Below are 72,089 nucleotides of genomic sequence, written 5' to 3' on the forward strand. Positions count from 1 at the left end.
GCTGTTCAGCCATTCCTCAATTGATCAGCATCTATTGTGTTCCCAGTTCTTTGCCACAATAAAAAATGCTGCTACATATATATTCTTTTTTAAAAAATGTAAATAGTATTTTATTTTTTCCAATTACATGTCAAGATAGTTTTCAACATTCATTTGCATACATATTCTTGTACATAGAGATCCTTTCCCTTCTACCTTTACCTCCTTGAGAATATGCCTAATGGAAGTATGGCAGCAACAAAAAATATGCACAGTTTAGTAACATTTTGGAGGATAGTTCCAAATTCTTTTTCAGAATAGTTGAGCCAATTCGCAGCACCACAAACAACAGCTTGTGTCTGTTTACCCACAGCCTCTCAACCATTGACCACTGCCATCATTTGCTATCTTCCTGGGAAACTCTTGAAGACTATAGATTACAGACAAATTGTTAATCTACATTGTAAGTCTGCAAGATTATAGATTTAAAACTGGACGGGATTTTAGAGGATATCTAGTTCATCTTCCTTCTCTCCTCCCCCCATTTTACTGATAAGGAAACTAAGGTATAGAGAAGTAAAATGATTCGCTCTCAGGGTCACATAGTGATAAGACCTAGGATATGAGCTCTGGTTCTGAAACTCCTTTGTCTCCAAAACCAGGGCATTTCTACTGTGCCTTTTTGCTACCCCTGATGAAATCACAGACCTCCTACTTCTCCCTCCCCAAATACTCATGAGAACAAGGGGCACAAGAAGTATTAAGGCAAGATTGCTACTCAAAAATAATAAGCATGTACATACACATGGTGTCACGAGATGCTGTTTGCAGCACCAATTAAGTCTAAGAAGCAGTCCCTTCTCTAGTTGCTTATGATCTAAAATATTGGGGATCTCACCATATTAAAAGTGTATATGCATGAACAGGAAAGGGAGAAAAAACTAGCTTAGACTTAAGGTCCCTTTGTCCCAGTCCTTTAATTAGGCCTATGTGAAATTATTACATTTGCAGAGCATGTGCATTTCTAGATTAATAAAGGAAACTATAGTATTGTCCTTCCTTTTTTGTAAACTGCTGATAGGGTTGTTTCATGGATGGGCAAATGAGGCTGCATGAAAATGCTGCCTGACAGCAATTTCTGTTCCATAGAGAGCCTACAGACTGTTCAAGATGAACCTGCCAATGTCTACAGATAAAGTAAACAGCTGAAGATGTTTTCTGCTGGGCTTCTTATTCTTATTATTGGTGTTCCCACTGTAGTCAAATGACAGTGTCTTGCTAGGAAAATAAAAAATAAAAAAATACATCCATGCTATTTTACTAGAGGTCACTAGGTGGCGCAATGGACAGAGTCCTGGTTATTGTTTGTCCTTTGCTTTCCAAGAGGCCCAATGACATCACGATGTCTTGACTTGTGTGTGAATTGGATTTAAGTGAGGCAGAGTTGCACAAAGTCATCAGCCTCACTCTCCCTTCCTGAGTCATCAAAGTCCAGTGGCAGGACAAAAGTCAGGATGACTGGCGATGGCCTGGGATGCGGTGGATGACCTCGGCATCTTTGATATCTGACCAAGCTCTAGGCACTCCACAGTGCCTGCTCCAGCTGCCTGCATGGCCACTGAAGCGAAACGCTCTCACCTGCCCATTCTAGTTGAAGAAACAATTACATGCATGTTACAGAGAGACAGATTTAGGCTCAATATAAGGAATACGTTCCTAACAAATCTTTTGTTGTTGGGTTGTTTCAGTCATGTCCAACTCTTTGTGACTCTATTTGGGGTTTTCTTGGCAAAGATTCTGGAGTGGTTTGCCATTTTCTTCCTCAGCTCATTTTGCAGATGAGGAAACAGAGGCAGACAGGATTAAGTGACTTGCCCAGGGTCACACAGCCAATAAGTATCTGAGGCCAGATTTGAACTCAGGAAAATGAGTCTTCCGAATTCCAAGTTCAGTGCTCTATCCACTGTGCCACCTAGTTGCCCCTCCTAACAAATAGAAGACCTCACTTCCATTCTGACCTCAGTTGCTTTTAGCAGGCTTACCCAGGACAAGTCATTTAACTTCTGTCTTCCTCAGTTTCCTTATCTGTAAAATGGAGATAGCACCTAACTCTCAGATTTATTGTGAGGATCAAAGGAGATAATATTTGTAAAGTGCTTAGCACACTTCCAGGTACGTAGTAGACATTATATAAATATCAGCAGTGATGATGACTAGACAGCTCAGCTGTTAAATTTTTTATTATTGCTGCACAATTCATATTCCATTTGGCTTTTTTAAAGACTGAAGTGTGTGTGTGTGTGTGTGTGTGTGTGTGTAGATTAGAAAAAGTATAAAAAGGGAAGCCCATCTCTGGGGAACTGCAGAAGGAGGAAATTGAAAAAGAATTAGGAGAGACCCCAAGTTACCACTCCTCCCCAGATGTACTACCTTGGATTCTTTGCTATCTGCAGTGAGTATGAGGTTTTACAACAAGTAGAGGAGAATCACTGATGTTCATAGTTGGATGGACCATGGGACTATGACATCAGAGGTACAAAGCTGGAAGGTACTTCAGAGGCTAACTAACTCAAACTCTTCACTTTATAGATGAAGGAAGGAAGGGTTCAGGAGGTTTTAATGACTCGCCCAAAGACATACAGGTAAGAAGTGACTGAGACCAGATTTGAACCCAGTATTAAAAAGGCATAGTAAAAACACAGGGACAAAATATTCCGTCTCACCCTCCCCAGAATCTAGACCCCTAGGTATAGTTTTTCACTGGGCCATGAATCTCCAAGACTCCACAGCAGCCACCTCTCTGACACGAGGGCCGGTAAGTAGATCCTGACCCTAGCACTGCCTTTCCACACCCATTTTCAGGTATTTCCTTCGCTATTGCTCCACCTCCAGTCACTGGTAAAACCACAGGTGTAATCTCTGGATCTCCCAGTCTCACCAAGTTGACGCCTAGACTTGTCTACCTTGGAGTTACTCATTCACCTAAGAATAAATGCAAAAGAAACAGTCACCGAGTGCTTGCAGATGCATGGCTACCAGGTAGGGGAATGTGGTCAGCTGACCCTCCTCCCCCTAGCAATTCAACAAGAAGTCTTTCCTAATACCCTTTAATACGGGTGCCTTCACGCTGTTGATTATCTCCAAATTGTCTTGTATCTATCTTGTCTGTACATAGTTGTTTGTATGTTGTCTCCTCCATTAGACTGTGAGCTCTTCCAGGTCAGGGACTGTCCTTTGCCTTTCTTTGTGTCCCCAGCACTTAGCACAAAACCTGGCACATAGTAGGTACTTAATATAGTCTTTGACTTGAAGCTGCCAAGGAAAAAGAGAGAAATGAGTGTACTGAATTTTTTCTATGCACGCTTAGTTCCAGCAGGGCACCTCCTAAAATCATTGGCTCTTCTCTGTAGCCATTCAAAATACTCTTTATTATCACACAGTAACAACCACCGAGTCATCACGGAAACTGTCCCACGAAAGCTTCCACATGGATGAAATGGAAGCAGGCAGGAAATATCTGTATATGCTTTAAAGCCCCTCCATTGCATAAAAATACTTATTTGTTGTTCATCCTTCATTCTCAAAGAGGGTCAATGTACATGCTATTTCCCCTAATAGTATGTGAACTCCTTAGGTGCAGAGACTTTAATTTTTGTCTTTGCATCTTCCACATGTAACACAGTGCCTGGCACATAATAGGTACTTAGTATGTATTTGTTATTGATCTATGTCTCATCTCTTCTCTTTTCCAGGCTAACATTCTCAGTTCCTTCGACGTAATCTCATGTGACATGGGCTCAAGGCCCTTCCCCATCCCGATTGCCTTTTTATGAACATTCTCTAGTGTATTATTGCCATTCTTAAACTGACATACCCCAAATTGAACATAATATACTATATGTGGTCTGACCAAAGTAGAGAACAATGAAATGGTTTATCACCTCCCTGGACAGGGACACTATGCTTTTGTTAATTGCAACTTAAGATTGCATTAATATTTTTGGCTCTCATACCAGATTTTTTCTTCATATTGAGCTTGGAGTCCATTAAAACCCTCAGATTCTCTTCAAATTAATATTAAGCCTCAACTTCCCTATTTTGAACTTGTGAGGTTAATTTAAATTTTTTAAATTTTATTTTCAATTAATGGAATAAAATAAGCATTTCCATAGCATAGTATAATTTTTTAAAATTATTGCATATGAAACTGCAAATCTAATATATATATACAACTTGCTATTCCTTTTAAATACATAATAGTTATCATGTAAATTTCTTTTTTTTTTCTCCCCCACCTTGCCCTAGAGATGACTACCATTAGACAGAAATACGTACAATATATATATGTAAAATCATTCTATATATACTTCTATTTATCAGTTCTTTCTCTGGATGCAGATACCATCTTCCTTCCTATGTCCTATATAGTTAATGTGAAGTTGATTTTTAAATACTTCATATTTATGCCTATTGAATTTCATCTTATTAGATTTAGCCCAATATTCTAACCCATCAATAGCTTTTTTTGGATTCCAACGGTGACATCTAGTGTGTTAAGTATCCCTCCAAGTTTTTCATTTATATATTTGATAAGCATGCCATCTTAAGGAAGGCAGTCCAGTCCAGTGAAAAGAGCACTGGCTCTGGAGGCAGAAGAACTGGGTTCAGATATAATCTCTAACATGGTACTTGTGTGACCTTAGACAAGTCACTCAACTTCCTTAGGTCTTGATTTTTTCATCTGTCAAATGAGGAGATTGGACAAGATGGCCTCAAAAATCCCAAATAGCTGAGATCTACGATCCTATGATCTATGCCTTTATTCAAGTAATCAATGAAAATACTAAACAGAACATATCCCTAGGGTTCTCTACTGAAGACTTTCAAGTGAGGAAGACAGGATTTTAGCACTGGAAGAGATTTTGAAGGCAATCTAATTCAATCATTAATTTTTCAAAAAAATGATGTATTTATTTATTTATTTTTAGTTTTCAACTTTCACTTTTATAAGATTTTGAGTTCTAAATTTTTCCCTCCCTCCCCTCCCCCCTCCCCAAGATGGCGTGCAACCTGATATAGGTTATACATATACAATCACATTAAACATATTTCCACATTAGTCTCAATCGTTCATTTTACAGATTAAAAAAATCCATACCATTTTTCCTATCATTTTTCACCTGATAAGCTTTCCACACCACCCCCATTCCTAGATTTCTATAGGATAAAATTCAAACTGTGCAGCTTAACATTCAAGGCCTTTCCTAATATGGCTCCAAATGTACAGCTTTAGGTTGAACTACTTATCTAGAGAAACACTACTCTTCAGGGAATAGTCGATGCTCCTTGACCCAACTTCTGGTCTTTATAATTTTGTGCATGGAAGTCCTTCCTTCTGCCCTAGTTTGTGTTACTTACGGAATTCCTACTCATCCTTATAAGTTTCAGTTCAGATGTCGCCTCCTCCATGACTATGTCTGGGAGAAGTGATCTCCTGCATCTCTCGCTAAACTTTAAATAAACTTTGCTTATGTAATAATTATGTAATACTTTCCACGTCCTGCTTTCCATTGTTATTTGTACACATGTCTCTTCTACCAGACTATAAGCTCTTTGAGTGCCTGGGCCTTTGTCTTATACATTTTGACCAGCTGCCACACATAGGGCTGGCAAGTTAGCTAGGCTGAACCAGCAAGCCCCTGTGAGGGACACGTGGGAGGCAATGTGTGCCAAGCAAGCCAAACTACAACCACCATTTCCCCTCAGACCCTGAGGGAGATAGCTCAGGATCCTGAGCCTGAGAGCCTTGGGAATGATAGTGCTCCCCTCCCAGATCACCAGACCTGCTTGCCCAGCCTCCATAGTCATTATTAAGGGCAGAAATCCATGGTGGAGAGGGGCCCACCTTCCTTATCACCACCAGTGACAACAGTCAGATAGGCATAGGAGCCCTGGAAGGCACAGTTCATCCCAGACCACAGGACCTGCTTCTGACACAGCCCTCACAGTTATCATCAAGAGAAGCAACTCATGGGGATAAGGGTCCCGCTATCCCCACCAAATACCACTCAACTGCCACCCACAGGACAGGCTGAAACAGTAAAGCACCCTGAAGGAGAGACAGGAGGTAGCATGTACCAGGCAAATCAGACCACTCCCACCACCACCACTTTTACCACTATCTCTCTTCAAATCCTAGTGGAGATAGCCCACATCCTGAACCCAAGAGCCTTGGAAATACCAATGTTTCCAGCTCAGTGCCCTCAGCCATCATCCTGTGGAAATGTAGCCTGGAAAGTGCTCCTGAAAGTGCTATGACCACAGCTACTGAAGACCCAGAAAAGAACGCTCTTGTCGCCAAAGTCCTTCTCACTGTCAAATGGTTCTACATCAGAAACTGACATGATATTATCAGTGGAAATAACATTAAAAAAAGGTGTAAATATCTATTTGGCCACTGTAACCTAATGACCAAGAGACTTTTTCCCATCTGACATAGTTGAAACCTTCCATATACATTGTCTTCCTCATTGAGCTCCTTGAGAGCAGGAACTGTCTTATTCTCCTTTATTTGTCCTCGGCACTTACCATAGTGCTTTGCACATAGAAAGCAATTAATAAATGCTTTATTCATTCATTCAATCATTCATTTATCTTCATATCCTCCACTTCATCTAGTACACAGTAGACTAAGAATTTGAAGGGATTGTGGAGATCATTTAGTCCAACCTTCTCATTTTTCAGATGAAAAAATTGAGCAGATATTCAGAATCTGTTAATTTAAAGAATTAACCCAATGATGCTGTGATCATGAGTTCTTCAGGTTTGGATTTGAAACTTGAAAATTGAAGGCACATGCTATGATTGGAGAAAGAGATGGCAAACCACTCTAGTATCTTTGCCAAGAAAACCCCAAATGGGTCACAAAGAGTTTGACATGACTGAACAAATATTGGCAGCCATTTCTGTACTATTTAATTATTCAAATGGATCTTTAATCTCATTGTTTGGGATGTTCCCTTCAGTAATACAGATCACAAGCCATCCATGCTTGTCAATCCTACTGATTCATTTTGTTAGGGGTGGGGAACCTGTGGCCTCAAGGCCACATGTGGCCCTCTAGGTCCTCAAGTGTGGCCCTTTGACTGAATTCAAACTTCACAGAACAAATCCCCTTAATAAAAGGATTGGTTCTATAAAACTTGGACTCAGTCAAAAGGCCACACCCAAAGACCTAGAAGGCCACATGTGGCCTCGAGGCCTCAGGTTCCTTGCCCCTGGTCTATGTCTTTCCACAGAGGTTTACCCAACATGCTGAAGTCTTTTTTTTTTCCCATTCTTCTGATATAGCAAGAATACAAATGAAAGACTATGTTTGTCTACCTGTCATCCTTTACTGTTGTCCCATGTCCAGCTCATCTTCTTATATATTTTTCTGGTGCCATCTTTTACTCCTTTTCTTCTTCAAGGTTCATTTGTTATGTTTCAGTCTCCTCCCACCCACTTTGCCCTTCTTTATTGCTTCTCTTATAGTTGTTCAGTTGTTCAGTCATATCTAACTCTTTGTGACCCTGTGGACCATACTATCCATGGGGTTTTCTTAGCAAAGATACTGGAGTGGTTTGCCATTTTCTTCTCCAGTGGGTTAAGGCAAGCAGAGGATAAATGACTTGTCCAAGGTCACATAGGTAGTAAGTTTCTGAAGCCAGATTTGAACTCAGGTCTTCCTCACTCGCTGCCTCATTGCTTCTCTTTATGATACTAATTTTCAGTTTTTCAGAGCGTATTCCATGTATCAAGGCCATATAACAGCACCATTAGAATATTGGTATTAAAAATATGAACCTTAAGGGGCAGCTAGGTGGCACAGTGGATAGAGCACCAGACCTGAAGTAGGAGGACCTGAGTTCAAATCCGGCTGAGGCCAAACACTTGACACGTACTAGCTGTGTGACCCTGGGCAAGTCACTTAACCCCAATTACCTAAAAAAAGGAAAAAAAGATACAAAAATATGAACCTTTATTTCTGGGAAAAGTTTGAGATCATTAAAAGAACTCTGTAATATTCCTGAAGGTAATACAGCCTATTCTTCTCCGGTTTAATTTTGAGCCAGACCTGTCTATTTGTACTGTCGGTGCAAGATATACATGCTGATAGATATGTTTTATAGGTTTTCCCTCCAATTCCATGTCATAATCTGAGCAAAAGATATTCTTCACCCACTTGGTCTTCACCGTGTGGATAACCAGGCCATATTCTTCTGCTAGGAGCCTCTGCAATATTTTAGGTCTAGACGCAACCAGCACAACATCACCTGCAAAGTGAAACACCTGCACGGCTGCTAAGTCCTCTGGCAAGCATGTACCTCCTTATTTTGTCCTTACTTGATGTATATGGATGATTGAATGAAGTTATTACTATTGTTATGTCTTTCAAAGAGTCTTACATGATTTTGAAATATGAATAGGAGACATCCTGTAAGAGAGCTATACTCAACTACTAAATCAAATTCTTTTTCATAATCAACAAACAATAATCATGATAGGATTTTATATTCTCTATATCTTTTAGCCAATTGTGTGATGGTGAATATACGGTCCACCGTGGAATGATATTTGCCAAAGCCTGCCTGTTTCCTACTAATATTTTCATTCTGCAGAGATAACTCTCATAAAATTTTAATGTAGATGGGTCAGTAGGTCAATAATGGTCAGTAATTATGTTCTCTGTTGCCTTTTTCATATTAATAAAGTCTATTTTTTCTGTATCTTTTTATTTCCCCTCATTCAAATCCCTAAACAACCTTACAACTGTGCTGCCTCCATCACAGATCTCTCTAATGTACAATTGGTCCAAACTGGTTGCTTTTCCCTTTATTGTTCTTGTTAGAGGAGGGAGGTGGTAGTCAAGATGGTGGTGGTGGTGGTGGTGGTTTGACCTTCTACCTCCTCTTCAGGTATATCTGGGACTGTAATATTAGAATGTAAAGGGTCTATTACCCCTGATGATAAGAACAGTTTGTTATAAAAAGCTCTGCAGGGTTTTCCACTTTTATTCTATTTATTGTTCCCCACTCTCCTTCTGATTTTCATCTTTAAATGCCTTTGGGATGATTTTGGTTGGTTGGATCTCTTGACAACTCTTTTAAATCTGATTTCACCCTCCACTACTCTGCCTAATGAGATAATACTGCTCATAATCTCCCATCATCCTGCCTCATAAGATTTGGTGGTGTCGTTACTCAGTAGTTTCAGACTCTGTGAGTCTTTTTGGGGTTTTCTCAGTAAAGATAATGGAGTTGTTTGCCATTTTCTTCTCTAGCTTATTTTACTAATGAGAAACTGAGGCAAACAGAACAAAATGACTTGCCCAGGGTTGAAAGCTAGTAAGTGTTTGAGACTGCATTTGAACTCACACAAATGCCTCTTCCTGATTCCAAGTCTAGTGCTCCATCCACTGTACCACCTAACTGCCCATAAGATTTTATGGTCACACAAAATCATGGGCAGATAATAAGGTTCTAAACTAAATGTAAAGGGGCAGCCATACTTGGTTATCTACTTTAAAGTGTGAATAAGTTTCTGTATGATTAAATTGGAAGAGGATCCTGCCTCGCCATTGGCCAGAGGGGATATTTGCCATGCCCTCAAAAGGGCAAGTTCATCACTCTGCAGTGATTCCAAGGTGGAGGGAATATAGGGCAGATAGGAAAAGTTTTGTGAAATGTGACCTATACTGTTGCTGTTGTTGTTGTTTGCCCCTCATTCTCAAAGAGGACCAATGACATCATGAGGGTGATGTCTTTCTTGATTTGCTCGTGAATTGGATTTAAGTGAGGCAGGGTTGAGTAAAGTCACCAGCCTCACTCTCCTCCAGAGCCACCAGAGTCCAGCAGCAAGACAAAAGTCAACACCACTGGCAATGGCCCAGGATGCAGTGGGTGACCTTGGCCTACAAAATTAAGGTCTTTCTCAGGCCTCAATTTGTCTGAGGTAACACCCATTCAATCACTAATGGCTAGGTAAGAATTGAGACAAAAGATGGCACCCATACTAAAGTGTATCTGGGAAGGTTGGGCAGCATTTTCTCTCTTCCATTCCTCACCCACATTCCACAGGCAGAAGTTACTGCTTCATGGACAACATTTTGTACCAAGAGAAGGTATATATAAGGCCATCTGGCACCCAGAAGGGGATGGGTCATGGTCCAGAGATAAGATGGCACAGCTAATAAGTACAAAAACAATCACGAGAATGACAGAAGGTAGAATTCGACTGCACTATTGGGTACACAATGTAATTTCTAACATAGAGCCCTGCTTCTATCCAATATTACTTCCTTCACAAACAGATATTTCCAAGAATGAGGCATAACAAAAAGAGATAGAGAGAGACAGTGGGACAAGATCTATAAAAGAATATACAAATTGGTTAGGTGAGGAAGCTCAAACCTAATATTTCAGAAGCTTTAAGTCCATGAGGAGTGCAGAGATATTAAAGGAACAAATAAAGGTATAGACCATGAATCAGAGGATGAAATTTCAGAATAAATTGGAAGGAAAGAGAATTGATGAAAAGAATAAAACAAAGAAAAACTACTTGGAAAAAAGAGCACAGAAAAGTGGGAGGCAACTTGAATAATGATACCAATACCACTGTCATGTTGAGTTTTAGGTTCCAAAGGGATAATCAAGTAGAGAAGTACTAGAGATAGTTGGAGATGCAAGACCAGAGTAAAAAGGGATGGGAGCAAGAAGACAGTGGTCAGAAGTGAAGATGACAATTTAAGAATTACCTGGTCTCTACTACTGTCAGTGGTATTAATATCATCATTCATACTGCTATGAGACCTTGGTTATGTTCTACTTCTTCTTTCTCACTTTTCATATCTAATTAGTTATTTTTTAATCTTTAAAAAATTTATTTACTTATTTTAAACTTTTTTGTTTGTGGAGGCAGTGAGGGTTAGGTGACTTGCCCAGGGTCACACAGCTAGTAAGTGTCTGAGGCTGGATTTGAACCCAGGTCTTCCGGATTCCAGGACTGATACTCTATCCACTAAGCCACTAGCTGACCCTTTAACATTTATTTTTAAAAATATTTGTGTTCTAAATTCTATCCCTTCCTCCAGGCCCTCCTTATCCATTGAGAAGGCAAGCAATCATATTTAATTCGTTACTAAATATCATTGACACTGAAGCTATGTATTCAGTTTATCTATCCTTTCCCAGATATTCCCTTAGCTTTCCCACATAGTAGTTATGTGAACCTAGACAGATCTCGATCTTTTTGGGCTTTAGTTTTCTTATCTGTAAAATGGAGATAATGCCCCCACCCAAACATACTTTTTTGGGAGGCAATTAGGGTTAAGTGGCTTGCCCAAAATACAATTATTTTTTAAAAAAATTATTCTATCCCTAACCTATAGCCCATCATCCCTATATTTTAAACTCTGTCCAAAAAAAAAAAATCTAAATCCATTCTTAGATGCCATTTTCCTAACCAGCTGTTCACTTTCCAAATCTTTTTTGTCTTCTAAATCTCTTGCTTTGTTTGTTAGCAACAATGAAAACACTGCCACAGAGGCAGCATCTTTCAGCAACAAGGATTTGGAATTAGAGGACCCAGGTTCAAATTCTGATTCTATAATTTACTACCTAGTTACTCAATCTCCCCAAGTGTTTGTTTCCTTATTTCTAAGATAAATTGTAATTGATGATCTCTAGGTCCCTTTCAGTTCTAAATCTGATTCTATGAATGTTCACAGGGCTTGGCACATAGTAAGTACTTAATAAATGCATGTCAACTAATTGAATTAATGGGGCTAGATATAGTAGACTAGTTAAGATTGCTGTTCAACTAATGCATTGTTGATATTGAACTGATCCAAACATTTTGGAGAGCAATTTGGAACTATGCCTAAACAGCTATGAAAATGTGCATACCCTTTGACCCAGCAATAGCACTTCTAGGGCTGTATCCCAAAGAGATCATACAAATGGGAAAAGGACCCACATGTACAAAAATATTTATAGCAGCTCTTTCTTTGGTGGTAAAGAATTGGAAATTGAAGGGATGCCCATCAATTGGGGAATGGGTGAATAAGTTGTGGTATATGAACGTAATGGAATACTATTGTGCTATAAGAAATGATGAGCAAGTGGGCTTCAGAAAAACCTGGAAAGACTTGTATGGACTGATGCTGAGTGAAGTGAGCAGAACCAAGAGAATGTTGTACACAGTAACAGCCACACTGTGCGATGGCGAACTTTGATAGACTTGGATCTTCTCAGCAATGCAAGGATCTAAGATATCTCCAAAAGTCTCATGATGGAAAATATTATCCATATCCAGAGAAAGAACTATAGAGTCTGAATGCTATTCGAAGCATACTATTTGCTCTTTATTTCTCTTCTGTTTTGTTTTGTTTCCTGTTTCTTGTGGTTCTTCCTATTGGTTCCAATTCTTCCTTGCAACATGACTAATGTGAAAATATGTTTAACAGGAATGTATATGTATAGCCTGTATCAGATTACACGCCATCTTAGGGAAGGAGGTGGGAAAGGAGGGGGAGAAAAATTTAAAACTCAAAAGCATATGGAAGTGATTGTTGAAAACCAAAAACAAATTAATAAAATTAATTATTAATAAATTAATTTTTAAAAATCAGGAAAAAAAAAGATTGCTGTTCAGTCACACACTAATCAAGGCATCCCAGGCCCTGAGCAGGAGTTTCAAAACTGGGTACATTATCTCCCTTGGGGACTGGAAAAAGGGGTTGTTGTTGTTCATCCCTTTTCTGGAAGAGGACCAATGGCATAATGAGGTTGATGTCTTGACTTGCTTGTGAATTGGATTTAAGTGAGGCAGAGCTACACAAAGTCATGAGCCTCACTCTCTCCTCCAGAGTCATTGGACTCCAATGGCAAGACAAGAGTCAAGATGACTCTTAAGAGGAGAGGAAAGAAAAGGGAAAGGGGGAATGAGAGAACAGGTAAGGGTAGAGCATAGACCCTTTGGGCAACACCCACCTTCAGGACAAGGGAAGGGGGCAAGGAGATCCATTACAGAAGGTAGGGAAAGATAAGTTTAAAGAGGGAGAAAAATTGGGAGTGTATGTGGAATTCTGAGGCCCTGGAAGGAAAAACACCTACCTGGCAAGGGGAACCTGTGGCCTAGAGGCCACATGTGGCCCTCTAGATCCTCAAGTGTTGCCCTATGACTGACTCCAAACTTCACAGAACAAATCCCCTTAATAAAAGGACTTGTCCTTTAAAACTTGGACTCAATCAAAAGGTCACACCCAAGAGCCTTGAGGGCCACATGTGGCCTTGAGGCCACAGGTTCTCCCCCCTCCTCCACCCCTATAGCCCCTTCTCCGTCTCATCAAGACACCTAGGTAGGCATGCTTGGCTTGCAGAGTGCTTCATCTCTGCCTTTCTGCCCTCCTCAGCCTTGCCTTTTGTGAGGAGAAGGAGCAGGAGAAGCAGGAATGCAATCACGGCCATCTAGAGGAAACTTGTCAAGCCATAGGACACCTTAACAGTTGGGGTGGGGAACCTTCGGCCTTGAGGCCACATGTGGCCCTCTAGGTCCTCAAGTGCAGCCCTTTGACTGAATCCAAACTTCACAGAACAAATCCTCTTATTAAGGGGTCTTAGAGTCTTAGCTTGTCCTTTATTTATTTATTTATTTATTTATTGGTGTTTTAAATCTTATCACATTAAAAATGTTATCAACCTTCAGAGAGAGAATTGATGAACTCTGAATGCAAATTGAAGCATTTTTCCCCCATTTTCTTTTTTTTCTTGCTCCCTCCCCGCCTTGCCTCGGCAAAGCTAATACGGAAATTTTTTAATGGAAAATGTTTTGAGTGACTTCAAATATATAATGAGTATCATAATGCTTGTCTTCTCAATGGATAAGGGAGGATCTGGAAAGGGGGACTTTGGAACTCAAAATTTAAAAATGAATTTGAAAAATAAAAAAATTAAAAAATAAAAATAAATTTCATCACACATATATCCTGTCCTCGTTTTTCATGTTTTAGATCTTATCACACACACACACCCTTTCTCCTTGTTTTTGTTTTAAATCTCATCACATAAAAAACGTTCTCCACTTTCAGAGAGAGAACTGATGAACTTTGGGCGCAGGCTGAAGCTTTTCTTCCCCACTTTATTTTTCTTGCCTCTACCGGGCTCGCCAGCTCACTTGCTCCCACAAGGATTTCTCATTCCCTACAACAGCATCTCTATGACCCGAGGACCTTCCTCTCTAGCCCGCCGCGCCTTCTCTATGGTCACGCCCAGGCCCCGCCTCCCAGCCTAGCCCCGCCCCAGGCCCCGCCCCCGCCCTGCCAGTCCCTTCCCTGTGCCCGGCTCCTCTCCTCTCCCCTCCCCCTTCCCGCCCTGTCCCGGGAGCTGGTTGCGCGTGCTCCGAGAGGAGGCCGGGACTCTGTCCCAGGAGGAACGGGCGCTCCGCCGCTACGCTGGCTTCATGACGCCCCCGGGGGCAGTGCGGGGCAACGCCGGCCCGGCCGCACGGTGAGCTAAGCCCCCTCCCCTCGGGGGCATCGGGGAGTGCGGGGCACGGAGGAGGGGCGGCTCCGGGGTGCGGGGGGGTTGGAAGTGAGAAGGGCTCTGCTAAATGGGGGAGAGATGGAAGCCCGGGAGACCCCGGCAGCTGAAGAGACCTCAGGCCCTTCATTTTACAGATGAGGAAACTGAGGCTCGGGGAGTTGGGGAACTTAACCAAGGTCATACATAATAACACTTCCCTATCAGTGAGTCCAGCCCTATACAGTGATCTCTTTTGATCCTGGAAACATCCCCGGGAGGGAGGCGCTATTGTTGTCCCCATTTTATGGATGGGGACACTGACGCACAGAGAGGTTAAATAGATGGCTGCCAGGGTCACACAGCTAGGAAGTGTCCGAGGTAGAATTCGAACTCAGTAGCCCCTGACTCAAAGTCCAACACTCTGCCCACTGCACCATCCAGTTACCCATACAGTGGTTAAAAGTGCAGAGCTGACACTTGAACCCAAGTGCAAGCAGTATTCTTTCCAATGTTCTTAGACGGAGGTCAACTTCCAGCAAAACATCGAAGAATGCTCCAGGCATAGTGTTCAGGATTAACTGAGCATTGCTTTAAAAAAAAAAAAAAAACCTTTGCTTAAATTTAAAAAAAAAAACACCTCTTAATTACTTTAATGAGCTTATTAAAAGTTATGAAAATCCTTAAGTACCCCAGGGTCATCTATCATCTGAAAAATTTTGATCCTTATAAGGTCCTATAGATAAAGGAGTAAAAAGGAGATTGGACAGTGTCCCCTGACTCCAGGATCTTCCTTAAATTATTATCATCATTCAAAAATAAATTCCATGACATGAGATTGCCTTCTTGTGACTGGCGTAATAGGAGAGAACTGAGAAAAAATTTGGGTTCGTTGAAGGGGAATCTTAGATATCTTTATTTAACACCGCTTGGGCTGTGCAAAAGCTTATCCATTCACAGAGTGCCAACGATCTGCCAGGCACTCTTAGGGCCCAGGGAAAATAAATCAGTCCTTGAGGAGCTAACTTTTTAATAAAGGAGTACCCCATACTTAGGAGAACAGCGACCAGGGAAGGGGAGTTTTGATCTAGGTCAGGGGTTCTTGACATTTTTTATGCCCTAGCACCTCTTGGGCAGTATATTGAAGTCTATTAGTGCCCCTTCTCAGAGTAATATTTTTGGCGGGGGGGGGGGGGAGGGGTTGTTTGAATTTGTTTTTGGAGATGATTGGGGTTAAGTGACTTGCCCAGGATCACATAGCTAATAAGTATCTGAGTTTGGATTTGGACTCAGGTCTTCCTGACTCCAGGCCCAGTGCTCTATTCATTGCTCCTAGCTACCTCAGAATAATGTGTTTAAATGCATAAATTAAAATGACAAAATTACATAAGATTAGAAAGGAAATCATTATGTTGAAATACATGTATTAAAATAGGTTTTTTTTGTTGTTTGGCTTTTTTTGCTGAGGCAGTTGGGGTTAAGTGACTTGCCCAGAGTCACACAGCTAATAAGTGTCAGGTGTCTGAGGCCGGATTTGAACTCAGGTCCTCCTGACTCCAAGGCCGGGGCTCTATCCACTGTGCCACCTAGCTGCCCCTAAATAGTTTAAAGTCCTCAGATCTGAGGTTAAGATGTAAGCAATCACTAGTCAGATCCTAGATCAGATTCTAGTCTGATTCAGGAACTGTGAGTGCTAGTAGGGTACCCATTTATTATGTGTACCTTCATGCACTGGATATACAAAGCCCAAAATGAAACAGTTTCTGCCTTCAAGGAACTTATATTCTACTAGGGAAGGGGAGGAAGGGAATAAGCCTTTATGTAATGCCTACTGTGTACCAGGCACTAGAACAATATTAACTCAGTTGATCCTCACAATAACCCCACAAGTTTAGGGTAGTAGATTGTCTAACTCAGGGGTGGGGAACCTGTGGCCTCATTATTTGGATTCTGTCAAAAGGCCACATTAAGGATCTAGAAGGCCACATGTGGCCTCAAGGCCGTAGGTTACCCACCCCTGGTCTAGTTAACCCCTTTCAATTATCATTGTTCCCTATGCTAGAATAAGAATTGGAAAGGAAGGGATCTGGGGGAAGGCTCTCTCAGCCAGGACAGAGCAGATATCGAAATACCCTTGGAATCCTGATGCATGAGATCTGTCAAGCCCCGCCATCAGATAGCTTATGGTGTAGTTTTTTGGGAATGTGTAGACACACAAAAAAATTCCTTAAGATAAGGAATGTCACAAGGCAATGTATGATTAGAAGCAGCCTGGTATGTAGTGAGACGAGCTCTAGACTTGGAGCCTTAGATACGTTACTTATTTGACCTGTGACACCAAATAGTCAAATAACTTCTTATTATTATCATATGTACCAGAGGTATAATATAAGTCATGAGTTCATAGGAGTAATCAGTATTTTGTTATATCAAGTACAATGTTTATGTATGTCCTGAAGCAGATTTTTAAACCCTAAAATTCAATTCAGCCCACATTTTTTATGAACCTACTATGTACCTTCATGCACTGGATAGCCCAAAATGAAACAGTTCCTGCCCTCAAGGAATTTATATTCTTCTAGGGAAGGGAAGGAAGGGAATAAGCCTTTATATAATGCCTACTGTGTGCCAGGCACTAGAACAGTATTAACTCAGTTGATCCTCACAATAACCCAGCAAGGTGCTATTATCCCCATTTTACAGTTAAGGAAACTGAGGCAGAAAGAAATTAAGTGACTTGCCCAGAGTTACAGAGCTGGTAAGCGACTAAGGTCACATTTGAACTCGAGTCTTTCTGAGTTCCTTCCTGCAGGCCTGGCACTCTATCCTCTGCACCATCTAGCTGCCCCTATATACAGAAATTCCTTTTACAGGCCCCAAAATGATTTCACTTCAGTGGATTTATTATAACATCTATGTATACTCCCTCCGCTGGTATGGATTCCATACCATCTATGCCTTCTCATGAACTTGGAATCAGGAAGATCTGTTTTCAAATTCTTTCTCTGTCACCAGAAATGTGACCATGGGCAAAGCAGGGAACTTTTTGAATTTGTTTCTTCCTTTGTAAAATGGGGATGAGAATACCTGTATCACCTAGCTCACAGGTGTGTTGTGAGGATCAAATGAAATGTGTGTAAAATGCTTTGCAAACTTTAAAAAGACACATTAATGCCAGCTGTTATGAATATATGTGTATATATGTATGTATATTTTTAATTGGTGTAAGGAACTTGATGAGGAAACTCCTTCTACCAATGCAGATTAATAATTTGTAGTACTTTATAATTTTTGGTTTATAGTTTTAGCTTCCTGGGACCCTGAGAGGTTAAACAAATTGCCCTCAATCATAGCACCAATAAGTCTCAGAGGCAGGACCATAGATCTGGAAGGAACCTCTGAGTGCATATAATCCAGCCCAGGTGTTCCTTACCCTAAGGTCAGCTCCTTATCCACTATACCTGTCTTCCTCTCCTTATTAATATGATTCCTGTTATTATTCTTGTCTGTATTCTCCCATTATTTCCCCATAAAGGATCAACCCAGGCCACTGGAGCCCCCTGGGTACTACTGCATCTGTAGTGATCATCTCCCAAATGTTGCACATCCTTCACCTCCCCATAGAGCATAAAAAAACCTTATAAACATCACAGTGCTTTGCGGCAAATAAGCATTTAATAACTGTTCTCTCTCTCTCTTACACACACACTCTCTTTCTCTCTCTGTTTCTCTCTCTCCTCGCTTCCTTTCTTCCTCCTTCCTTCCCTCCCTCCCTCTCTCTTCCTTTCCTCCCTTCCTCTCTTATTCTTTCCTTCCTTCCTTTCTTCCCTCCCTCCCTCTCTCCCTCTTCCTTTTCCTTTCCATTCTCTCTAATTTTTCTCCCTCCCTCTCTTTCATTCTTCCTTTCTCCTTTTCTTTCTTCCTACCTCCCTCTCTCCCTCTTCTTTCCTTTCTTCCTTTCTTTTTTCCTCTCATTCTTTCCCTTTTCTTTCTTCCTTTCTTCTTCCTTTCCTCCTTCCTTCCTTCCTTCCTTCCTTTCTTTCTTTCTTTCTTTTCTTCCTTCCTTCCTTCCTTCTTTCCTTCCTTCCTTCCTTCCTTCCTTCCTTCCTTCTTTTCTCTTTCTTTCTCTGCCACCAGATTCAGCATTGTACCGACTTGTACCGTACCAAACTGGAGCCCTCAAACTAGATCGGCAATTAATGCCTCTAAAAAACAAGAGCAGCCCCCTGTCTCCTCCTGGGACTGAGAACTCCAGTTTGCGACTTGGAAGGGATAGTCAGATAACCTGGACTGTCACCAGCGAGTTTGAGAATGATGATTTTCAGGGTGTACCAAGGACTTGTCAGGTTGAAAGTGTTGACTAAAATGGATTACTTGGGAGTTTTGGTTGTCTCTGTTAATCCTTACTCTGCCTTCCCCAACTCTAAACTGGAGATATAAGTATAAATATAGTATATAATATAACATAATATAAACGAGAACAAACAAGGGGAAGGCAGGAATGGACCAAGGCCAGTTAGATAGTTAGCAAAGCAGGGACCCACCTGTTTGCCGTGTCTGGTCTCTGCTTCCTAAACCCCCGAATGCTTTTGAAAGGAAGGAGAGATTTGGGCCATAGAATAGCAGAGCACACAGTAATAATAGCTAGCATTTATATAGTACCTGCTGTGTATCAGGCACTGTGCTAAGTGCTTTGCAAATATTTTCTTTTTGTTTTGTTTTGTTTTGTTTTATTAATTTATTTTGATTTATCAACAATCACTTCTGTGTGCTTTTGAGTTTAAAATTTTTCTCCCCCTTCCTCCCCATCACCCTCCCCAAGACAGCACACAATCTGATATAGGTTATACATATACTTTCCTATTAAACATATTTTCACATTATTGATGTTGTAAATACGAATTAGAACCAATAGGAGGAACCACCAGAAAGAGGAAACAAAACTCAACAGAAGAGAGAAAAAAATAGCAAATAGTATGCTTTGATCTGCATTCAAACTCCATAGTTCTTTCTTTGGTTGTGGATAGCATTTTCCATCACGAGGCCTTTGGAGATGTCTTAGATCCTTGTATTGTTGAGAAGGGTTAAGTTTATCAATATTAGTCATTGTACAATGTGGCTGTTACTGTGTACAACATTCTCCTGGTTTTGCTCACTTCACTCAGCATCAGAACATACAAGTCTTTCCAGGTTTTTGTGAAGTCAGCCTGTTCATCATTTCTTATAGCACAGTAGCATTCCATCACATTCATATACCACAACTTGTTCAGCCATTCCCCAATTGATGGGCATCCCCTCAATTTCCAATTCTTTGCCACCACAAAAAGAGCTGCTATAAATATTTTTGTACATGTGGGTCCTTTTCCCATTTGTATGATCTCTTTGGGATACAGCCCTAGAAGCAGTATTGCTGGGTCAAAGGCTATGTACATTTTGATAGCCCTTTGGGCATAGTTCCAAATTGCTCTCCATAATGGTTGGATCATTTCACAACTCCACCAGCAATGCATTAGTGTTTCAGTTTTCCCACATCTTCTCCAACAGCAAATATTTTCTCATTTGAGCCTCACAACCACCTTGGGAGATAGGTACTGTTATTATCCCCATTTTACAGAAAAGGAAACTGAGGCAAACAGGTGTTAAATGACTTGTCCCGGGACCCTCAGCCAGTAAATTGCTTGAGGACAGATTTGAACTCAGGTCTTCCTGACTCTAGGCCCAGCCCTATATTCACTTCTCCACCAGCTGCATGCGTCCTAAACCTTCCAAGTGACAACTTTTGAGATTTGGAGGGAGAAGCACAGCACCTACTCTGGTGGAAGGAAGAAATGTCTCCAGGGAAAAGGGAACGTATGATAGAGATTCAGGGTTTCATATACAACCCCCTCTTTTTTTTAAAAAAAAATCTTCTTTTTGTATCAAAATGTCCACATTTGTTGATGTCTAAAAAAAATAAAATTAAGAAAAAAAGAGAGGGCAGAGGTCAACTGCAGACTTTGGTACTGATAGTCACTGATGCTGAATCAGCAGAGGATTGTTACCAGCAGCGGATGCTGAATCAGCAGAGAATGCAACCTAGGACTGAATCTGCTTCATGCAGTGATTTCATTAGTTTAGCCAGCTCCTAGTTAGGAAGACTTCCTCTTTTGATGTCAGTTGACACCTGTTGTCTGAGAGGCTTAGAGAGATGCTTGGGTCACCCAGCCAGTCCTTGTGTAGAATATGAAGTGGATGGAAAGAAAGAGTTGGAGTGGGGTGAATGAGGAGCATTTGGGAGTGAAAGAGATTAGGAGACTATAGTTGGGCTCTAGGAGGTTGCAGGAGGCGTGTTTAGGCTTTTTTCATTGGGCTTGAACTCGGGGCTTCTTCAGATCACCCCTTCCCAGATTCTTTAGCTCTCATCCTCTTAAAGCAGTTTTTCTGGCTTTTTTTTTTTAACTTTTGTGATTTGTGACCCAGGACAAAAAAAATTAGACCCATGGAAGATAGCCAGGGGCCAGATGATCAATTTCCACTGCTTTCATCAAGGCCTAATATCAAAGGCTATCCTGTCATGAAGGTCACTTGGCAACATAAAGAGCTTCTTTCTGGATTTCAAAGAAAGTGGGTAAGGAATGTGGACAATGAGTAACAAAGGAGGAAACGCAATTTCATGCACAAGTTGGGTCCAGGAAGGACTTATGGTTCCTGTTCTTATTCTCCTCTCTGCTGAACACTGATTTTCATTCTTTTTGTATCAAAATGTCCACATTTGTCGATGTTTAAAAAAAATAAAATTAAGAAAAAGAGACAAGGCAGGGGTCAGCTGCAGACTTTGGTACTGACAGTCACTGATGCTGAATCAGCAGAGAATTGTTCTAGGTCACAATCACAGATTTCAGAGCTTGAAGGGACCTTGGAGGGGCATCATTACAAGAAGGTAAAAAGGAACTCAGACTGTGGCACCTTAATGTGATGAATATTGCTGTGCTGTAAGAAACGGCGTGTCTGATGAATACAGTCAGAGAAGCTCATGAACTGATGCAGAACGAAGGGAGCAAGGAGGGAAGAAAAGAACGTTATTTTTAAAAAAAGAAAAAGAGCTAAGAACAGAAAAATACAGTTTTTGTGACTTTAAAGGCAGCTGTGAGAAACCGCATTACGTAGGAGGTAAAGAACCAGCCTCAAAGTCAGGAAATCCTGGGCTCAGGTCCTGCTTCTGACGCATGCTGCCCGTGTGACTGTGGGTGACAGTCTCTCAGTAATCCAGGCATCTTTCAGCCTCTTAAACTGTAGAACAGGTGCCAGTCTGCCTTGGTAGAGGGCACAGATTTTGTCCATAAATAATTGGTTTTTTTTTACTTGAAAATTGATAGAGGAGAATCTGTAGGTACAGATTTTTATATGGTCCTTACTTTGTTGTGTTTTATATACCTGGAGCAGGTCCTTGGGAGAAGCCTCGAAAGGCGCTGCTGACCTAAGCTTTCATAGGAAGAAAGGTAGCTAGGTAACCCAGTGGAGAGAGTACTGGGCCTAGAATCAGGACAGATTAAGTTCAAATCTGGCCTCAGACGCTTACTGGCTAGTTACCTAACCTCTGCCTGCCTCGGTTTCCTCATCTGTGAAATGGGGATAATAGCAGCACCTCCCTCGAAGGGTTGTTGTAAGGATCAAATGATGTAATAATTGTAAAGCACCTAACACAGTGCCTGGCACATAGTAGGCTCTATATAACTTCCCCTTCTTTTCTCTTTCATTCTAGCCTGATCAACATCAGTAATCCCCTGCATGGGGTCCTGAACATTACAATTTAGACTGACTTTGTCCAGTTTCTCCCTGGGGGGTTTCCAGTCTGCAGGACACTCTAGCTTGCTAACCTAAGTTTTGCGTCTTCCTTCACTTCAGGCCCCGGCTGGACCTACATTTTCTCCGACGCTTCCTAAAGATACAGTCCATCTTGTTTCCCCGTTTTTCATCACAGAATGTCTTGATGTTCCTGACCCTTCTCTGTGTCACCCTGCTAGGTAAGTGAGTTTGTGTAGAGGACAAGGCGCTTCCTGGAGCCCCTCTGTCTCTGTGAACTTCTTTCTTCTCTTATTCAAATAATAATGATATAATAATAATAACTAGTATTGATAGTGCTTTAAGGTTTGTACAACACTATAAATTTTATCTCATCTGATCCTCACAAAAACTCTGAGAGGTGGGTGCTATTATTATCCCCATTTTGCAGATGAAGAAACTGAGGCAGACAGATGTTAAGGGACTTGTCCAGGGTCACACAGCTAGTAAGTGTCTGAGACCATATTTGAACTCAGAAAAATGAGTCTTCCTGACTCCAAGCCTGGCACTCTATCCACTGCACCACCTAGCTATCTTTATGCAGGGTGTCCAAAAAAATCTTTTTTTTTTTTTTTTTTTTTTTTTTTGGCAAGGCAATCGGGCTTAAGTGACTTGCCCAGGGTCACACAGTTAGTGAATATCATGTGTCTGAGGACAAAAAATCTTTTGGGACTAAGACTTTTGGGACACATCTTGGCATTAAAGCTCTTTACAAGCTGACCTCTTTCTATTTTTCTACTTTATTTTATTTTTCTACTTTTTTAACCTATTACTCTTCTTCATGCACTCTGTGGTCTATCTATACTGGTCTGTATATTCTTCATATAAAACTCCATTTCTCATCTTGTTGCTTGTGCCCTATCATCTCCCCTCTTCTCCCCATATCTGGAGGTATTCTCCCTCTTCACATTAGAATCTTAGAATCCTTGGCTTGTTTTAAGACTCAGCTAAAGGGTTAGATCCCAGGAGCAGATAGTGCCTTCTCTCTAAGGCAAGGGTTTTTTGTCCCGGAGTCCATGGACCCCCAAGGTTTCTGTGGATATTGTGAAATTGAACGGGGGAAAAATTACATTTGTATTTTCACTCACCTTTAACTGAAATTTAGCATTTCTTTCAATTATTTTGCTAAACATTTCCCAATTGCATTTAAAAAATTTTTAACACACATTTTAAAAAATTTTGAGTTCCAAATTCTTTCCCTCCTCCCCCCACCCACTTTGAGATGGCAAGCAATTTTGATTTCAGTTATACATGTGAAATCATGTGAAATTTATTTCCATGTTAGCCATGTTGCAAAGGAAAACACAAACAAAATAAAACAATAAAAAAAAAGTTAAAAAAATACATTTCAATCTGCATTCAGAGTTCGTCAATTCTCTCTCTGGAGATGGATAGGATCTCTCATCATGGGTCCTTTGGAATTGTCTTGGATCATTGTCTTGGTCAGAGTAGCTAAGTCTTTCACAGTTGATCACTGCCCCTGTATACGATGATCTCCTGGTTGTGTTCACTTCACTTTGTATGAATTCATATAAGGCTTCTCTGGTTTTTCTGGAACTATCCAGCTTATCATTTTTTTTTTTTTTAATATTTTATGTTTTTCCCCAATTACATGTAAAAACAGTTTTTAACATTTTAAAAAAATTTTGTGATCCAAATTCTTTCCCTTCCTTCCTCCCTCCCATCCCCATCTCTGAGATGGTAAGCAATCTGTATAGGTTATACATGTGCAATCGTGTAAAACATATTTCCATATTAGCCATTTTGTGGAAGAAAACTCAAACCCAAAAAAAGAAAGAAAATGAAAAATAATATACTACAGTCTTCATTTGGACTGGTCATCATTTCTTATAGCACAATAGTATTCTATCACAATGCCACAGTTTGTTCAGTCATTCCCCAATTGATGAGCATCTCCTCGAATTCAATTGCTTTACCACCACAGAAAGAACTGCTATAAATATTTTTGTACAGATAGGTCCTTTTTCCTTTCCTTTGGTCTCTTTGGGATACAGACTTAGTAGTGGCATTGCTGGGTCAGAGAGTGTGCAAAGTTTTATAGCCCTTTGGTCATAGTTCCAAATAGTTTTCCAGAATGGTTGGACCGATTTGCAACTCCACCAGTAATTCGTTATTGTCCCTATTTTTCCACATTCCCTCCAGCATTTGACATTTTTCTTTTCTGTCATGTTAGCCAATCTGATAGGTGTGAGATGGTATTTCAGAATTTTTAAATTTGCATTTCTCTAAATCAGCAGTGATTTAGAGCATTTTTTCATGTAACTGTTGATAGCTTTGATTTCTTCTGAAAACTGCCTATTCATGACCTTTGGCCATTAATCAACTGGGGAATGACGTTTATTTCTATAAATTTGGCTCACTTCCCTGTGTATTTGAGAAATGAGGCCTTTATCAGAGAAACTTGCTGTAAATTTTTCCCCATTTTCTGTTTTCCTTCTAATTTTGACTGCATTAGTTTTGTTTGTGCAAAAGCTTTTTAATTTCATGTAATCAAAATTATCTGTCTTACTTCCCATAATCCCCTCTATCTTTTGTTTAGTAATAAACTTTTCCCTTATAGCTAGATCTGACAGATATATTTTTCTAGGCTCACATAATTTACTTACAATATCATCCTAAAGGATGTCTAAATAATTTATCCATTTTGACTTTATCTTGGCATATGGTGTGAGGTATTGGTCTATGCACAGTTTCTGCCAAATTGCTATCCAGTTTACCTAGCAATTTTTGTCAGATGTTGCATTCTTACCCCAAAAGCCTAGATCTTTGGGTTTATCAAACACTAGATTACTATTGTAATTTGCTACTGTATATTGTATATCTAATCTGTTCCACTGACCCACCGTTCTGTTTCTTAGCCAATATCAGATTGTTTTGATGATTACTGCTTTGTAATACAGTTTGAAATCTGTAACTGCTAGATTAACATTTTTTTCATTGATTCCTTTGATGTTCTTGACTTTTTGTTCTTCCAGATGAATTTTGTTACTATTATTTTTAGCTCTATTCTTTAGTAGTTTGATTGGTGTGGCACTGAATAATTAAATTAATTTAGGTAGAATTGTCATTTTTATTATAGTGGCTCAGCCTACCCATGAGCAATGAATATTTCTCCAGTTGTTTAGGTCTGTTTTTATCTGTGTGAAAAGTATTTTGTAATTGTGTTCATATAATCCCTGAGTTTATCTTGGCAAGTAGACTGTCAAGTAATTTATATTGTCTGCAGTTATTTTAAATGGAATTTCTCTTTTTATCTCTTCATGCTGAGTTGGTAATATGTAGAAATGCTGTTGATTTATGTGGGTTTATTTTATATCCTGCAACTTTGCTGAAGTTGTTCATTGTTTCATCTAGTTTTTTAGTTGATTCTCTAGGGTTCTCTAAGTTTACCATCATATCATCTGCAAAAAGTGATAGTTCTGTTTCCTGATTGCCTATTTTTATTCCCTCAATTTTTTTCTTATCTTATTGCTGTAGTTAGCATTTCTGGTACAATATTGAATAATAGTGGTGATAATGGACATCCTTATTTCACTCTTGATCTTATTAGGAAGGCTTCAAGTTTATCCCCAATATGGATAATGCTTGCTCTTGGTTTTAGATTGATACTACTTATTTTAAGAAAGTTCTATTGATTCCTATTCTTTCTAGTGTTTTCAATAGGAATAGGTGTTGTATTTTGTCAAAAGCTTTTTCTGCATCTCTTCATAAAATCATATAATTTTTGTTGTTATTGTTATTTTTTTGGTCAATTATGCTGATAGTTTTCCTCATATTGAACCAGCCCTGCATGGTCATAGTGTGATCTTTCTGATATATTGCTGTAATTTCCTTGCTAGTATTTTATTTAAATTTTGTTTGTTTGTTTGGTTTTTGCTAGGCAATGGGGTTAAGTGACTTGCCCAGGTTCTCACAGCTAGTAAATGTCAAGTGTCTGAGGTTGGATTTGAACCCAGGTCCTCCTGACTCCAGGGCTGGCGCTCTATCTACTGCGCCACCTAGCTGCCCCATTTAAATTTTTTTGTATCAATATTCAATAAGGAAATTAGTCTGTAGTTTTCTTTCTCTGTTTTTGCCTTCCCTGGTTTGGATATCAAAACCATATTTGTATCATAAAAGGAATTTGGTTGGACTCCTTTACCTGTTTTTTCAAATAGTTTATATAGTATTGGGATTGAGTGTTCCTTAAATGTTTGGTAGAATTCACTTGAGAATCCATCTGGTCCTGGGGATTTTTTCTTAGGGTCAATTATGAATTTTTAAAAAGAAATTATTCTGAGATGGGGCTTCATAGGCTTCTTCACCAGACTCCCTAAGGGTCCATGACACAAAAAAATCCTAAGAACCTCTGCTCTAAGAATACCTTCCATCTACTCTGTATTTATCTTGTGTGTATTAATTTATATGTGTGGACTCCTCCTCTAGAATGCACACTCCTTGAGGGCAGGGTTTGGGTTTGCTCTTTGTTTTTGTTCCCAGCACTTAGCTCAGTGCCTGGCATACAGTTAGCACTTAATAAATACATTTTGGTTGATTGGTTGGTTGATGGGGGCTTGAAGAAGCCAAAGACTTGAAAGGAATCCTTACCTGTGTTGTCTGTTATTTGCATCCCCCATGTGTTTCCTCCTACAGAGCAGCTGGTCATCTACCAGGTGGGGCTAATACCCAGTCAGTACTATGGTGTCCTAGGAAACAAAGATCTGGATGGATTCAAGACCCTGACATGTCTAGCCCTTGTTCTCATCGTGGTCAACTCCACAGTAAGAGGTCCCTTGGTCCTGTTCCTGTTTCCTTCCTCCCTTCCCTCTTTCCTCGTTTCTGCCCTTGTGGTTGGCGCTGGGTGCCCTCGGGATTAAACTGACTAAGGCAGTGAAAAGGAGATGGGGTATGGTTGGGCTTCCTGCTTTTGGGGGGAATGTAGGGTGCTGCTGCCCTGAAGACTGAAAACTGCTGTGCCCCAGGCCAGCTTTTGCCTGAAGAATTGGGTTTTGTTGTAACTCCTCCCTTACTTGATCCTCTTCAGCCAGAGCACAAAGTGGCCAGGTACTTATGATCCTATGGGAGCTTGTAGCTAAGCACACCTTGGTGATATAGGGAATGGAGCTACAGGTCAGGAATCAGGAAGACCTAATTCAGATCCAGCCTCAGACAGTTCTAACTATGTGACTTTGGGCTACTTGCCTCTGTTTGCCTCAGTTTCCTCATCTGTAAAATGGAAATCATAGTAGCACCTACTTCCCAGGGTTGTTGTGAGGATCAAATGAGATAATAATTATAAAGCATTTCGCATACGGTGCTCGGCACACAGTAGGTGCTATATAAATATTAGTGATGATGATAATGATAATGGCTTATTTCAGTGTCAGATAAGAGTAAAGACAGTTATACTATTTATCTTTCACTCTGGGTTGATCAAAACACTTTAAAGCCACAGGCTTCCTTCCTTCCCCCTGCTCACAATATCCCCAGGATGCCGGGAGGGTCCAGGACTGCTTCTCACCATGCTCTAAAAACTAACACAAAGTGATGTATCCCATATTCCAGTGAAAGTCAGCCCATTTCTCTGGTACCTCTTTGGTCATTATGATTCACTGGCCAATAAGCATTTTATTACAGAATATTTCTATTATTCTGAGGCTTCTATTAAGCTGGGGGAGAGGCTGAGGGTGGGAATAGGGGAGAACTCAAAAAGGCATTAGCTAGATAATGATCCCTGTCCTCAATGAACTTAGAGGCACAAGTATATTAAATTTGCTTTTGAACACTTCCAAAACAATCTCTCCCCCTCCCCTAATTGCATTTTTAAAAAATGCATTTTTGAGATTCCATTGATTTAGGGGGACTCCTGATAAGAAAACTTCCTCTCCCAACACATCAGCCCCAGTTGTGCAATTTATGGTCTTAGAGTGTTGCTTGGGGGTACTGAGTGGTTAAGTGATTCATCTGGGGTCGTACAGACAGTATGTCAGAAGGCCTTCCTGACTCTAAGGCTAGCTCTTCAGGTCTATATTTTGTATTCACTTATGTGTGTACTTTATTTTCTCCCCATTAGAATATAAGTTCCTTCAGGAAAGGGATTTTTTCTTCTTTTTTATCTTGGTAGCCCCAGCCCATTGCGTAACTCGATGAGCCACTTGATGTGAAATAGGGGGAAAGTTCCCAGTGGATGTGGAACAAGGAGTGATCCAAGTGGGTTGAGATGAAAACAAGGGAGGCTTCTTGCTAGAGTTGAGGTTTGAATTGCATCTCGGAGGAAATGATCTTTTTCATAATATTAACTCAAAAGAGGTAGTTTTTGTAAAAGTATTTAGTATAGTACCCAGCAAATAGTAGGTGCTTAATAGATGCTTATTCCCTTTCCTTCTCTTCTGCTTCCCTTCACCTGCCTGCAGCTGAAGAGCTTTGACCAGTTTATCTGTAACCTGTTGTATGTGAGCTGGAGGAAGGACCTTACTGAGCACCTTCATTGCCTTTACTTCCGGGGCCGAATCTACTACACCCTCAACGTGATTCGTGATGACATCGATAATCCGTAGGCTCCTCCCACTGTTTCTTACCTGGACTGGTCTCCCCTTTATCCTCTGCCTTTCTGGGTGATTGGTTATTCTCATTGGGATTGGAAGGAAGCCATGTGGCTGTGAGAGTCTAATTACATGCAAGGACGTTTTCTTTCAAAGACCTCTTGCTTGCTACTTTTCAGCCAGGCACTTTGGGGTTCAGATAGGAATTACCACCCAATGCCAGGTGGAGCTCCAAGAGAAAGGTTTTTGGTGGGTGTACTTCCAGTCTCTTTACTTCCTCTTTGTGTTCTTCCCTTTCCTCCTCTGCTCCGTGGATTAACCCGAATTACAAGTTCTGTGATTATATGTGTACTCGTGAGGGACCGAGACATATGGGACACTTCTTTCTTGCCTCAAGTAACCCAACAACCTGTTGGTTGGTAGATATTGCTGCTCCCACGTCTTGTCTCTCAAACTTTGTTAGGACAAACTGAGGCCCCAAAGAAGCAGCTGTCCAGGAGAAGGGCCTTATTTTAAACTCAATGAAAACTCTGAGAATCCTGGGTGTTGGTGGTGTGCCACTTTCAGAAACCAGCCTAAGCTGTACCTGGCTTCCATCTGATCTTTAACTCATTCTCACTAACAGTTCAGGACGAACAGCTAATCAGGATGAGGGATGAGAAATTGGCTTTTCTGTCCTTTGGTCTCCGTGATCTCCCCCCACAAGGTACCCTGGTTCACACTGCTCTCTCTTCTCTCCTTGGATACAGGGACCAGCGCATTAGTCAAGATGTAGAGAGGTTCTGTCGGCAGTTTAGCACCATGGCCAGCAAGCTGATCATCTCGCCTTTCACCATCACCTACTACACGTATCAGTGCTTTCGAAGGTAGACCTTCTGGGGAAGGGTGGCTCTAGTCTTTCCTCAATATTTCTTCTTCTCCAGCCAGTGTTTTCCAAGATGTCCTGCTCCTGTATGTTCAGTGTTTTCCTGTGCCAAGGTCAGGGAATGCTTCTTTCTTGTATTCTTTAAGACCACCCATCCTAGAGTGTTACCTGGCTTTCCTTATTTGGAATTCCAAGTCTCCTTTTTGCCAGAAAACTTAAAATGTGTTAATTTTAGGGTTCCAGTTCCCATAACCCAAGAATTCCCACAGCCCTTGAAAACTAACTGTGCTCTTTTCTGGTGCTGGGGAATGGGAAAAATTCTCCTTACTTGGTATCTGGGCAGCGATATGGCAGTATAACTCTGACTTGCCTCTGGTCCTGGGATACAGAAACAGGGAGCTGACAAGCCTGGAAGGGAGGGAATGACCTATGTTAATTAATATCTTCTTCTTTTAGTTTTCCTTTGAACAAGAAGTATTCTACTTTAAAAATTTTCTTATTGATATCTCTTGGTTTTTACATCACCTTTCTTTCCAAACATATCCCTTCCTTTCTTACTGCCAGCAAGCCATTCCTTGTAACAAAAAAAATTTTAATTCAGCAAAACCAACCAATCCACATGTCAGCAAGTATGACAGTTGTTGAAGTATTCCTAGCCAAAGTCACTCATCTCTGCAAAGAAGGAAGAGGGAGGTTTTCTCAACTTTTTTCCAGGGCCAAGCTTCTTGACCAATACCATTTAATTTAATTTAATTTTTTTGCTTTTTGCTCTTTCAGCACGAGCTGGCTTGGGCCAGTGAGTATCTTTGGTTACTTTGTCTTGGGGACCATAGTGAACAAAGTCCTGATGGGCCCTATTGTTTCAAAGCTGGTGCAACAGGAGAAGCTGGAAGGAGATTTCAGGTGGATGCTCTTTGGTATCTTTCCTCTCCTTTGCCATAAGAAAAGACCCAACATCTCACCCAACCCAGCTTAAGAACATAGTTTTACCCACCCATTCCTGTTTGTCTTTTAGCCCCAGTTTGCAGGCTCTGCTATATGTTTCTCCTTTCTAGTATACCTTTGGGGAACTCATCACTGGTGGAGTAAACAGTTAGCAACACTAACCAACAAATTTTAAAAGTGTGAAATTACATGAAGCAGATAGATGATATGGAGAGTAGAGCACTGGACTTAGCTGCAGACATTTAGTAGCTGTGTGATCCTGGCCAAGTCACTTAGTCACTGTTTGTCTCTTTTTCCTCGCCTGTAAAATAGAGACAGTAATAGCACTTACCTCTCAGGCTTATTTTGAGGATAGAATGAGATAATATTTGTAAAAGTGCTTTGCATACCCTAAAGCACTATATAAATACTAGCTGTTATTCCTTACCCATATTCATACCCCTGCAAAGAAGGTGAGAAAGTACCTTCTCATATTTGTGAGGTGGGGTGTTGGAGGGGCTGTGCGTGGTTATTAAAATTTTGCATTGTTCAGCTTTGGTTAGTTCCCTCCCCTTCTTCCTTCTCCTTTTTGTCCTTCTCCTCTTTTTCCTCTTCCTTTTCCTTTCCCTCCTTTTTCTTCTCCTCCTTTTCCTTTTCTTTCTCTTCCTTTTCTTCTTTGTTCTTTTCTTTCTCCTCCTTCTCTCCTCCTCTTCTTCCTTCTCCTCCTTGTTCTCTTCCTTTTCTTCCTCTTCATCCTCTTCCCTTTCTTTTTCCTGCTTTTTCTTTTCCTCCTCTTCCTTTTCTTTCTCTTCTTTTCTTCCTTCTCCTTTTTTTTCTCTTTGTTCTTCTCTTCCTTTTCTTCCTCTTCCTATTCCTCCTTTTACTTCTCCTTCTCTTCCTTCTCCTCTTCCCCTTCTTCCTCCCTCTCTTTCCTCCCAGTCATGTGTTGCCATTCTACCTTATTTTCCTGGTTCTTACATTCCTTTGCATCACTTCACATAAGTCTTCCTTCAGCATAGCCTTTAACAAACCTGGGCCACCTCCATGCCACAATGTTCAGCACCAGAGTAGAACTTTAATGGATGTTCCCTTCTGTTACTTTTTTTTTTCAATGAGGAACATAAAACAATGCCTTGTAACTCATTTCCCAGTGTTATGAGAATAAAAGTTTAGAGTTACATATGGAGTTACATTTTGGCAGGGAGTTGCTTAGGGCTCTCATCTTGTCTTCCTCTGTGGCTCAGAAAGAAAAATAAACAGTGGACCCAAGAGTAATGACTCACATGTTATCATGAGTCTTGTTCACTGACCTTTGTTTCCTTTGGTTCATCCAGGTTTAAACACGTACAGCTTCGGGTGAATGCTGAGCCAGCAGCTTTCTATAGGTAATACAATGGATAGATTTGTGTTTGCTCCATGCCTATATTCTTTAGGTGCTCGGGGTTGATCTGGGTTGTTTCTTGGCTGATTCCATCCTGCCAGAGTCTCCCTATTTAGGAAACTGAAACAGCCTCATGAGCTGCCTTCGTTCTACTCTGCTATATGTGTTAACCCAATAAAGACCCATTTGGTGCTGCCATTCCATATAGAATGTGAATGAGTGTGACTCTCTCCTGGTTTAGCTAGTGTCTAATGTTGGTTTTGTCAGTAATACTTTGGAAGAGTAGTGCCGTAAGTCATTCTTAATATGGTGGGAGCCGCCTGGTGGCCTGTTTTGGGAGCCAAAAAACTTACATTCCAAGCCATTTTTGTAGTACTCTGAGGAAATAGAAACCACTATTAAGTAATAACTCATAGAACTTCCTGCTCCTTTAAAATAGTTATTTCTAAAAATATTTTTCTTATTAAATTATATGTTTAGAACTGGAAGGGAACTTTAGAGATCCTCTGGTCTAACCCTCTCATTTTAAAGAAAGGGATATGGGACCCCAAAGAATAAAGTAGCAGAGCAAAGATTTGAACCCAGGTTCTCTGATTCCAAATCCAAAGGTCTTTCCACTAAATGAAGCTGCCTCCCAGTTCATGTTGGGCTGCACAGATCTTCAACATACTTAACACTAACTGCGTGGGGAGATCTCTACTTCGGCGGAAGTGTTTTTGATGAAGAACTTGGAGGTGGTCAGTGCAGCTTAGGGGTTGGACTGAGCATTCTGGGGGCTTTCGCCCTAACCACCATTTTGTTGTTGCCCATAAAGCATTACCCTATTGTTTCTGTTTTTCTACCTGTAAGAGGGAGAAAATAAAAATATTGATGATGTGGTAGCTAGCCAGTTGACCCCTGAAATGTACAGCCAGTTACTTGCTTCTGCTACTTTAGAATGTCATGGGTTAGGAGCCCAGTTTATCAGAGACCTGACTCCAGCAAAAATTTCACAAGTTGAACAACAAGGACTCTGTGTGTCTGTGTGTGTGTGTGTCTGTGTGTGTGTGTGTGTGTGTGTGTGTGTGTGTACAGTCTATACTTTTTGGACTCACCATCAAGAGGCAGTACAGTATGATGAATAGAGTGTCTGGAAGACTTGAATTTGAATCCCATATTAGCTGTGTGACCCTCTTTTAGCCTCAGTTTCTTCATCTGTAAAATGGAATTAATAATACTTTCAGTACTTAGTTCACAGGGTTGTTGGGAGGATCAGATGGCGCAGTGTAGGCAAAGTTCCTTCTAAACCTTAAATCCTACATAAATGCCTATTTCTGTTATTAGGAAATCACATCCTTTAAGGTTCCTAAAGGACCAGCCTTGATATCCTGCCTCCTTGACCTGTTTAAATTCCATATGAGGCTCAGGGTCTGCTCTTTGGACTGGGTTACATAAATTATAGAGGTTTATTCCCAAAGAAAAAGGGAGCTATTTTTCCTTACTCTTTGCCTTGTTTGGGCCAGGATTATAGGTCTGTCTAAATGCCCAGGACTCTTATTCTTAAAGTGTTCTCTGTCTTTTTCTTTACTACCTCTTGGGGCCACCAAGAAGTTTAGAAATCTCTTTGAACCATCCCCAGCCCTACATGGTAGAGTTGGCTTTGGTCCAGGCCTGCACTGCCCCTGCTGGTGGTTGGTGGAGAAATAAAGTTTCCAAGCTCCTGGGAAAGATCATTTATTTGGTTCTTCCAGGCCCTCCTGCCACCCCCAGATGCAGGAAAAGAGAAGCTTCCTGTTATTTTTCTCTGATCACCTTTGGTATGGCATTTTGCTGCCACAGTCCAACAAGAAACCTCCCTGCAGGAAGGGCCAATCAGTCAAAAAACATTAAGCACTTACTGTGTGCCGGGCACTATGCTAAGCTGCAAAAGCCCCAGATGCCGAGGTACCTTCTGGTGAACCCGAAGGGTGAAGGAGGATAGAGTAAAGGAGGGAGAAGGCACCAAGTTAAACTGTGAGATTCTTGGAGCCTCAGATAGCCTGAGTAAGGCCTAACTGGGACCCATAATGCATCATAGCTTTGCTTTTTCAGAGCTGGGCACGTGGAACATGCCAGGACAAATTATAGGCTGCAGAAACTCCTGAAGACTCAGAAGGAGCTCATGTCCAAGGAACTTTGGCTTTATAGTAAGTGAAGAGAGCCCTGTTTTCTGGGATACCATAGGCTTCAGGGTACTATCAGACTCAGTGGTGGAAGACACATTACCGGGGTGTTCTATTCCTTCACAATTTTCCTGAAATGCTAAAAAGAGATGGTCGTTTCCTGGGTGGGCTGCTGGCTTCTTGCTTGGGCTCTAGGAGAGTTAGGAGTCAGCTTCTGCCTCTCTGTCCTGGGGGCAGTGGAGTCATTCTCACGAAGTACAGAGATTGGTTATAGTCTTTTTAACCCAGTCTGTAATACGCAGTTGGCATCAACACATTCGACTACTTGGGCAGCATCCTGAGTTATGTGGTTATTGCGATCCCCATCTTTAGTGGCGTCTATGGAGACTTGACCCCGGCAGAGCTAAGTGCTCTGGTTAGCAAGGTGAGCTATTAAGGACCCATAAGAGCCCCCACCCTTGTAGAGGATGTATAGTGATTGGGAGAACATGGTCCCATCCAGAACTTGTCTTTCCTCTTTTTTTCTGGTTTGGCTTTAGGTTATTATGGGACCTGTTGAGGGTGGTCTGTCTGGTGCCCAGAAAGAAAGAAGAGAACCCCAAGCCCAGGAAATTTATGTGTGGAAGGGTTAGGAACTCTATAGAAAGGGAAGGCATGGGCTTTGTGTCATCTCAGGTCATACCTGTGCTAAGACTGCCTGGTATTTCACCAAGACCTTCATGGGATAAGCTCCTTAGTCACAGGACCACCCTGCTGATTTGGCACTCAGTCAGTTAACAGGCATTCATTAAGCACCTACTCTTTGCGGGTATTGTCCCAGAACTGACCAGATTTTTCTCCGTGTCTTCCCCCAGAATGCCTTTGTGTCCATTTATCTCATCAGTTCCTTCAGTCAACTCATTGACCTCTCAACAACCCTCTCTGATGTGGCTGGATATACACACAGGTGAGGCTCAGTTCAGTTTCCCTTTGACTGCGGTCCAGAAAGAAATCAGAAAGCTACAAACTAGGGAAATGTGTGTCTAGAAGGGAGCTGAAAGGCTTGCCCTTCGTGATGCAGGCAACTCCCAGAGTTCCAGTCCCCCATCACCAAGTACCTACCAATGGAGCATTTTAGATTGGATTTCCCACAAGCATCTCAAATTCAGCATGTTCAACATAGAGCCCTTTATCTTATCCCCAAAACCTGCTTCAGTTTCTATTGACACACACTGTCCATCCCCTTGGTTCATAACTCCTGTTATCCTCACACACACTCCTCTTATCCTCACTCTCACTTACCTCACATATCCAGTTAGGTATCGGATCATCTTGTTTATACTTTCCACAACAATTCTCAGATCCATCTTCTTCTCTCCATTCACACAGCCACTACTCTAATCGAGGCCCTCCTGATTGCCTCGCGTCTCCCTCTCCAATCCATTCTCCACATAGATGGCAAAATGACTTTCCAAAGGGAAAGGGTCTGACTCTGTCATTCTTGCTGTTCAGTCGTTTTTCAGTCATGTCTGACTCTTCATGACCCCATTTGGGTTTTCTTGGCAGAAATCCTGGAGTAGTTTACCATTTCCTTCTCCACCTCATTTTATGGATGAGGAAACTGAGGCAAACTTACTCAGGGTCACACAGCTATCTGTCTATCTAACTATATACACATATATACATATATGGATGTACATACACACTATATATAATATATGTGCATGTGTGTGTATGATACATACACACACATATTTCATATGTGTTTGAGTCTATGTGCATGTCTTCCCTGATAGAATATAAGCTCCTTCAGGGCAGCTAAAAGCACTTTTATCTTTGTATGGATGTACAAAGAAAGGTAAGAAACAGAACCCGCTTTCAAAGAACTCATAGTCTAGTGTGGGGGAGCACCATGGAAACAACTGTGTACAAACAGGCTATAAATAGGGTAATTTGGAAATACTCAATAGAGGAAAGGTAGGATTAGGAAAGGCTTCTTACCAAAAAGGCAGGATTTTAGCCCAGACTTGAGGGAAGCCAAGAAATGGAGATGAGCTGGCAGAGAGAGAATTCTAGGCATGGGAGACAGATAGTGAAAATGCCCTGAGTTGGAAGATGAGTATCTTGTATGAGCAACATCAGGAAGCCAGTGTCACTGGATTGCAAAGAATGTGCAGAAGAGGAAGGTCTAAGAAGCCTGGAAGGGTAGGAAGAGGTCAGGTAATAACCTAGACTTTAAAGGCCCAAAAGAAGGTTTTGTATTTGTTCCTGGAGAGAAATAATCACTGGAATTTATTGAATGGGGTAGGGGCGATGTGGTCAGACCTGCGTTTTAGGAAGATCAATTTGACAGCTGTGTGGAGGATGAACTGAAGTGGAGAGACTTAGGCCAAGAAGACCAACCAGTAGGCTGTTTTAATAGTCTAGGTATGAAATAATGAGAGAATCAGGGTAGTGGCAATATCAAAGGAGAGAAGGAGATATATACAAGAAATGGAGTCCACAGGCCTTGGCAACAGGTTAAATGTGGGGGTAAGAGAGTCGAGGAATCAAGGATGGTACCAGTGTTGAGAGCCTGGGTGACCGGGAGGGTGGTTTTCCCCTATAGTAATAGGGGACTTAGGAAGAGGGAAGGGTTTTGGGGAAAAGATAATGAGCTCAATTTTGAGCATGCTGAGTTTAAAGCATCTACAGAACATCTAGTTTGAGATGTCCAATGAGATGTCGGAAATGCAAGTCGAGGATAGGGCTGGATAAATAGATCTGAGAATCATCTACCTAGAGATGATAATTGTTTCCTCTCTTTTCTAGAATTGGGGAATTGCAAGAGACCCTGTTGGACATGTCTTTAAGGCCTCAAGATTGTGATTCAGAAGACCTGGATGATTGGGATGTTAATGAGTAAGTAATGGCCACGAGCATTTGTCTTATGTTCATGGAGATTTGCCCACAAACATTTAGAAATGGTGTATATGACACTTTAGAGTGACATCCAGGCCACACATTCAGCTGTATCTCAGGTATGGACTTGCTGAAGTTCTGGTCCTCAGGGGGAATTGCCTTCCTCACATTGAAAGTTCACTGTTAATAGCCAAGGTACCTCCGCTACTCCCCAAAGAACTCTTGGGTGCTAACATGGCACACCCCACTGGTTTCTGAGGGAGCCTAACCATCCCCCTCCAGTACTCCCAATAGTGAGATTGGGAAGCCCTTAAAAGAGTGACTGTCTTCAAAACAATGTGGATCAAATGTCAGTAAACAAGGGGCAGTGCCCACAAACCTGCGGCTGCCTCATGGGAGGCTGGTATCATTGTTCCTTTTCTCCCTTCTCCCTGTGTTTGACTTCAGGGCCTCAGGATCCAAGGCAACAGACACAGCCTTTCTCCTGGACCGGGTCTCCATTTCCGTGCCCTTCTCTGACAAGCCTCTGATCAAGGATCTGAGCCTGAGAGTCTGTGAGGGGCAGAGTCTGCTGATCACAGGGAACACGGGCACCGGCAAGACCTCCCTGCTCAGGGTGCTGGCCGGCTTGTGGGAGAGCATGCGCGGTGAGCCCTGAGCCTTTTGTAACTCGAATCTCCGAGTTGAAGGGGGGTTGGCCCTGGGTAACCCATCAGGTAATACTGATGCTAGGGTCCCCAAACCCTTCAACTGAAGGAGACTGGGGGTAGGAGGACAGAATGGATGGGGACAAGGCAGGACAGCAGGTGGTTTTTGTCCTACTTGGAGCAAGAACCTCGAAACTTTGTGACTCATCCTCCTGCTTAATCAGTGCGCAGATTGAGGCCTGGTCTTTTCTTTCGGTCCAGAAGTGGTGATAGGGGTGTCTCCTTTGGGCCCTGACAGGTACTGTGCAGATGCTGACGTGCTTCGGTCCTCATGGAGTGCTGTTTCTGCCGCAGAGACCTTTCTTCACAGATGGGACCTTGCGTGAGCAGGTCGGTGTTGCTGGCCCTCTCCTGTTTCCTACCCCTACCTCATTGGTTGGGGAAGTTGGTGGCCATATCAGAGGGGAGATTCAGACAACAGGAAGTTGGTTGGAGGAGTATTCCCATGGCTCTGCCTTTCAGGTCCCATGGGCTTTTTGGGAAATTTCATTCAATTTACATTTGACACATATTTATTAGGTGTCTACTAAATGTATATCACTATGTTGGGTGCTGAGCGGAATATAAAGTATGATAAAGAATATAAAGTGGAATATAAAGTCCCTGTCCTCAAAGGACTTTCAGTCTGTCCCTTTCTGCCCTGGAGCTAAGGAAAATAACAATAACAATAATAACAATAAATAATAACAAAAATAACACAGATATAATGTTTTAAAGATTGAAAAGTGCTTTAGTATGTCATCTCATTTATGCCGTATAATAGCCTTACGTAGTAAGAGCTACAGGTATTATTATCTCCATTTTTTACAAATAAGGATACAGAGTCAGAGAAATTAAGTGATACGGTTTTACAGGTCGCTAGGTACTGTCAATACTGACTTCAAGGCCAGGACACTGTCCAGTGTGCACCCACAGTTCTTCTGTGATCTTGCCCCTAGATTGATTTGCCCCTGCCCTAGCACATGTGATTTATCCCACTTTTTAAACTATTCATACAATGAATTGGTAAGGCTTTCTGTAAGAAAAGATTTACAAACTCTTGGTGCTATCCTAGAGTAGAATGGACTGCCTTGGGAATAGTGGATCCCCATTCATCTAGAGGTCTTTAATCAAAGGCTGGTTGTCCCCTTGTCATCAATTTAGAGGTTACCTAGTCCAATAGGCTCATTTTACATATGAAGAAACTATGGTCTAAAGTGATTAGATGACTTGCCCAGTGTCCCAGAGGTATTCTGACTTCAAATCCAATGGTTTCTTCCCACTAACCCTCACTGTTGTGATAGAGATTCCTATATATGAGCAGGTAGGTGGTACCTGGATAGAATGTCAGGCTTGGAGTCAGACTCATCTTTCTGATTTCAAATCCAGCCTCATGCTTTTACTAGCTATATGACCATGGGCAAGTCTTTTAATCCTGTTTGCCTCAGTTCCTCATCTGTAAAATGAGCTGGAGAAAGAAATGGCGAACCTCTCCATTATCTTTGCCAAGAAAACCTGAAATGTTATCACAACGAGTTGGACACAGCTGAAAAATGACTGAACAAAAACACCTACCAGTTGAACTTCCCTTCCAATTCTGAGATTGTGTCCACTTTTCCTGGGAACCAGGACTCTCCTCCTATGTGGGTAAAACATGATTTTGCTTTTTCAGGTAATTTATCCTTTGAAAGAAGTCTACCCCGTATCAGGTACGCTGAAGATGACGCATCGCATCGAATCTCCTCCGTCTTTCTTCTCTCTGTGTCCCTCTGTTCTCTGTCTTCTCCATCCTATCTTCTCCTGGTGTCTCACGTTTGTCTTTTGCAATGGAATCACCAGTCAGGGTTTCTGGTTAAAGCTGGGGTTCCTGGCTGCTCTTCCCTGCTTCTTGGCCTCCCCTGAGTCTGACCTGCCCTTCCACGACAGAGGCTCCCACTCACAGGGCATGGAACAGTTATCCGTCTCCTGACTCTCTTACCAACTGATGGCAGTGATGATAATCAGTAATAATAGCTTGCATCTATATAGTGCTTTAAGATTTGCAAAGTACTTTACATAGCTTCCACATTCAGGCCAGTGCAGGATTTCTGCCTTACTGAGAGTCCCAATCTGTCTTGAGTCCTAAGTAGACCTTTACTCTTCCAAGTCTGCCCAGCACAAGCTTAGAGAATAGCTATTAATAATAGCTAGCATTTATAAAACACTTTAAGGTTTGCAAGACGATTTACATATATTATCTCATCTGATCCTCACAACAATTTTTGAGGTAGTTGCTATCATTATCCCCATTCTACAGGTGAGGATGGGCAGCTAGGTGGTACCATAATGCACAGAGCACTTGGCCTGGAGTCAGGAAGGAAGATTCATCTCCCTGAGTTCAAATCAGACCTCAGACACTTACTAGCTGTGTGACACTGGGCAAGTCACTTCACCATGTTGACCTCAGTTTCCTCATCTGTAAAATGAGCTGGAGAAGGAAATGGCAAACCTCTCCAGTATCTTTGCCAAGAAAACCCCAAATGGGGTCACAAAGAGTAGGATATGACTAAACAACAACATGGGAGGAAACTGAGGGCTGGAGAAGTAGAGTAACTTGTCCTGGGTCACACAACTAGTGAGTATCTGAGGCTAGATTCAAACTCAGGTCTTCCCAACTACAAGTCTAGTTCTTTATTCACTCTGTCGCCATTGTTCAGTCATTTTTCAGTCATGTCTGACTCTTTGTGACCCCATTTGGGGTTTTCTTGGCAAAGATACTGGAGAGGTTTGCCATTTCCTTCTCCAGCTTATTTTACAGATGAGGAAACTGAGGTCAACAGGGTGAAGTGACTTGCCCAGGGTCACACAGCTGACAAGTGTCTTGAGGTTGGATTTGAACTGAGGAAGATGAGTCTTTCAGACTCCAGGCCTGGCACTCTGTGCACTATGGCACCACCTGGCTGCCCTACTCTGTCACTTAGTTGTCTGTAACTTGAGGGGAAATCTGTTTTCTAGGTTCTGCTGATGACGAAAGAATCATGAGGTTCTTGGAATTAGCTGGCCTGGTGAGTCACTCCAGGAGTTCCCATGAGAGGCAGCTCCAGGTCATTTTGTCTTCCCTGAGAAGACCCAGAACAACAGAAGTGATAATAATAGCTAGCATTTACATAGGTTCTGAAGGTTTGCAAGGTGCATTATGTATCTTATCTCATTTATCCTTACAACCCTGTGAAGTAGGTGTTGTTATCATCTCCATTTTGCAGATGAGGAAACTGGGGCAGAGGGAAGTTAAGTGACTTGCCCAGGGTCACACAGCTAGCAAATGTCTGAGGCCAGATTTAAACACAGGTCTTCCTGAATCCAGGTCCAGATCTGTCCACTGCCATCCAGATGCCTCTCACTGAATAGTGTCTGCTTTGCAGAGTATTGCTTCTGGGCACCAGAGCCATTGGAGCCGAACCCTCCTGCCTTTACAACGTGACTGGTAGTGTTCTGTATGTCTGCTGTGAAAGGCAGGGATCCAGGCAGATGAGATTTCCAGGTGCACATCTGTTTCTGGAGGGGAAATTAGAAATGAGAATGCCGATAGGATAGGTGATAGTTAATGGTGGACTCATTTAGTCAGTCATCAGGAATTTATTAAGCACTTACTGTATGCCAGGTGCTAAGCGCTGTTCACTGACATCTTCCCATCTCTGTGTGTTTCAGTCGAGTCTAGTGGCAAGGACAGGGGGACTGGACCAGCAGGTGGACTGGAACTGGTAAGGATGGATTTTTAAAAAAAGCCTACTTCCTTTACAAACATGAGTCATTGTCACAGGCGCCAGCTCTGAGGAGTTTCCTAATTACAGAACATCTAGAGTGGTAAATGTTCCTGGACTCTGCCAAATTAGGATGGGCAATTGCCTTCAGGCTATTAACTGCTATGAAGGCCTACACAGCATGATATTTCCCCAAACAATGTAATTTTGCAATAAAATTGCATATACATTATAGTGACACATCACCTTAATGTCATGAGATCCCTCTCTCATCATTTGGCTGATTGACCATTTACAACATCATTCCCATGAAAATAAGTACCCAGGAGCATCCACCTCTCATCTAACTTCAGGTTTTTTGGAACTAGTTTTTAGCATTAGGACGGATGTGCCTGGAATTGCTGGGTCTACTGAGGTGGGGAAATAGGCTGTTTCCTCAAAGTGCCACCACTAGGGCAGTCTCTGAAGCCATCTCTTGGATGCCTATAACAAAGAGAAGAAAGTGTTTGGTTTTTCCCCTTTAGCCCTGTCTGCCATGTTTCTGCTCCCCAGGTATGATGTTTTGTCTCCAGGAGAGATGCAAAGACTCTCTTTTGCCCGGCTCTTCTATTTGCAACCTAAATACGCAGGTAAGGAATAACCCACAGTAGAAGTGGTGTCAGATTGTGTAGTTGTGTCTGTTTGTGTGTGTGTTCAGGTATGATACATGTCCTGTGGTAGGAAACAGTGTTTCTCCTTATTTCTCTCACCTGCAAAGGAGGAGAAGTAACACCCAAGGCCCTTTCTAGGCTTTGGCCCATGTGCTAGTATTTAGTTTTCTTAGAGGAGCTCAGAATATTTTTTAACAGTTTATAAATTCAGTCTTGTCATCTTTGTACTGTCTGTGACAGCTGGAGCCATTGGGGGGGGGGTGTCAAACCCTCAAAGTGGATAAGGGTTTTCGTTTCAGGCTGCTGCATCCAAGGAGGGCAGCTGGGCATGCCCAGTGGGACAATGTAAAGGGTATGACAAATGGGGAATTTTAGCATCATAGAATTTTAAAACTGGAAGAGAAGCCTTAGAAAAATCATGGGGTCAGACCCTCACATTTTATGGATGAGGAAGCTGTCAAAAGAGAGATAAAAGGGCTTATCTAAGGTCATAAGTGCCAGGTGGTGGCATAATCAGAATCCTTTGGCATGGGATAACTTCCCTGGGGGTAGTAGTACCTATTATTGGATTGTGGTGTTCCAGTGCGGTGACCTTGAAGGCTCTTAAGAGGCCTTCAAAGTATAATATAGTCTTGTAACTGGCTAAAGGATGCCTAGAAACAGCCCTGACTCCCAGCCTTTTGTCACTGACTTCAGCCTATATTAACATTTCTACTTCTTTTTATCATCAAACACAAATACCCAATATTTTTTTGTTTACAGTTTGTTTTTATTTTTAAATTATTAATTATTGTATTTATCATTTCATTATTTATTGTGTGTATTATATAATGTAGTATATATAAACATAAGATATTGTTATTTATTTAATGCTATAATGTAATATATTATTACTTCCCTATTAACTCTATAGTATAATATATTATAATTCATTTATTAACTCTAAAGATGAGTATTCAGCTTTACCCTTTCCACAAGATGCTGCGTCCTGGGATAGGTGATGCAGTGAATGCGTTAGTCTTGGAGTTGAGAGAGATTGAACTAAAGGTTCCATTGACACTCCCCCAGTGAAGCTGGCCTCTCAGCTTCCCTTATTCTAAACCTGTTTCCTCCTGGAATTATTATACTCCTTTCTACCTGAAACAGGACTGGCCAAACATCACTTGACCCTGGATGCTTGAGGTCAGATGACATCAATCAATCAGTGATAAGGGAACTGGGAAGTAGGGAAGAAATCCAGAGAGGAGCCGTGTTCTTCATTAACACATGACGCAGATAATCCTACTATTTCTTCATATAATATAATTCTTATATTATCGTCATTATATATGATATTATATGTCATATAGTATAATTCTTATATCATTTACCTCATGGGGTTGTTTTGAGGAAAGTGAGTTTTTTTAAAAATGTATTGCTGTCTTGCTTTTTTATATTATATATTAAATATATGGAATATACTTATATATTCCCTATAATTATTTTATAGCAATACGTAATGTTATCTAGAAATGTTTATTATATAAACATTTATATATTTTGATTCTATATAGATATTTAGATAAATATATGGTATATTGTATATTAAATATGTTTATATTCTGTATAAATGCAAATAAATATATTCCATATAAATATATTATATATTATATATGACATTTACTATAATGTATTTACAAAAATTTAATATATTTAAATGTAAACATACATATAATTTAATATTTATAATATATAAGATATTAAAAAACATAAATATATCCCTCCTCCCCTTCCCTACCCAGTGAGCCATCCCTTGTACCATTAATAAGAAAGACAAAAAAAGTAGTTCAGCAAATCTAGCCCTTCAGCTGAGTCTGATAGTATATACAGTGTCTACATACCCATAGTCCCCTACCTTGGCAAAGAAGGGAGGGGAGGACATTTATCTTTTCTTATATAGAGCTAAACTTTGGTCATTATAATCAAACAGAATTTCAGTTGCCTTTTTTTTTGTTCTTTCCATTTGCTTTTTGTAGTTGTTTTGTATTTTGTTGTCCAGGTCTTGCTTACGATAGCTGGATAGCTCAGTGGAAAGAATGCTGAGCTTGAGTCAGGAAGACCAGAGTTCAAATTCTGTCTCAGACACTGACTAGCTGTGTGACCCTGGGCAAGTCACTTAACCCCAATTGCCTCATCCAAAAAAAAAAAAAAGAAAGAAAAAGAAGATGAAATGAGAGAATACTTGTAAATTGTTTTGTGAATCTTAAAGCAATATATAAATGATAGCTGTGATCATTAGCAGATGGAGCACTTGACCCGAAGTCAGGAGGACTCAAGTTAAAGTTCTATCTCAGACACTTGCTAGCTGTGTGATCCTGGGGAAGTTACTAAACCTCTGCCTGCCTCAGTTTCATCATTTTCAAAATAGGGATTGTTACGAGGATCAAATGAGAATATTTGCAAAGCCATGTGGCAAAAGAAAACACGCCTTAAGTCTCTTCAGTCCTACAGGGATGAGTTATTGTTACTGTTAGAAAATTGAGCTGCCGCCCATTCAGGGAGAAGTTTCCCTGTTATGTAAAGCAGCTCGTGGCTTCTGCGCACCTTAAAGCAATTAACTAATGTAATTACTTAATGATGTTGTTGTTGTTGTTGTTAGTGCTAGCTGTTATTGCCTACCTTTGACATGGATAGTGTAGGAAGAAAACATGCTGAGAAGAGCGAAGTCTGTCATGGTTGTTGATCGCACAAAGCTGCTGTTACTGTGTACAATGTTCTCCTGGTGCTTACTCTGTGCTGAGCGCTTTTCACATGTGATTTCATTTGACCATCACAACAACCCTCTGAGGTTGATGCTGTTATTATCCCTATTTTGCAGTAGAGGAAACTGAGGCAATCAGAGGCGAAGTGACTTGTCCAGGGTCACACCACTAGTAAGTGATTGACTTTGGAGTTGAACTCAGGTCTTCCTGACTGCAGGAGCAGGGCTCTATCTACGGCACCACTTAATCTTTGGTGTAAGAGGAGAATTGTAGTCTTGAATTCTTGATTTCTTCCCGTTTCTCCTCAGTTTTGGATGAAGCCACAAGTGCTCTGACCGAAGAGGTGGAGAGCGAGCTGTACCGAATCTGCCAGCAACTGGGCATGACACTCATCAGCGTGGGCCATCGACAAAGCCTAGCAAAGGTGAGGGGTCAGGCTCCTCTGTAGCTGGGGCTTGTGCTGACCAGGCTTCTGCGTCCTCAGCCTGAATGTGGGCAGGGAAGCGTGAAGGGCAGTGGAGTGGGAGGAAGGGGCGGCCCGCCAGACGAGGCCGCAGGCATCCTGAGATCCGGCTCCTCCGCCGTCGTGGCGGTGCTGGGGTCTGTTTTCTTGTAGTTCCATTCTTCAGTTTTGAAACTTTGTGGAGGAGGAAAATGGGAATTGACCCCCACCAAAGAAGAATGAAGCAGCCAGGAGGTCGTCGGACAGCTTCAGGAAGGAGCCAAGCCCCAGAGGGGTTGTGTATCCAGAAGTGACCAGGAGAACTGATTGAGTAAGATAGGACTGAGCCGCTGGTGGACTGTCTGTGGATTGGAAGTGTCTGCTGCTGCTGCCTCAACTGGCAGAATCTTTAGTTGGTGCTCAGTGCCTACCTCCAGTGCCTTTTTGGAGGAAATCCCCATCCTCAGCCAGGACCCTGAAATGCTTAGCTACACAAGTACCCGAGATCATGTTCGCTAAAGAAGCCACTTCAAGTTCTCAGAGAGCATTGAATTGGGCCTTTTCTTCTGGTCCTGGCTCTGCCACTGACCGGGCCTCTGATTTCTCATCTGTAAAATGAAAAGGCTAAATTAGATGGGGGGAGGACAAGAGCAGGAAGGGAATAAACATTTATGTAGCACCTCCTATGTGCCAGGCACCCTGCTGGGTGCTTTTTACAAATATGATCTCAGGGCAGCTAGGTGGCGCAGTGGATAGAGCACTGGCCCTGGAGTCAGGAGGACCTGAGTTCAAATCCACCCTCAGACATTTAACACTTACTAGCTGTGTGACTCTGGGCAAGTCACTTAACCGCAATTGCCTCACCAAAAAAAAAGAATGGGGGCTGCTAGTTGGTGCAGTGGATAGAACACTTGCCCTGGGGTCATGAGGATCTGAGTTCAAATGTGGCCTCAGACACATAATACTTACTAGCTGTGTGACCCTGGGCAAGTCACTTAACCCCATTGCCTAGCAAAAAACAAAAACAAATGTGATCTCATTTGATCCTCCCAACAATCCTTTGAGGTAGGTGCTATTATTACCTTCATTTTACAGTTGAGGAAACTGTGGAAAATGGAGGTTTAAGGGACTTGCCCAAGGTCACATAGGTAGTAAAAGTCTGAGGCTAGATCTGAACTCAGGTCTTCCTGATTCCAGGCCTGGATTCTAAGCACTGCAACACTGTCTAAATTTCCCAGATCACTAGAGTCCAGAAATGGGAACTAACTAGGTGGTGACTTAATAATTAAGTTTTAAATGTTAAATCTTTAACTCTTCACTTTAATCTTGTAACCACTTAAAATTTCAACTAGTTTTTTTTTTTTAACATTACTTATGTAATTGTTTTAAAATATAAAATTGTGAGCCTAAAAACTTTCTTAGCTGGTTCTCTTCAGATTTTTAATGGTCAGCCTTTAAAGAACAATAACAGTAGGACTTTTTGTGAGAGAGAGTAGTGGCCCTTTTATTTCTCGGGAACCACAGTCCTGGAGTCCCTTAGGCCCTGGGTTAGAAATCACCCTCATTTTGATAGGGGCTATGAGTGGTAGTGGTCTGAGGAAGACTCCTGCCTTCTGAACATCTGTTCTCTCTGGTGGTCAGCTGAGACCAAAAGAAAGAAACTGAGTAGTGCCTCAATATTTGGTCACAAGCCAGATAATTTCCCATTTTAACTTAGACAGTGTGTTTTGCACATGGCTTGAAGGATTAGAAATTTCCCTTTCTCTTTGCTCACCCAGACTCTTAACTCCATTCAGATTTTAATCATCTTTTGCTGGGACAATTTTTTTATTACAAACCTGACAAACATTAACAAATAATACAAAGAAACTGTGTATGAAACTCTGTATGAAACTGTGAATCACCATTACATAGGTATGACTATTTCTTTTGACTAATATATAATTAAACAGATGTTAAATTTTACATGAGTGTACCTTGCTAGGCTCTGTTCCTCTTCTGAACTTCTCTCTGATCGTTTCTGTGTATTTTAAAATATTTAAATATTTCATTGACAATCTTTTCTTTTTGCATCCATATCCCTCCCTTCCCCAAAATAAGAGCCTTGTCTTATAACAAATAAGTATAACCAAGCAAATTAAATCCATACTTGGTTGCGTTTGAAAATGTCTTATTCTGAAACCACAGTTCTTTACCTCTCTGCCAAAAGGTAGGAGGTCATTGCATTGATCCAGATTCATATGTCTTCCAAACATTCCTTTGTTTCCTTTAACATTGCTTGAACTATTTCAGCAGCTTCTTTTTTTTTTTGTAAATAGTATTTTATTTTTTCCAATTACATGTAAAAGTAGTCTTCAACATTAATTTTTTATGAGATTTTGAGTTTCAGATTTTTCTCCCTCCCTAAGACAGCAAGCAATCTGATATAGGTTATATATGTGCAATCATGTTAAAGATATTTCCACTTTAGTCATGTTGTGAAAGAACAAACAGAACAAAAGGGAAAAACCACACTAAAAAAAACCCCCAAAAGTGAAAATAGTATGCTTTGATCTGCATTCAGATTCCATAGTTCTTTCTTTGGGTGTGGATAGCGTTTTCCATCATGAATCTTTTGGAATTGTCTTAGATCATTGCATTGCTGAGAAGAGCTAAATCTATCATGGTTGATCATTACACAATGTTGCTATCACTGTGTACAATGTTCTGGTTCTGCTCAATTCATTTTGCACCAGTTTATGTAAGTCTTTCCAGGCTTTTCTGAAATCTGCCTGCTCATCATTTCTTATAGCACAGTAGTATTCCAGTATATTTGTATACCACAACTTGTTCAGCCATTCCTCAATTGATGGGCAGCCCCTCAACTTCTAATTCTGGCCACTACAAAAAGATGAATAGCCTCTGTTTAAAAATTAAAAGTTTTATTGCTATTTTTACATTGTTGTCACTTCCCAATGACACTTTCCTGTAAGAACCCTTCCTTATAAAACAGTACAAATAAACCAAACAAATCAACAGAATGCCTCATACCACACCTATAATTGACCGGCTCTCTTCTGAGAGGAGTCATTCAATTTCCAATACCAGCCTTCTGAAGTCTACATTGTTTACTGCATTGGCCAGAGTTCTGATGACTTTCACTCGGACAGAGGTCTCTCCTGCCTCTCCATCTTTTCACTAATCCCTGATGCATATTTCCAATCCATTCTGTCATCATGACACACAAATAAAATGTTGCTTCTCTCCTCAGAAATCTTAAGCAACTCCCCAGATCAAATTCAAAACTCTAGTAAGTGTTCAGAAATGTATTTAAGTGAATAGAACACAAAAATCTGACCAGTGTGCTTTTAACAAGAAAGTACATTCTGAGCATATATTTGCAAGAGGTATTATTAATGAGTTTAAAAACATATATGTGTGTATATGTGGTTGTGTATATATCTCTATACAGAATATTCCATATATAATTATATATAAACATGTATATTTTCAATATTATGTTGTAATATGATATACAAATATATGATACATAGATAAGTACAAATATATAATGATATATAGATAGCCAGATATTTGTTATAAAAGAGATTTCATCATTTAAAAGACATTAAATCATAAAATATTTCACAGTTTTGAAATATTTCAATATTTCACTATTCAGTAGTACTCAGAATTGAATATATTCTTTTCCAAATAATTTAATCTACTTTTGGAAACAGTTTAACAGACCATAAGTATCTATTATCCTTTTTCCAACTTTATCCTGAATCTGTCCCACTCAAGACTTATCATTGTAGTTAATTACTTATCTAGCTAAAGAAAACTGTATGATTTTTCTTAATATATCAAAGTATTAAAGGCACTGGCATTTCCTTTTTCTATGAGAGTTACTTTTATCTTCAGTAGCTTCTTAATAGGTCTTCTTGCTTCTACTTTTAATCCCTCCTATCCAACCTTCACACAGGTGCCCAGTTGATAATTTCTTTTTTTTTCTTCTTTTTTTTCTCTTTTTTGCTAGGCAGTGGGGTTAAGTGACTTGCCCAGGGTCACACAGCTAGTCAGTGTTATGTGTCTGAGGCCAGATTTGAACTTAGGTCCTCCTGACTCCAGGGCTGGTGCTCTATCCACTGCACCACCTAGCTGCCCCTTGATAATTTCTAATACACAGATCTGCTGTATATCATCTAATCTATAATGTCAGATCTAATGTACCAAGGAACTCACCCCTGTACTCTGAAATCTTCATTGGCTCCCTATTGCCTCTGAAATAAAATAAAATCCTCAATTGGAGGATTGAAATCTTCCTACCTTTCCAGTCTGATTTCATATTACTCTACTTTTCAGTTTTTTCCATTTTAGTCAACTGTTCCCTGGATACAACATTCTGTATCCTGCTTCCTGTCGTGTTCTATGTCAGGAACATATTTCTTCTTTCCTTCTGCCTGTTAGAATCGTTAGCTTCAAAACGCAGCTCAGGTGCAGTCTCCTACCTGAAACCCTTCCTGATAGCCCCAGTTATCACTGCTCTTTTCCTCTTAATTACTTTATTATTTTGGATATGCTATATTTCCCCTTACCTCTGTATATATTGAAACTGCTCCTCATAGAGAGGAACTGTTTCAGTTTTGTCTTTGGATCTCCAGTTCTGTGCTTTGCACATAGTAGGTGCTTCACTGATGAATGGAGTTGAGTTGAATGGAAATTTCTGATTGAAATTTTCCACCAATTTTTCATTGAAATTCATCTGTCCTGTGGTATGCATAATTAAGTCACAAATGTCCCAATCTGGACTTGTTACAATAGTTAAACAAAAGAATTAGCTCTGATCTAAAGACAAAAGGCTTTTTATTCTCTCCATATCATTTCACTGAATATGGAGAAACCACTGCCAAAAAATCACCTTTTCTTTACCGCTATCCTTTCAGAATGCGTAGGAATAAAGGAAACCTTTTGTCCTCTGGCACTTTCCTCTAACTGTGGTCACAGGGATCTCTGGATTTTGCGTTTGGTCTCTTTCCCTGCCATTGTTTGTCAAAACAGAATACCATTCAGAGAGAACGGCCCACTAGGCCCAACTCTTGTCACCCAGTTGGTGCTACTCTCTCCTCCCCTTTAGAGCCCACACCTGCTTGTTGAACTCTTGACCAAAAAGATCAGAGAACAAGCAATGCTTCTTAGAATAACCAGTGTGTTTCTGGAGTTTCACTCTTCCCCCTTCTATATTTCTTTGTGTCCCATCAATTAAGCTAATGATTTAATCTGTCTTTGCGTTCTGCAGTAAAACTAGGCAAAAGTATAAAGTTCCTCCTGACTAGCCACATATGCCTTGTCTCTGTTCCTTCATCCCCAGAATGCCAATCAGAAACCTCAACTCTCCCACTTTTTAATTTAAAAAGCTATGGCTAAGTGCAAAGACCTAGGTTCCAGTCTCACTCTATCTCTGTAACCCCAATCAAGTCCCTTAATCTCTTAGTGCCTGACAACTCAGAATCATAGAATTTCAGCATTTGAAAGGAACCTTAATAATTATCTAATCTAAGCCATATTTGAAAAGGAATCCATACTTATAACCTCCCCAGCAAGTGGACATCCAGCTTCTCCTCGAAGACCTCCAATGAGGAATGACTTCACCACCTTCCAAGGTAGCCCATTCCACTTATGAATTGCTCTAGTTGGAATTTTTTTCCCCTGTGTTAAGCCTCACTTTATTATCTCTTTACAATTTCTACCCATTGTTCCTAGTTCTGTCTCCTGGAGCTAAACAGAATAAATCTAATCCCTTTTTATAATGACAGCCCTTGAGGTTCTTGGAGACAGACATCATGTCCCCCCAAACCTTCTCTTCTCCGAGGCTAAATATCCCCTGTGTCTAAGACATATTTAACAGGGTAGGGAGTCAGCAAACTATGGCCCAAACACCAAATCTGGCCTGCCAACTTTATTTTAAAATGTAAAAACCATTCTTAGCTCACTGGCCATGCAAAAATATGGCCTATACCTGTACTAAGTTATATTGGGATTTGAGTGGTAGAAGAAATTACCCACTTTGATTTGATCATCTGTACGTTACTTTGTGTAAAGCCTTATCTCACTTTTTACCTTCCTTACCTTACCTTCCTTACCTTCCTTACCTTACCTTACTAAAATTTCTAGACCACTCAAAATAGACAGGGAAGTAGCCTAGCTTTAACTGACATAAGTTGCATATTAAGAAGGTAGTTTGTACTGAATCAGACCCATTGGCCTACATAATTCAGGACTGCTTATTGGCATTTCTTCTTGTTTCATGCATAAACTTTTTAGCCAGCTTTTCTGTCTGGTTAACAAGATGGCACACTGAATAGAGTGCTGGAGTCTGGAACACTTGAGTACAAATACAGCTTCAGACATTTACTAGTTTTGTAACCTTGAGCAAGTCACTTAACTTCTATCTCCCTCGGTTTCCTCAACTTTGAAATGAGGTTATTAATGGTATCTACCTCAAAGGGTGGTTGTGAAGATAAATGTTGTTGTTCAGTTGTGCCTGATTGTGACCTCATTGGGGGTTTTCTTGGCAAAGATACTGGAGTAGTTTGCCATTTCCTTCTCCAGCTCATTTTTTAGACAAGGAAGTGGAGGCCAACAGGGTTAAATGACTTACCCAGAGTCAAATAGCTAGTAAATATCTGAGACCAAATTTGAACTCAGGTTTTCTGACTCCAGGCCCAGATCTCTATCCACTATGCCATCTAGAATTGTAAAACATTTAGCACAGTGCCTGGTACATAATAGGTGCTTAATAAATGCTCATTCCCCCTTCTTCATTTAATTTAACTTTAATTTTTAAATGAATATTTCCCCAAACAGCTATAGTTCCTTCCAGCTTAAAAATTTTTAATATACACATATATTATAAACATATATGTGTATGAATATGATGCATATATCTTGAGCCATCACCAGTCATCTTAATTCTGTCCTGCCACTGAACTGTGATGACTCTGGAGGAGAGAGTGAGGTCGACAACTTCATGCAACTCTGCCTCACTTAAATCCAATTTATGCACGAATCAAAGGACATCACCCATACCATGATGCATATGTATGTATGTATGTGTGTGTGTATACATATATATATATATATATATATACACACATATAACATAAATGTGTTTGTAAGTATATAGATAGAGATATATCACTTTAAACTTAACACTTTGGAAGTTGCCTTGTGAAGACTGAAGCGATCCCTCTTTTGGGCTATATCTAAATGCCAGCTTTGTTGCCAGCTCAGTACTTCAATGACAAGGCCATCATTTCTGTACTTTAAGCCATTTTGCATCCAGAATTATCATACATTCTGGGAATGGCCTCATTTTTAGACATAATCTTACACAGACCAGTATCTCCCTTTTTCACATAGCTGCCAAAATAATATACCTAAAGAACAGGTTTGATCTTGCTACTACCCTGCTCAATAACCCCTAGTGGCTCCCTATTGCCCCTATGATCAAATGCAAACTTCTCAATCATTTAAAACCCTTCATAACATGGCTTTCATCCTATCTTTCCAGATTTATTCTACATCACTCCTCTTCCCTCACTTTATGGTCCAGGCGAACTGATCAATTTGCTCTCCTTCATGCATGACATTCTATCTCTCATTTTTGAGCCTTCATACATCCTGGGCAAGTCACTTAAACTCTCTGGGCTTCCCTGCAAAATGAGTGGATTGGACTCAACAGAAAGGACTTTTCTAAATCCATCATGCTATGAGTTAGTTCTCATGAAGCCATAGTCTCAGGATAGCTTTGCACAGAAGTCAGCCTGTATGTGTGTGCTGCTGGTCTGAGGGGACCTGAAGGGGTTTGATGGGTCTGATACACTTAGCACATCTAACTGGAGAAAACTGATAATTTCATTATCATGCAGCTTGCCCTGGCTTTGGATGCTCAGCACCTCTTTAGCATCCGAAGTTGGGCTTCTCTCCAATGGGAGGGCTGGAAGCTAGAGTATTAAACTCCTCCCAAAATCTCCCTTTACAGAGGGCTCAGAATTTTCCCATAACTCTTCATTTTCCATCATCAGTTCTGCTTGGTTTCAACTGAATCCCATTGGCCCCCTCCCCTTTTCACTTTCCTTTTGTGTATTACTTTCCCCTATTAAACTGTAAGCTCCTTGAGGGCAGGGACTGGGTCTTTCTTTTCCTTATTTGTATCTCCAGTGCTTGGCACTTAGTAAGTTCTTAATAAATGTTTATTGACTATTGATAAAATCTAGACCAGGGCTTCTTAAACTTTTTCCACTCACGACCCTATCAGCACTTTGTAAACTATGGGTTGCTACCTCACCTACCAATCTACCCCAACATCTCCCCAAAGTAGTTGTTCAGCTTCTTGATGGAATGCTTCCAAGAGTGGGGAAGTCACAGCATGGCAAAGTGTAGCCCATTCTGTTTGCACGTAGCTCTGATTGTTAAGAGTTTTTCCCACACTAACCCAAATCTGCCTCATGATAACATCCACTCACTGGTGCATTCCTTCAGCAGAACAGGTCAGAATTTGTTCGAGGCTCTTTCCCAGTGGGGGATCAGTGTCAGAGGACAAGGCCTAAATACTTGTTTCTCTGTATCAGCAGGGCAAACCAAACTACCCAAATGTGAATTTTCCTTCTACATTACGCATATAGACCTAGGTAGACAGTGCACAGCAAACAAACAAACAACCCAACCGGAACCACTCCCCCCCCCCAAAAATCCTTTATCCTGTCATTGTTTTCCTAAACAGATCATTTACTAAGAAAATTGCTGTAAACATTCCTGGAGATGTCTGAAGTCTTGGGTCAGCGCAAGAAAACAATCTTCAACCAACCTACAGAAATACCAAAGATGATAAGGAATAATCCACAAAAAAAAAAAGAAAAGCAAATGAGTCAAAGTCCCCTTCTACCCAATCAGACCCACAGGCTTGGCCTGCAGCTCCTTTCTTTGTCTCTGAATTACACGGACTGACCCGCTAGTAGAGAGACAGGTTGCTTCAGGATAGAATTGTGAAACTTTATAGCAGGAAGAACCTCAGAGATCATCCAGGAATTCTTAACCTCTTTTTGGTCATGGATCCCTTTGCCAATTGGTGAAGTCTATTGACCCTTTCTCAGATTAATGTTCATTTAAATGCATAAAAACAAAATAATGACAAATCAAATCAACATGCATTTATTAAGTACCTCCTAGAAGCTGTAAGTCTAACCGGGGATACAACATGCAAACAGCTGTGTACAAACAAGATACATATGGGATAAACTGGGGTCTCAGAGGGAAGGCAGTAAGATTAAGGAGATCCAGGGAAGGCTTAAAGTGGGACTTTAGCTGAGGCTGGAAGGAAGTCAGGAGAGCCAGGAGGTGGAAATGAGGAAGCAGAGCATTCCAGGTCTGGGGGACAGCCAGAGAGAATGCGCAGGTTGGGAGGCGGCGTCTTGTTCGAGGAAGTGTGAGCAGGCCTGTGTTCCTGGATGGAAGAGGATGGAAGGTGTAAGGAGAGGGGAGGGGAGACGTTATGAAGTGGCTTTGAAAGCCGGAGGATTTTATATTTCCTTCTGGAGGTGACAAGGAATTACTAGAGTTTATTGAATGGAGGTGGGGGTAGAGGAAGGGGTTAACGTGGTTAACTTGAACTTTAGGAAGATCAATCTGACAGCTGAGGGGAGGATGGACTGTTCAGGCAGGGAGACCAACTGGCCGGCCATTGTCATAGTCCAGGTGCGAGGTGATGAGGGCCTGCACCACGGTGGTAGCAGTGTCAGAGGAAAGGATGGGGTATATAGGAGAGATGTTGCCAAAGTAGAATTGATAGGACTTGGCAGCTAATTAGATGTGGGATAAGAATCCCTTAGGGGCGGCTAGGTGACTCAGTGGATAGAACACTGGGCCTGGAGTCAGGAAGACCTGAATTCAGATCTGACGGCATATACTTACTAGCTGTGTGACCTTGGGCAAGTCATTTAACCCTATTTGCCTTAATCCATTGAAGAAGAAAGTAGCAAACCATTCCAGTATCTTTGCCAAGAAAATCCCATGGACAGTATAGTATGGTCCACAGAGTCACGAAAAGTCCAACATGACTGAACGACTCAACAACAAATAAGAACCCCTGATCTATTCCAAAGAACTTCGGACAGAAAATGCTATCCACCTCCAGAAAAAGAACTGATGGAGTCTGAATGCAGTTTAAAGCACACTTTTTTTACTTTCTCGCTCTTGGGTTTTTGTGGTGGTGGTGGTGTTTTGGTTTTCATTTTCTTTTGCAACATTGGCTAATATGGAAATGTTTTGTATGACTGCACGTGCATAATCTAAATCAAATTTTTTGCCTTCTGGAGTGGGGAGGAGAGGGGAGCAAATTTGGAACTCAGAAATTTTAAAAACATGTTAAAAATTTTGTTTACATGTAATTGAGAAAAGGTAAAATAAAAATATATTAAATAGGCAAAAGTTTAAAAAAAGAACCCCTGATCTAGGACAACCTTCTCATTTTACAGATCCTAGGAAAGAAGCCCAGAGGAATTAAAGGACAGCTCAGGTACTCCGTAAGTTGTAGACTTGCCTCTTGGTTCAGTATTTAATCAGCATTGTCCCAGTATGGGAAGAGGTCAAACCTGTACTTTTTTTATGTCTTATTGATGTTCTATTTACCCTGTTGTCATTTCCCTCCTGTCCATTGAACCCTCCCTTGTAACAATTACCCATCAGCAAGACAGATGAACACAATGGCTTTGTCTAACTTATGCATGCCTTATTCTTATACGTTTAGGCAGGAATATATGTATAAGTGAGCAGATCTCTGAGCTATCACTTACAGCTCGACAGCCACAAAAAGAAAAGTGGATGGCAAATGGGGATGCGGGATTTTAAATGACACCCTTTCCTCCAAGGAGTAGTAGGAGTACTATGGCCCTATTGGATTATTCTGAAGGGCATTTCCTTTGGTGTTGTGAACTTAGCTTCCTATTAGCATGAAGAAAAGAAAGAAGAAACAGGAACAGGGTTATTAAGATTCTTAAAATAGTAGGATCGTAGCTTTAGAGTCAGAAGGAACCTCAGATTTCATCAGGTCAACCCCCTCTTTTTTACAAATGACTGAACTGACGTCCATAGAGGCTAAGTTATTTACCTAAGGGTCACAAGTATTGGAAGTGTCAGAGATAAGATTTGAATCCAAGTGAGTACTGGAGTCTTTGTGTATTTTATGATTTTTGTAATTTTATAATTTTTTTAAAAGTTACCAACTCAAATCCTTTGGGCAAGTTGGCCAGTTTGAACCATCGGGGCTTCCAGCGCGTAGGATTTCCATCAGATCTTAGTGAAACATCCTTTTTGAGAATTCCTTAAGTCTTCCTTAAGACTTTTTAAGTCTCAAAACTTTGGAATTGGTTCCAAATAAAATAAAGGACACACAATCATGTCTTAGAAAGGTGCCAGCAAAGATTATTTAAGAAGTTTCAAGACAGACTGACAATGGATCCACAAAGGAACACACACACACACACACACACACACACACACACACACACACAATAGGTTCTGAGACAAACACAGCAGCAAATCTTTTGATCTGGACTGAGGCTATCAGTGATGCTAAGATTTGGTTCAGTGAGCATTGCAGCTGCTTCTCCTGGGGTAAGGTAGACCTGACAGGCCTGTGTTTATCAGAACCCCTGCCCACATTCTCTTCACCTGACATCCTATAGATAGCTCAACCTATATCAGTTCTATCTTTTCCCCTTATCTTTGAGGTCCTGCATTGATAACACCTGAAATGAAGATAGTTTCCCCAGCTCATCAATCAACAATAATTTATCAGTTGCCTACTATGTGTCAGGCACTGTATAAGACACTGGAGAAACAAATACAAAGAATGAAATAATCCCTCCTCTACAGGAGACAGTCCATACAAACATAAGTACACAGAATAAATACAAGGTAGTTTGGGGAGGATACTAGCAATTGAGGGAATTGGGAAGGACTTCATATAGAAGGTAATGCTTTTGTTATTCTTGTTTGTCCTTCATTCTTGTAGAGGACCATGACATCAGGAAAGTGATGCCATGACATGCAAGTGGATTGGATTTAAGTGAGGCAGGGCTGTGCAAAGTCACCAGCCTCACTCTCTCCTCCAGAGCCACCTGGGTCCAGTGGCAATATAGAGGTCAGGATGAATGGAGATGGTCCCCAGTAGTGCTTGAGCTGAGTCTTAAAGGAAGTAAGGAATTCATCACGGTGGAGGTAAGAATGGGGGGTATTCCAAGTATGGGGTGTGGCCAATGCAAGGACAGGAACTGGAGGGCCCTATATGAAAAACATGGAGGCCAGTTTAGCTATAAATGGTAGTAGGAGGGGGGAAGGATAGTAGGTATAATAAGGCTGAAAAGGTAGGTTGGGCCAGGTTTTAAAAGGCTTTAGAAACCAATCTCTGAAATTTACGTATTTCATCCTAGAGGCCATAGTGAGCCACTGGAATTTATTAAATAGAGGAGTGACATGCTTTCCACCTGTGCTTGAGGAATATTACTTTGACAGTGGAGCCATCTCCATCTCCATTTTGCACAGCCCTGCCTCACTTAAATCCAATTCTCTTGCAAGTGATGGCATCACCTTTCTGACGTCATGGTCCTCTTCCAGAACGCAGAACAAACAACTACAACAATTTTTGACAGCTGTGTGGACAATGGATTAGAGTGGAGAGAGACTTGAACCAGGGAGAGCAATTAGGAGGCCATTGCAGTAGTCAGACTAGAGGTAATGATCAAAAAATATTTTTAGACCTGTATTACAATATAATTGGTTTTCTTTATATTTATTTTATGCATTTAAAAACATTATTTTAAGAAAGGGTGGGTCCATGGGTTTCACCAGATTGTCAAAGGGGTATATGATACCAAAAAAAAAAAAAAAAAATTTAAGAATCCCTGACCTAGGCAAAGGGTCCCCCGCCCTAGGAACCCAGTGGCGAAAAGAGGTAAGGACATGCTTGTTTTTCTGCTACGAGGGACTTAATGAGACTAGCAAACATATTCTGCTAGTTAGCGCCCTTCTGCACCCTTTCCTGTCCCCATGGAGCCCTCTAGTGGTCCAAAGATGGGACTGCAGGTGCTGACTTTCACCCAAACTCTCAACTATGTTCTCCATCTCAGCTCTGCCCAGCCAGTGGTTTCTCAACATTGGTCCCATCATCAAACCTCCCAGTCTAATGGTAATCACCCTCCTGGGAGTGATGGGCACCATTTCCAGTGAAACAGAAATTCCCAACTCAAGGAAGAAGCAGAGCCAGAAAAACCCGCCGATCAAAGAGAGTCAAATTGGTCTTCTGTGATAAGCTTCTCGTCTTCTCTTTCCCCCGATAAACCATTATCTGCCTTGATTCTTCTATTTTAATTCATTCATTAAGCAAGCAGTTTTTATGTGCAGAAAACTGCTTAGCTTTAAGGATTAAAAAAAAAAACAAGATAGTCCTTCCATTAAGAAAATTACATTCTATTGAGAGAGATCTTATGTATGCCGATATGGCCTATAACCCCAGCATAGAAACCCCTATTACACCAGTAAGTGAATAAAAAGCTTATTCAAAGTAATTTTGGATCGTCAGATTGGCCAGCCTTTATTCTCTCTTTTTAAAAAAATTAAAAATATATATATATATATATATATTCGTTACATTTTGAATTCTAAATTGTGTCCCTCCCTCTCTCCCAACCCCGCACTAGAGAAAGCCAACATTGGACATAGATATATGTGTGGAACCATATAATACATACTTCCACATATCAGTTCTTTCTCTGGAGATTGATGGCCTCCTCCTTCATAAATCCTTAGTTGATTTGAATATTCATATTACTCAGAATAGCTTAGTCATTCAGTTACTCTTTGAACAATATTGCTGTATATACAACATAGTTCTGCTCATTTCACTCTGCATTATTTCATGTAAGTCTTCCCACGTTTTTCTGAAATCAACCTGTTCATCATTTCTTTTTTTATTTAATATTTTTCCCAATTACATGTAAAAACAATTTTAACATTCTTTTTTTCAATTTTGAGTTCCAAATTCTCTCTCCCTCCCTTCTCCCCTCACTGAGAAGGCAAGCAATTTGATATAGGTTATACATGTGTAGTCATGCAAAGCACATTTCCGTGTAAGTCATGCTGTGAAAGAAAATACAGACAAAAAAAAGAAAGAAAGTAAAGAAAAAGTACTTAGATCTGCATTCAGGCTCCACCGGTTCTTTCTCTGGAGATGGACAGCACCTTTCATCATAAGTCCTTCAGAATTGTCTTGGATCGTTGTATTGCTGAGAGTCCTGCTCGTCATTTCTTTCAGCACGGTGCTATTCCCTCATCTTACATTTTCAATGTGGGCTGCCATCTTTTAGCCCTGTTTGACTTTTCTGATAAATGGTACCTATGGATCGATTATTACAGTTCTATCTCTCGACTCCATAACTCTCTGCCCTTTCACCCCTTGACTTTCTACGCCAGCCTCTTTTCTGATGAAGGGCTCCATGAAGCAATTATGGTCATTTTAAGTAGTCTGATGCATCCCAAGTCAGGGGTGAGAAATGCACAGAGCTCTGAATATCTCATTCTAAGCCAGGAGGTCACCCTTGAAAATACTATTTGCTGCTGTTTATTCCTCAAGCTCAGGTCCTCCCTAGACCTGTGAATTCTACCACTGATCAGTCCTCTCATGGGGACAGTGTTAGTGTATATGCCATTTCTTATCATCCATCAAAGAGGGCTTAATGCTAAAGAAGAAACTAGCCATGATGGAGATGACCTCAGCCTCCGGATATGAGTAATGCAGATACCAGCTATCTCAAGGACAACAGAGCCAGTATAGTCACTGAAATTGGAGCTCTCAGAGAGACACAGACCTTCATGAAATAGTCCTCCTAGTCCTAAAACATCAGCTTCCCCCATTCCCATGATCAGAATGGAACTGTCCCAGAGAACAATTGTACACAGGCTTGGTAACCTATGGAGAAGCTTGTTTTTTTTAAATTTTATCAATACTAGGTGACAGCCAGTCAATCAATAAAACATTTATTAAGGGCCTCCTTGTTCCAGGCATTATGCTAAGTGCTGGGGAATACAAAAAGAGGCAAAAAGACAGTTTCTGCCCTCAAGGAGTTTACAATTTAATGGGGAAGACAACATGCACACAAATATAGACAAAGCATGCTATGTACAGGATAAATAGGAAATAATTAACAGAGGAAAGACACTGAAATTAAGAGGGGTTGAGGAAGGCTTCCTGTAGAAGGTGGGATTTCAGTTGGTACTTAAAGGAAGCCAGGGAGGTCTACAGTCGGAGCAGAGGAGGGAGAGCATTCCAGGCAGAGAGAATGCCCAGAGTCAAGAGATGCACTGTCCCACTGCTCTTGGAACGGCCAGGAGACTAGTGTCACTGGATCAAGGAGTATGTGTCAGAGAGTAAGTTAAGAAGAATGGAAAGTTAGCGGGGGACTAGGTTATGAAAGGCTTCGAATAGAGCATTTAATATTTGATCCTGAAGGCTATAGAGGTCACTGGATTTTATTGAGTAGGGTTAGGGCTTGGACAGATCCAGACCTGTGCTTTAAGAAAATCACTTTAGTGACTGAATGAGGATGGATTGGATGGAGGAGAAATTTGAGGCAGGTAGATGTACCAGCAGGCTATTGCTATAGACAGGCAAGAGTGAAACCCCTCTAGGAGGGAAGGAGCTGTCCAGAAAGGTAGATGAGCCTCTCCTCTTAACCTGTTTGTCACCACGTGTCCACAGTGTAGGACTGGCACCTTGAAGTGTTATTCCCAGGCCACTTATACTGCAAGAAATGGAAATGAATCTAGATTCAGGGAGGGAAAGGAGGAACACAGGGAAAAGTAGAAGACATGACTTTTGGTATTTATTATTATTGTTATTTAATTCATTATATTATTAACATTTATCACATATTATATTTATTACATTTTAATTACATATTCATTTATTATGTATTAATAATAAACATTATTATTATAAGGTAATAATTAATGTAGCAGTGATTACTCTGGAAGGCAGTGATTACATTTCATCCTTCCTCATAGTTCTCTGGTACTCTTGTTGTCGTTGTTTGTACTTCGTTCTCAAAGAGGACCATAACTTCAGGAAGGTAAAGCCGTGACTTGCAAGTGAATTGGATTTAAGTGAGGGAGGGCTGTGCAAAGTCACCAGCCTCACTCTCTCCTCCAGAGTCATCTGGGTCCAGTGGCAACATAGAGGTCAGGATGAATGGAGATGCGCCCCTCTGGTACTCTTAAAGGGGGATGGAAGGGTGTCCAGTCTGTTTCTCTGCCATTGACTTCAGCCCCCACTAATCATAGTCCCTCATTTTTAGGATGTGGTCCTCTGGGCCCCAGTTCCCTGTCTTTAAGAAGTTTACATTCTGATAAAACAGGAAAATGATAAATGTTGGAGCAGATGTGGGAAAATTGGAACTCTAATGCATTATTGGTGGAGTCGTGGAATGAGCCAACCATTTTAGAGAGCAATTCGGAACTATGCCCAAAGGGCTATAAAACGTGCATGCCCTTTGACACAGCAATAGCACTTCTAGGGCTGTATCTCAAAGAGATCACAAAAATGGGGAAAAGACCCACATGTGCAAAAATATTTATAGCTCTTTTTGGGGTGGCAAAGAATTGGAAATTGAGAGGATGCCCGTCAATTGGGGAATGGCTGAATAAGTTGTGATATATGAATGTAATGGAATACTATTGTGCTATAAGAAATGATGAACAGGGTGACTTCAGAAAAACCTGGAAAGACTTGTATGGTCTGATGCTGACTGAAGTGAGCAGATCCAGGAGAACATTGTACACAGTAAAAGCCACGTTGTTCAATGACTAATATTGATAGACTTAACCCTTCTCAGCAATACAAGAATCTAAGACATCTCCAAAGGCCTCGTGATGGAAAATGCTATCCACATCCAAAGAAAGAACTATAGAATTTGAATGCAGATCGAAGCATACTATTTGCTATTTTTTTTTCTTCTGTTGAGTTTTGTTTCCTCTTTCTGGTGGTTCCTCCTATTGGTTCTAATTCTTCCTTACAACATGACTAATGTGAAAATATGTTTAATAGGAATGTGTATGTATGTCCTGTATCAGATTGTGCACCATCTTGGGGAGGGAGGTGGAGAAAAATTTTAAACTCAAAAGCTTATGGAAGTGATTGTTGATAAAAGTTTACATTCTAATAAGGGATAACAACACATAAAAAAAAGAAGCTGCAAAGGATTGTGGGGAGGAAGTAGGAAGAGATGAAGATACCCATTGTGGAGACATTGAAAGAGAAAAGTCCAGTTAGAGAGTCAGGAGTGTAGCCTTGAAAAGAATGAAGATGTAAGTTATTTTATATATTTATATAAGTTAGCTCACTGATCTTCATAACAACACTTTTGGTGTTGTTACCATCCTCTTTTTTAAAAATGAGGATAATGAGTCTGAGAGAGGTGAAATGATTTGTCCAAGGTCTCACAGCTAGTAAATGTGTGAGGCAGAATTCAAAACTCAAATCTTCTTCCCAAGTCTCCAATCTCCCAGACCTTTACATCCCCCATCTCCCATGCCTGTAAAGCAACCCTTCCTTATCTCTGCCTCATAGAGACCCTCTCTTCCTTTAAGATATATCTCATGCACCATCTTCTACACGAAGGCTTTCCTTATCCCCCCAATTGCTAGTGGACTTCCTCCTGAATTACTTTGAGTGTGTGTATCCATACACATACAAATGGAGAAACTGAGCTTCAGTTTCCTTGTAGTTAATGTTTTGGCAATACATACATACTTACATACATATGGTCATGGACCTCCTTCACACTTGCTACAGGTATTGGATCAAATTTCACATTTTTTATTTGCAATTCAAAGAGTACTTTGTTAATAAAAAATGTTTGCTTTAACATTGAATATACAGTTGGTGCTCTGGCAACTGCTAATCTTATAACTCAATCTTTGACAAAACATTGTTAATGGTTTGGAGCCAACTTATATCACCTCATTTTTTGCCAGATTTTGAATCCTATGTTCACTTGCTATAGTGACGGTTTTCCTTGTCTTCCGGCGATAGAAAGGTTGATTTGTGTCTTTTGATTCCTTTCTGATGTCACATCTGCAGGTTATCAGCAATCTTATTTTTCCTGAACAGCTAAATATAAGTTGGGATAATCCACTTTGTATAACAGAGGTGGCATTAAATATAAGATTTTTGTTTCACTTTATGTGCTGATCAAAGGCTTATGACTTTTTAAAATTGTGTACGCATATATTCATTTTTTTATTAGTAAAAAAAAAGGTACAGGTATAAATTGGAGGGGGCAATAGGAGTTAAGTGACTTACGCAGAATCACCCACCTGGTAAGTATCAAAGGCTGGATTTGAACTCAGGTCCTCCTTACTCCAGGGCTGGTACTCTATCCACTGTGCCACAATATATATATTTTATGTGTATTTATTGTCTCCTTCATTAGGATATAAGCTCATTGTAAGTAGAGATTTTTTTTAATTCTTTGTGCTTATGTCCCCAACTCCCACCTCAATGCCTATACATAGTAGATGATTAATATTTATTGACTGATGTGCCAAGAAGAGGATTATGTTTGCACAGGATTTGTTCAGCTCTGGTTGCAAAATCTTCTCTTTGTTGTCGTCTTGGTCGTCTTACACATGGACCAAAGAGCAGAAAGACATTGGCTTCCTCCACAAAGGCCATTTCAACAGTCGGGGAGTAACTTCTGATGGACAGAGGGGTGGTTTTCTTTGGACCATGCTTTGGCCAGAGTTTCCTTTACCTTTAATCCAACCTTGTCCTAATCCTGACTTTACTCAGTAAGGCCCAGTCGTTCACCCCAAGATTGCCCACATGGGGAGGTCCCTATTCTAAAGATGTCACCAAGCCTTCACATAGTGGTGAATTAGAAAGTAGAAAGGTGATGGAGGCAGAGTTTAACAGAATCTTGAGGTAGCAGCAGGGTATGTAGAGAAACAGTGTGGTTTAATGAGGGGAGTTAGGAGACCTTGGATGGAAGTCCTGGTTCTGACACTTTTTACTTTATTACTTGTTCCTGCTTAAACTATCAAAGACTCGATTTCCTCATCTTTAAAATGGAAATAATACTTGGTGCTACCCACCTCATTGTAGAGTGGTTGTGAGGAAAACCCCCTGTAAATCTTAAAGCACTGGAAAGATAGGAATTTATATTATTTATATTTTGGGTCCCCAGACGAAAGTGTTAGAAGTGTTCGCCATTTAAAAACTGCAAACTAAGAAATTCTGAAGAGCATTGTGTCAAAGAAATCTGGGAAGACATAGGAACTGATGGAGAGTACAGTGAACAGAACCAGGAGAATGATTCATATGATTTTAGCAGTATTGTAAAGGCAAACAGTTTTGAAAGACTTTGAAACTCTGATCAATGCAATGATCGACCATGATTTCAGAAGCTGCATGGCGAAACATTGGGAGGTGATGGGCTCAGAGCGCACGTGGAGGCCTTTTAGGGGGAAGGGACAACATGGCCAGTTAAGGAATTTGTTTTGTGTGATGATACATGTTTGGTACAGGAGTTTTGTTTTTCTTTCTTTTCCAATAGGTGGGGAGGAAGGTGAGGAGGTGGGAGTGATAGAAGGTAGATTTTTATTGATAATTATTGATATTATTGATATTTTGATATTATTGATTATTTGATATCAATGATTTATATTATTGATAAATAAATAAAATCTAATTTGAAATTTAATTTAATTTTAATTTAATTTTAAATTAAAATTTAATTTGAAAAATAAATGCAAATGTACATACACAGATCTCCGGCATGGAGGGACCTTCTCTTTCCATAGGCCACCTTGCAGTTCAGGGGCTGCTTAGGGGCAGCTAAGTGGCTCAGGAGATTCAGGCCTGGAAACAGGAAGATGTGAATTCAAATCTGTCCTCAGACACTTATTAACTGTGTGACTCTGGGCAAGTCACTTAACTTTTGTTTGCCTTGATTTACTAATCTGTGGAATGGGGATAATAAAAGCACTTACCTCCTAGGGTTGTTGTGAGGATCAGATGAGACAGTAATTGTAAAGCACTTAACAGTGTCTGATACATGATAAGTGCTATATAAAGTTAGCTATTATTATTAGCCATGTGACCCTGGTCAAGTCACTTAACCGCAGTTTGCCTCAGTTTCCTTATCTGTAAAATGGGGATGATAATAATGACATCTATCTCCCAAGGTTGTTGTGAGGATCAAAATCAGATGAGATAATAATTGTAAAATATTTAGCACAGTGCCTGGCACATACTATTAGCAGGTATACCTCTGCCCTCCAGGAAGGTCATCGGAGAGTGGTTGGTTCTTCCCTCTCTATTCCCTTCCTTCTTGCCTCAGACACTTATTAGCTGTGTGACCCTATCCTCTCTAAAGGGTCAGCTAGGTGGTGCAGTGGGCTGGGAATCAGGAAGATTCATTTTCCTGAGTTCAAATCCAGCCTCAGACACTTACTAGTCATGCAAGCCTGGGCAAGTTACTTAACACTGTTGGCCTCAGTTTCTTCATCTGCAAAATGAGCTGGAGAAGGAAATGGCAGACCACTCCAGTATCTTTGCCAAAAAAAAAAACCAACCCAAAGGGGGTCACAAAGAGTCAGACACGACTGAACAATAACAAAGGAAATATGAAAATTAATAATTCAGAGAATGGGAAATCATGAACTGATGCAGAAAAAAATCAAACAGAATCAGGAAAATCTGTAAAATGACTACTCAATGTAAATGGAAGGAACAAAAATAAATAAATCATAATTATAATGAATGAGCTTGGACCTAGAGAAGAGTGCAAAGGTGGGGGAGAGTGGGTGGCAAGTAAAAGGACATTGATTGATTGAGAGTCTCCAGAGTAGGGTAACCGGGAACAGGAAGGGCCCTGAGCCCACATCATATGAAACGACTGAGAATGTCTAACCTGGAGAAGAGAAAACCTCAAAGCAACATGATAGCTAAGTATTTGAAGATCTGCCATGTTGGAGGAAGGATTAGATTTATTCTGTCTGGTCCCACAACTAGAAACAGTGGGTGGAATCTGCCAAGATTATCTCAGGTTTGTAATGGGAAAAGTGAAGTGTGGCAAGGGAAAGACTCTAACCCAAAGAGTGACCAGCCACAGGGAAAATCAGAGCCTCAATCACCATTTTCCCTTGTCCTGTTTGTCCCCTATTGCCATAGGGAATCAGGATCATACATCTAAGGTAGGAGTTCTTAGCCTAGGGTTCATGAATGTTTTTTTTAATACATTTTTTATAACAGTTTCATTAGTTTATTTTGTAATCCTATGTATTTTATGCATTTTAAAACATTATTCTGAGACTCATAGGCTTCACCAGACTGCCAAAGATAGTCTCAGACACTTCCTAGAAGTGTGATCTCTCTTTGCCTCAGTTTCCCCAATCATAAAATGGGGAAAACAATAGCACCTACCTTACAGGGTTGTTGGGAGGAACAAATGAAATTAATATCTGTTTAAAAAACAAACAAACAACAACACTTAGCACAATGCCTGGCACATAGTAGGCACTTTATAAATGTTTATTGCCTTCTCTTCCCCAAAAGGGTCCATGACATGCAAAAAAGTTAAGAGCCTTATGTCCCTATTACCTCCAGCATCAAGTATAAAACCTGTTTGACATTTAAAACCCTTTACAATCAGGCCCCTTCCTACTAGTTTTCTTGCATCTTATTTCTCTATATTCTACAATTACCACACACTAAATTCAAACCTAATTGTAGAAAGTGCCCCAAAGTGGAACGAGCCACCTCCAGAAGTGGTGGATCGCCTTTGGTTGGAGGTATTCAGACAGAAGCCGGATGACCACCTACCAGACATTGTGGAGGATTCCCTTTAGGGGATGGGTAGATGGTTGTCAGACTCAGTTGGCACGCTGAGCCATTTTGCCATCTCTTCTCTCTCAAATCCATACTCTGCATAGTTAAAACTCTTTATGACATGGCCTCTGCTGGTCTTGCCAACCTTCATACACACATTCCGTGGGTCAACCAGGCTGACCTTCTTGCTTTTCTTCATTCTTTCATTGTGGCTTTGCATAAGCATCCTCCCAGTCTTGGAAGGTGCTTCCTCTTCACTGAGGCCTTAGAACTGATTACCCTTCAGAGCTCAGCACAAGGGTCATATGACCCCTCCTCTAAAAAGATTACCTAGTATTTATTTTGCAAATATCTAATACATGTTCACATATACATTTTGTTTCACCTGATTGAATGGAAGCTCCTCGAGGGCAGGGACTATGGAATTTTTGTCAGTTTCACTAGCTTCTAGCACTCGGGTCTGTACCTAGTAGGTGCTTAATAAATGCTTGTTGAATGATTAGATGGGAAAAGGGGGAGGGGAAGATGACTTTAGAAACGAAGGTGATATAAAACCAAGAGATGTCAATAAAGTTTTAAACTAAAAATTTAGGAGAATGATCCAGGTTGGTGAGGGAAAGGGGAGATGGTATTGAGTTAGGGGCATGGAGCCATTTGGTAATAACAATTGTTGTTGCTTAGTCTTTTTCAGTCATGTCTGACTCTATGACCCCATTTGGAGTTTTCTTGGCAAGGATACTGAACTGGTTTGCCGTTTCCTTCTCCATTTCACTTTACAGATGAAGAAAACTGAAGCCAACAGGGTTAAGTGACTTGCCCAAGGTCACACAGCTAATAAGTGTCTGAGGCTGGATTTGAACTCAGATCTTCCTGACTCCAGGGCCAGCACTCTATCCACTGAGCCACCTTTTGTTGGTGAGAGGAGACCCCTGGGACACAGAAGGAAAAATTACTGACAGCCACTTTAGGGGAATTAGCTTGTCTTTTTCTCTTTCTCGGTGTTCCTGACAGGGAAAACCCGGGGGCCCCTGCCCACAGGAGAACATGAATTATTTATGAGCAACAAGATAGCAAATCCCAGAGCAGAGCTGATGAGTCAGAGCTCCACTTGACTTGTACAGTAACCGGAGAGTTAAGAGCAAGGTGATACAACTGCATATTTTCCAAGTGATGCCTTGACTTTCTGTTTTTAGTAACTGAGGCGACATCCGTGTCAAAATGTACTTTGTAAGAACAAGAGGCTGGGCATAGGCAAGATTACTAAGTAGGCAAGTTTATCTTCGGATTTGCTGTCTTCAGCTTGTCCTTTCCTCTGTCCACCATGATTGGGATTGCACCACGGTGCAGAGTTGGACTCCAAGCATTTGACATCCCGTGAGTTATAGAGCAGAGAAAGGTTAGATAGAGCATTTGGCCTAAAGTCTGCCAGGAAATAACTGAGTTCAAATCTGACCTCAGGCACTTAAAACATGCATGACCATGAACACGACATTTAAAAAAAAAACACCTCTGCCTCAGTTTCCCCAACTGCAAAATGATGGTGATAATAATAGCACCTACCCCTCAGGGAAGTTCCAAGGTTTGAGGGAGATTCCGAGCTTATTTGATGGCTCTGGATTTTGTAACCTCTTAAAAAGAATGAGAAAAATCCTTAAAATGTTATATCTTTTTCAACAAGTACCCCACAGAGCATCTCTTCCCAAAGTTACAATGCCTAGTGCTCATTGGCTCTTTCCTCCTTCACAGTCAACTGAGCCCTGCCCTATGGTTTCCTCTGAAACTTCTGTTTTTCTCATCCAAAGCTTCATTTTCTTTTTGAAAAAAACAAAAAACAAAAAAACAAAAAAAACTCTCCATTCTTCATTCCCTACTCCTCCCTCCTTCCCAGATTTCCTTTGTAGAAAATAAGTAGAATCAAGCCAAAAAAAAAAAATCAACACCCTAGCTGTTTTTGAAAATGTCAGTCTTGTTCTACATTCCTAATTTATCACTTTTCTTCCAAGAGGCCTGAGGCCTGCTTCCTTATCAGTTATCCAAATTCACTCCCAATTGCTTCCAATTTCTGACTCCCACTTGTCTCTGTGCCAGCTTGGCCTCTGGATTTGTCCTGGCAATCATTTCCTAGAATGAATTCCTCTACCATGTCATGCCCTTCCGCCTCAATTTCCCATATTCACTTGCCTCTGTGAGCACCTCTGTGTCCATTAAATCTTCACCACAATTTGACTTCTATTATAAACACCAGTTCTAAATCAGTTAAAAGGCATTTTATTAAGCATCCGTTGTAAATAGTGGAATGAAAAACCAAAAATGATCCAGCCCATGTCTTCAGAGAACTTACATTTTATCCAAGAGACAAAAACCTGCAGTATGCCAGGGAGGAGGCAGTTAGGTGGTTCAGTGGATAGAGCTCTGGGCCTGGAGTCAGGAACCTCAGACACTTGACTAACTGTGTGACCTAGGTGAGTCATTTAACCTCTGTTTGCCTCTGGAGAAGGAAATGACAAACCACTCCAATACCCTTGCAAAGAAGATGCTATGGACAGTGTTGGCCTAATATGGTCCATGGGGTTATGAAAAGTCCGACGTAACTGAAAAATAACAAATGTGCCAAGCATTGTGCTAAGCAAACATATTTGCTCTCTTTTGAGCTTTACAACAACCTTGGGAGGTAAGCGCTATTATTATCCTCATTTTACTGTTGAGGAAACTGAGGCAGACAGAGGTAAATTATACTAAGGTATACAAAATGAGTATAACAAATACAAAATATTTATAGTTTTCCTACAAGCCCAAGAGCATGCCAAGAGCAAATCCAAGGAAGAACCCGTCTGTTCAGCCCCTGGAACTCACCTGCTCAGTTCATTCCCCAGAGATACTCTAGTCCCAGCATCATGTCTTTGTATCTAAGGACAGCGTATACGAAAGGTCAGGATGGACAGGAAGCAATCTGAAGTGGAGAAAGGATTGCCAAACTAGGAAAGCTCTTTGAGGACAGGGGACAATGCCTTATGTTTATTTTGTATCATCCACAGTATCTAGCTGCACATAGGTTCCCCACCTCTGATCTAGCACATTGGTCCAGAAGAATCACAGATTAGCAGCTGTTATCAGTCTCAAAGGGCATTGAGTCCCACCCTCCCATTTTGCAGATTGGAGAACCAGGACTTAGGGATGTTTAGTAATTTGCCCAAAGTGGCACAGAGCAAAGTGACAGTAGCAGAGTGAGGATTCTGACTATGACCCAGCATCCCTTCAAGTGGACCAATCAATAGTAAGTACTGAATTCAATTGCAAAGTGAAGCTAGCTTTCCTGGCCCAGGAAGAGACTTTTAGGCAGGAGGAAGACTCAGGAAGTAGGTGGAGATCAGTTGAACTATACCCATGGCTTTTATCCTGAGGCAGCTAGGTGACAGCAGTAGATAGAGCTGGACCTGCTGGACCTGGAGTCGGGAAGACCTGAGTTCAAATCCAACCTGAGACACTTACTAACTGTATGACGTTGGGTAAATAATTTACCTCTGCCTGCCTCAGTTTCCTCAACAGTAAAATGAGTATAATAATAGCACTTACCTCCCAAGGTTGTTGTAAAGCTCAAAAGAGAGCAAATATATTTGCTTAGCGCATTTGTTGCTGCTCAGTCATGTCAGACTCTTCATAACCTCATGGACCATATTAGGCCAATACTGTCCATAGGGTTTTCTTGGCAAAGATATTGGAGTGGTTTGCCATTTCCTTCTCCAGAGACAAACAGAGGTTAAGTGACTTGACCAAAGTCACACAGCTAATCTGGGCTGGATTGGAACTCAGATCTTTCTGACTCCAGGCCCAGTGCTCTATCCTCTGGGTCACCTTAGCTGCCTCCTGCCTGGCACATAGTAGGTGCTTAATGCTTGTCCAAAGGTCACACAGCGCAGCTAGGTGGCGTAGTGGATAGAGCTCTGGCCTTGGAGTCAAGAGGACGTGAGTTCAAATGTGGCCTCAGACATGACACTTACTAGCTGTATGATACTGAGCATTAATCCCGATTGCCTCACCAAAAAATAATAATAATAATAATAATAATAGGGGCAGCTAGGTGGTGCAGTAGATAGAGCAGATAGTCAGGAAGACCTGAGTTCAAATCTGGCTTCAGACCAAACACTTGACACTTACTAGCTGTGTGACCCTGGGAAAGTCACTTAACCCCAATTGCCTAAAAACAAAAACAAAAACAAAAAACAAAACAAAACAAAAAAAAAACAAAGGCCACACAGCTAAAAAGTATCCAAGGCCAGATTTAAACTCAGATCTTCCTGACTCCAGGCCCAGCACTCTATCCACTGAGTCACCTAGCTGCCTCCTGCCTGGCACACAGTAGGTGCTTAATGCTTGTTTCCTTCCTTTCTTTACCCCATACCATGGCAAATGTCAGAAAATGTCCGGTGAGTTTGGGCACATAGGTGAAGGGATCCAGCCCTGATTTAGGGCCCAGCCAGAGTAGAACTGGCACCATTACTGTCCTGGAGGAGTTTAGTTCTAGTACAGGAAGCAAAGTCAATTAATAAACTGTCAGTCCAAATATTTGATAGCTCCTCAGTCTGTCACAATCTCCTGTATTTATGTATGGCTTTAAGGTGTGCCAAGCACTTTACATATATTACAGTCTCAACCTCAATATGGTTATGGGAGGATGCTTATTAATACTAATATTAATTTTGACATTTAATATCTTATGGCCTTAGGCAGGCTTCTCTCTTGTTATAAGCAGAGGAATCCCTGAAAATGAATTCATTTCACACATTAATTTTCTGACTATGAATTTTGCTGACTGTCCA

General features: G+C 40.9%; 1 protein-coding gene across 3 annotated transcripts; it reads left to right on the forward strand.

Moving 5' to 3' along the window:
- The first annotated feature begins 14,478 nt into the window (after positions 1–14,478).
- Positions 14,479–46,076, forward strand: ABCD4 (ATP binding cassette subfamily D member 4). Of its 3 annotated transcripts, XM_027844974.1 has the most exons (19): positions 14,479–14,525; positions 22,422–22,540; positions 27,012–27,139; positions 28,772–28,911; positions 29,650–29,766; positions 30,543–30,668; positions 32,024–32,074; positions 34,141–34,235; positions 34,514–34,635; positions 35,066–35,157; positions 37,002–37,091; positions 37,539–37,738; positions 38,037–38,128; positions 39,450–39,486; positions 40,772–40,821; positions 41,465–41,517; positions 42,070–42,146; positions 45,217–45,332; positions 45,525–46,076. In XM_027844974.1, the coding sequence occupies exons 1-19, from the start codon at positions 14,479–14,481 to the stop codon at positions 45,591–45,593; spliced, it is 1,821 nt and encodes a 606-aa protein (XP_027700775.1). In that variant the 3' UTR covers positions 45,594–46,076. The 3 variants fall into 3 exon arrangements, with proteins under 3 accessions (XP_027700775.1, XP_027700776.1, XP_027700777.1); XM_027844975.1 differs by lacking the exons at positions 14,479–14,525; positions 45,217–45,332; positions 45,525–46,076 and adding exons at positions 21,889–21,906; positions 43,314–43,446; XM_027844976.1 differs by lacking the exons at positions 14,479–14,525; positions 22,422–22,540 and having other exon boundaries at positions 27,075–27,146.
- Positions 46,077–72,089: the final 26,013 nt, after the last annotated feature.

The sequence above is a fragment of the Vombatus ursinus genome, unplaced genomic scaffold (assembly GCF_900497805.2).
Source record: "Vombatus ursinus unplaced genomic scaffold, bare-nosed wombat genome assembly UNPS02014945.1, whole genome shotgun sequence".
Classification (NCBI taxonomy): Eukaryota; Metazoa; Chordata; class Mammalia; order Diprotodontia; family Vombatidae; genus Vombatus; species Vombatus ursinus.

What these genes read in the sequence shown, in the direction of transcription:
- ABCD4 (XM_027844974.1), top strand. Translation starts at nt 14,479, where the DNA reads ATGACGCCCCCGGGGGCAGTGCGGGGCAACGCCGGCCCGGCCGCACG. An exon ending in AAGCTGGAAGGAGATTTCAG is followed by an intron (nt 30,669 to 32,023) that starts GTGGATGCTCTT and finishes TGGTTCATCCAG; the next exon opens with GTTTAAACACGTACAGCTTC. An exon ending in TCTTGGAATTAGCTGGCCTG is followed by an intron (nt 40,822 to 41,464) that starts GTGAGTCACTCC and finishes TGTGTGTTTCAG; the next exon opens with TCGAGTCTAGTGGCAAGGAC.